The following is a 72,089-nucleotide window of genomic DNA, read 5'->3' on the forward strand; positions in this document are numbered from 1 at the left end:
CGGGATGTATATCCCGCATGCTCCTGATCCACTCGCCCACTGGTGGACACTCGGGGTTTTCTTCATACTCTGGCTACGATGGAAATGCTGCAAAGCACAGAGAGCGGCTGTGTCTTTGAGATCCTGTGTTCAGCCCTCTGGCGTGTCCCCAGAGTGGGGTTGCTGGATCGCACGGGAGTTTACTTGTAATTTTTTGAGAAACCTCCATACTGGTCCCTAGAGCAGGTGCATCAGTTTACATTCTAGTCATCAGTGTGAGAGGGTTCCCATGTCCCCACGTCCTCGCCAACACCTCCTTCTTGGTTTTTGTGTTTCTTGTTTTCTTTTTTTTATGATCATCATTTAACAGGTGTGCCATGACATCTCGTGTGGCTCTGATCTGCATTTCCCTGACGATGAGCGATGCGGAAACCTTCACACATCTTTGCTGACCATGTGTATGTCTCCTTCGGAGAGCTGTTAGCTCCTTTGCTCACTTTTCAGTAGGGTTACATGTGTGTGCTGTGTTTCGTTTGATAGGCTGTCCTCCTCCGGGCATGATTTCCTTTGCGATGCAGAAACTTTTCACTTTGAAACAGTCCCCACTGTCTATTTTGCTTTGGTGACCTGTGTTTTTGGTGTCATATCCAAAAAATCATTGCCAGGACTATTGGTGAAAGAAATTAAAGATGGCACAAATGGAAATACACTGTGTGTTTATGGACTGGGAGAATTAATGTTGTTAACATGTCCACAGTGACCTAGAGATTCAGTGAAATCCCTATCAAGGTTCAGTGACATAGGACTAGCAAAAATAATCCCAAAATTCATGTGGACCCACAAAAGACCCTGAGTAGCCAAAGCAATATTAAGAAGAAAACAAAAAATAAAAACACAAAGCTAGAGGCCTCACATGTCCTGATTTCAAAATATATTACAAAACTATAGTAATTAAAAGAGTATGGTACTGGCATAAAGACAGACAGCTCGGCTGGTGTGGCTCAGTGGACTGAGCATTGTCCCAGGGACTGAGAGGTCCTGGTTTGATTCCTGGTCAGGGCACGTGCCCAGGCTGCAGACTTGATCCCAAGTAGGGGGCATGTGGGAGGCAACCTATCAATGTTTCTCCCTCACATAGATGTTTCCATCTCTCTCTCCCTTTCTCTCTAAAAAAAAAATCAATAAAAAACATATTTAAAAAAAATACAGACACATAGACCAATAGGATAGAATGGAATGCCCAGAAATAAACCATCGCCTATATGGCCAACTGATCTTCAACAAGAGAGCCAAGAACACATTATGAGGAAGGACAGTCTCTTCAACAAATGGTGTTGAAAACTAGACCCTTATCTTTTTTTTTTTTTTTCAGATAGAGTGGGACAGACAGAGAAACATTGATATGAAAGAAGACACATCATCTAGTTGCCTCCCACACGACCCTGACCAGGGTGGGGATGAACTGCAACCGAGGTACATGTCCTTGACAGGAATCAAACCAGTCACTCCCTGGTCCATGGGCTGAAGCTCTAACTGCTGAGCTCAACCAGCCAGGGCTATTTGGTACACTCTTGATTCACTCAACAAGTATTTTGAGGGCATTCTCTGGGCTAAGGATTCAGATTAACCCAGACAATATAGATTTTAAAAAGACCAGCCCGGCCAGTGTGGCTGATGCACCAGGCATCAACCCATGCACCAAGAGGTCACCGATTCGATTCCCCGTCAGGGCACACGCCCAAGTTGTGGGCCAGATCCCCAGTGGGAAGCATGCAGGAGGCGGCCAATCAATGTTCCCTCTCATCGATGTTTGTATCTCTCTCTCCCCCTCTTCCTTCCTCTCTCTCTAAATGAAGAAAAAAAACAAAACTGCCTCCAAGGTGCCCAGGGAGCAGGGGACATTCCCCAACGTAAACTAAAAGCAGGGCCCTGTCCTTATTTCTTGACACCGCCATGGGATACGCCCCCGCTCGGCTGTAGGAAGAGGATTTCTAACCTTTCCGGTCAGAAGAGGGCGTGATTGGGTTTTCACACGGGCCCCAGGACATGGGCTGGTCGGGGAGCCTGCGGGGAGGCCTGGATGCGGCTGAGGGAGAGCCTGGGGGTGCCGGAGGCAGGAGCCAGAACCCCGCTAAATGCTAAATGCACCAGGCCAAGAGAAAGGGCCACCCACGCTTTAAAGAAGGCCCCAGTGATTCATTCCCGAGAACCCTATTTCCTTCGACCTTTTGACGAGCTCAGGATGCTCTTTTGCAAACCAAGTTGTCCTGTCGGCGTGTCACGGGCACACGAAGCCCCGAGCCAGGGTTCCCAGGCTTCTGACTTTCACGCCAGGGCGAGTCCTGGCCGCTGCGACGTCCCCCGCTGGGCAGCAGCTCAGGATGTTCCGCTCCGTCCTCGCGTCTCACCAGCACGTCCCAGCGCCTCGTCTGCTTGCAGCTGCACGGTGACCAACTCCCAGGGCTGCCGCTGTGGTGTCCTCTGGCCCCCGGTGACGTCGGGGCTGCCGCGCGGTTCTCGGTGAGAACTGAGGACGCGATCAGAGCCGTGAGGGGCGTAAGCGGAGGACAACAGGAGGGGTCATCAGGACTGGCTGACACAGCCGAGTGCTTCGTTTCACAGGCGTGAGGCTCACTCTCTCGTGGCGTGTCGGTGCCGAGTGCGAGCAGGACATGGCTGGGCTAGCGGCGGTTAGTGGCAGCCCAAGGTGCGGGTGCTCAGCCTCACACCGCGATCCACGTGTGCAAACACGGAGGTTGGGGGCTGGGGCATCTATGCGACACCCCGTCTCAGTCCGGGGCAGAAGCGGCCCCAGAGCCTGGCCTCCTAACTCTCCTGGGCACGGTTCTCACGGAGCGCGGGAATATCCACAGGGGCAAGGCAGGAGGGACACAGGAGTTCCAGGCCCTGCTTCCGGCTCCGTCTGTGGGCGTCCTCCTGTCCCCCACAGTCCCCACCCCGCAGCACCACACAGACGGCCCCCCCATCGCCTCCAGCACACACCCGCTCGAATGTCACCAGCTCTTCAACTCTAGCCCTTGTGACCCCTGCCCCGACGCCCTCAACCCCACCCTCCCCCGCTCACGGCCACCGCACCTGACAATGCCAACGCCCACGGACAGTGCCGTCCTCACCTGACTTCATAGACCTGCTTTGCATCCGGTACTATTCCAAGCACTTAATAAACACGAACTCATTTTATCTTCATAACCATCTTGCAGAATAGGTGTCGGTTCTCCCCCACACACACACCTTGCAATGAGGATCTGAGGCCCAGAGAGAATGACATTCTGCAGCCAAGTTTCACCTTTCCACTTCACAAGACACATTGTATCCAGCGGGAACACGCTGTGTATCCCCGCGTGAGTATACATAGTACGAGATACTGTAGCGTCCTGACGATTCCATTGTTCCTGTGTGGGCTGACGTTTTTCTCACTGGAACTACTCTAGGCATGCTTTGTGGTGACCGTCCAGATCCTGCAAAGACACGAAGCTGTCTTGCAGCGGGTGCGGCGCCTCGGGCACTCGGTGGCACGGGGACTCTCGGTTCAGGGTGCAGTGAGTCTGTCCTCACGACTCTCCGGGAGGCCGCGGACAGTTACCTGGAACTGCTCTGGCACAAAGACTCACACATTTTTGTGTCATTCTTCAAAGATAATTGTGTGATGACAATTTGATTCTTCAGACTGCTCGAGGGTAAGACTGTCTTATTTTTACTTTTATTTAAATGGCAATTCTGCTATATTATGGGGTTGGATTCATCGTTCCAGCAGAGCCCGGTCTCCTGATCTTATTTTAGTATTCCAATCTCTTTCCTCTTCAGTTGCCTTTATTTCAAAGGTTTGGGGTAACATGATCTAAAGAAAAATAAACGTGCCAAATAAAACCATCTGGATCTTCTCCAATTAAAAAAAAACATACTCATGTAGATTTTAAGCTCATTGAACAACTCTTCAATTTTCTAATAGTGTATTAAATGCGAAGTAGAGGCTCCTCGAGTCAAAAATATATATAGTTTTTCAAAACGTTTGTGTTCTGTTCATCTCAATCTGTCTGAGAGAAGACGGGAGGGCGGGGCCACTTTCTACCTCAAACAACAGGTAACATTTCTGCGCATAAAGCAAATGCATGATTTGTTTCAGCATTACCACCGAGAAAAACATCAAATATGTTAAAAGCGTCTGAGATCTACAAGATAAGGTAAGATTATGGTCACTGCCCACCTCTTCTTCCCTACGGGGGGGGGGGCGGGGGGCACTTGCGTTTCCTGAAGAGTTCTCGGGGAAACTGGGAGGAATCCAGTAACTTTGTAGGGGGAAAGCAATTGAAAGAAACTAATTGGAAGAAACTAATCTATAACCTGAAAGGACCACCCTCCATTCCCAGTGTGCTGAGTCACGAGTCCTGGGTTTCTGTGGGCAGCCAGGGCCCACCCTCATTCTTTTCTGTGCCCGCCTTCGGTCACAGAGTCAGAACATCCGGGGGCTTCGCTCCCAGGCTCCCTCCCTGCAGGCCCCGCATCAGAATCTGTCTAACACGCTGGGTCTCCAAGGATGCAGGCCCCAAGGGGCAGGGCTTCTCCTGGGAGGGACCACATCTTCGCTGCAGGCACCTCTGGTCACCTGGTCACCTGCAGCAGGATCCAGAGATTTTCACATACAACTTCCAGGCTTCCTACTGCTCTGCCAGCCCTTCCAGAGCCTTGTCGGGACCTTCCCCGGGGACCCCTGACTGGTCCGGTGAAGGGAGCGAGAAGCAGCCAGACGTGGGCATCGGTCTCGGCAGCTCAGGGGCCCAGGGCACCGAGCACCCTGCCATCACAGAGGGTCCACGCCCCCGCCAACACCAGGGTCAGACTACAATTAGAATCCACGTCATCTTCAGCCTCATGTTATTGCTCAAAATTGTTTTCCAAATTAATACGTTGATAAAGAGTCTGAGCACAAGAAAGCAATTCTCAATGAGTTTGTCAGAAACAACAAGCAAAGCATAAAATGTACCCAAAGATGTCAGCTTATCAGTCAGGGGCTACTGGTGAAATAGGCTTGCTGTATTGAAATAAATAAAGAACAAGCTGAAAACTATCTAAAGAAACAACAATTACATAGCAGGTTTAAAAATTAGAATAAATTAGGCCCGGATGGTGTGGCTCAGTGGATTGAGCTTCCTCCATGGACTGGGAGGTCCTGGTTCGATTCCCCGTCAGGGCACATGCCCGGGTTTCGGGCTCCATCCCCAGTAGGGGGCGTGCAGGAGGCGGCCGATCCATGTTTCTCACATGGATATTTCTGTCTCTCTCTCTCTCTCTTCCTTGCTCTCTAAAAAACCAATAAAAACATATTTTTAAAAATCTCCAAGAGAAAGGTAGAATTATCATTTAATATTAAAAGTTACTAAATTAAAAGTGTGTGTTTTATGGTGAGGAAGGAGTAAAACCCAAAGCAAAGGATGTACCTTTCGAAGTACCAGAGAGGAAAGGGTGGAGGGAGAATCATCCTTCCAGAGGGGAGGGAGGAAAACGGAAAGAAACAGAGAATAAATCGAAGTACACGACAGCACGTATCACTCCTTCTACTCGTGTTATATTTCAACCCAACACATCAGTAGCAACGAGCAGCAGAATAAGAGTTTCAGCTAAATAGTGAACACCTCAGACGAGGTAAAAACGTCTCCACCCACATCCTGTTTACAAGGGACACATCGGAACAAATATACCCCAAATTGGAGAGTAAACAAATAGAAGATGAAAGAACCTGCCCATGAACAGGTGACTCCACTGCATCTGCGCGGCAGCAGCCCAGACAGACTGAAGCCCGACGCAGGACGTAAAACACGTTTTCCGAAAACTGCAAGCGCGGTGGAGAAGCAGTTAGAAAACAACCCGACCAAATGCATGTGCTTCCGACACCATGGAAACGGGACCCGACGGGACCCGGGTCAGTGCAGCCGGCAACCCAGCTAGACCCTCTTAAATGTGGCCGCACAACTGTGCGCATGTTGAACCCGAGACTCACCTAACACTGCCATCATGTGCGTTTGAAAGAGGCTGCAGATGCCCTGGCAGGTTTGGCTCAGCGGTTAGAGCATCGGCCTGCAGACCAGAGAGTCCTGGGTTCGGTTCCCATTAGGGGCACGTACCTCGGTTGCAGTTTGTTCCCGGCCCCGGTTGGGGTCGTGTGGGTAGCAGCCACTCGATGTGTCTCTCTCACATCGATGTTTTTCTCTCTCTCTTCCCCCCTCTCTCCCTCCTGCTCTATCTGAAGATAAATCCAAAACTGTCCCCGGGTGAGGGCCAAAAGAGAAGAAAGATGCTGCGAAGTTTGCCTGTGGGAGCGGACCCACTGGAACGAGCTCAGTGTACGGGTTGCTATGAAGAGGTGAGAGGGAGGTTATCTGAAATCAGAAGAAAAGAAGAAATCAGAAAGGAAACCCAGCGACGTGGAAGGTAGGGATGTGTGAGGTGTGAGGGTGTCGGGTGTTGTGTGTTTTCCTGTGCGCTCAGCTCACTAGGGCAGCTCATTCACTCTCCGAGTGTGTCTTGGGACAGACATCACCCATAAATAAACATGACACCGTGCGTTCTTCAAACTGTCGGCTGATATAGCCACTGTGTTTGAAAAAGTTCCAGTTTTCAAAACAAGCACTGAAGCAGAACTGAGCTATCTAAAAAGAATCACTTCAAAAGGTTTCTAGTATCCAGGAAAATATAATACCTCTCAGTGTATACATTTCAAGATATAGAGAGATCCATAAGGATAAACAAAAAATCAGTTATAAAGAGAGAGATTTTAACATACCTCTCGCGTAACTTGATTTTTAAAAGCAGACAAAAAGGAGCTAAATGTACAGAACATTGCTCAGCATGATTACTGCACATGCTATAATCGAAAGGTATAAAAATTTCAGAAAGATTAACCATATGTGGGACTATACACCAGCTATTAACAAATTTCAAAAAGTAGAGATTATACACAGTATATTCTATTACGAATATGTAATTGTGTTATGGTAGAGATAACTGAACAAATAATAACTGGTACATCTTCATATACTTGGAAATTTAGAAATAACTCTCTTAATAAGACATGGGTTAAAGAAAAAAAAATTGTCTTCTAATGAAAATATACAAACCAATGCTTCTTTCCTGGACAAAATAAGAACTAGGAGACATATAACCTTAAACATATACGTGGGCAATGGAAAACAGCAAATGAACTAAGTATCCCTCTCAAAAATAAATAAACGAACATGAGTGGAAAATAATGAAATAGAAAACAAATACTACACAGGAAATGAACAAGTAAAAATTCATTTTGAAACAGACAAAACTGATGAGACTAACCAAAACCAAAACTATGGAAGGCAAAACTGAAATCTGGAAAAATAGGACATGTCTAGATATCCTATAGACGCTAAAAAGATAATAAGATATTGTAAGAAACATTATTTGAAGTAATTTGAAATATCAGATGAAATGGACAAATTCCTGGGAAATATAGCTCCAAAAACCTCACCAAAGAAGAAACAGCCCTGGACTGTGTGGCTCAGTGGGTTGGGATTGTCCCCTGCACCGAGAGGTATTGGGTTTGATTCCCGGTCAGGGCACATACCTAGGTTGTGGGTTCAATAGCCAGTCAGAGTTCACACAGGAGATAGCCAATCGATATCATGCTCTCACATTGATGTTTCTCTCCCTTACTCTCTCTCTAAAAATCAATAAACTACTCTTTAAAAAAAAAAAGAATAGAGACTCTGAATATTTCTAGAAACATTAACAAAATGCAATCACTAATGAATCTTCTATCCAACACATACACACACACAAAGAGACAGACACATACACAGAGACAGACACACACAAGGAGACAGACAAACACACATACGCAGAGACAGACACACACACACACAGATACACACACACACACACACAGATACACACACACACACACACACACACCCCATAACACTGAAAAGCTTCAGGCTCAGATCCAGGTGGTTTCGGGTGTGAAGCGAAGTGACTTTCAATCAGATGCCTGAAAAACGGAGTTAGAGTCACGTTCGGACTGTAACAAACAGAAAGGCATTGCACTCGTGGTGAGATGACAAAAGGTGACGACAGCTTCCCTGAGGCTGATTTATGAAGTTAAGGTAAGGACACACCCCAGCCACAACCAGCCTTTTCCAGCCCGGAGCTGGACAACTGGTTCTGAAGTTTGCAGAGGAAGATGAGCCTGCGAAACTATCTAGAAAACCCAGACAAAGAAGCCACGAGGAGACTCACCCTCGGACGGGAACAGACGCAGATGAGCTTCCACAGTGAAAGTGGTCCCCGCCCCGCCGTGTGAGCAGACACGAGCCAGCAGCACAGAAGAGAAAGTCCGGAAGGAGACACGTCCACAGGGCGGCAGCGGACGCCACAGCTGGCATCTCGGACTCGCCACGTGGGGGAAGACGGTGCCGGACACATAGCTTCACCGTGTGCAGCACTGAGCTCAGAGGGATGAACTGTGCGCGTGTAAAATACAATCCAGGATCCCTAGACGGCCACAGCGATGACAACATGTTTTTGAATGTTCCCAAATTCCCACCCAAAATCATTCGAAGTGACTGGACAGCCAAACAAAACAGCAGCAGAACCCTGACGCACATGCACAGCCTGACCGGGCCTGTCCGCGATCCCCACAGACGGAGAAGCCACCGACTTCCAAGGCCCACGCTGGGCAGAGCAGATGTGGCTGGAGCCGGGGGGACCCGGCGGCCCGAGCCCCCCAGGATGCCCACGTAGCCAGGCCATAGTCATGAATGCGAGTCCTACCAGCCCCAATGGTGCAGCAAGCTTTAAATTTTCCCAAGTGAAAACTTGGGGGAAAATAAGCATTTAAACACAGAATACACAACAGCGAGGGAAGAGCTCTCTGAAGGGAGTGTGTGCCTAGAGATCCCAGAAGCAGGAGCTGGGTGCGTGGAGGGGCCCAGACAGACAGGTGGGAGTGGACAGAGGGCGGGGGGGGGCGTGTTGGGGGACAGCGGCAGACAGGGACCCAGGGAAGAGCTCTCTGAAGGGAGTGTGTGCCTAGAGGTCCCAGAAGCAGGAGCCGGGTGCGTGGAGGGGCCCAGACAGACAGGTGGGCGTGGACAGAGTGGGGGGGCGTGTTGGGGGACAGCGGCAGACAGGGACCCAGGGAAGGCTGGACAGGGCCTGGGGCGCAGTCAAGGTGTGGAGTCTTCACAAATGCCCTGAGCAGCTGGCAGGGACTGCCGCGGAGATGTAACCCTGATACCGTGGGCTGAAGACACCTCGGCCCCGTGGAATGAAGGGGCTGGTGTGGGCAGGAGCAGGCAGAGACACTGGCGATGCTGGGACTCTGGGGTAGCCGTCCCACGGACGAAGTGGACACAGTTCAGCACAGTACGTGTTCTGTGAGCAGGAGCGACAACCTATAGCAAGTGCGGCCTGAAGAGGAAGGAGCAGTGGGCCCCCCGACAGCACCCGGGTTGACGGCATCCGCGGTGTCGTCCAGTGTTGGGGAGCAGACGAGATTCCCAGAACACAGCTGCCTATTTAACATGTAAGGCCCTGGTATCGCCCGGTGCTGCCGATGAGGTCCTGGGCGGGCCCACGGCTGTGGAAAGGCACGTGTTTCTCCATCAAACCTGTGAGCTTTGTAGAACTCCGGCCCTGCACCGTGAGGAGCCAGCCCCCCACCCACGTCCTGGGCTCCTCGGGGACAGCGTGCTTCCGTGTCCTCCCACGTTAGGAAACTGAACGTCCCTCTCCACACCCCATGCAGTCTCAGGTTGAAGCACTGGATGAAGAAATGCGGAGACACTTAAAATGAGGCTTCCTGTCGCTACTTAGGACGTCGGGACCTGAAGACAAAGGTGAGTTAGTGGGAGGCTGCCCCATGCCCCCCGAGGCTCCAAGCATCTTTTCCAGACAGTGCCCGCTGGCAGGCCAGTCAGCTGGCAACCGGAGACAGGAACCCTCTCCAGGCAGCGGGAAAGCCCAGGCCTCCTGCCCGGAGCATCCCCACCGAGCAACGCTTCCTACCTGTGGCACAAGCTCTTACCCTCAGGACTGCGGCCTCAGGACCCCACTGCTGGCCCTGTGTCCCTTCCGGGGGCTGTGTCCAGCTCTCTGACCGCCTCTGCCAGCCTCACCCAGGCGCCTCCAGCAGGGCCTGGCCACACCGCGAACTGTAAACCACCAGCTGCCCCCGGAGGAGCCTTTTGGGATTGTCAACGTAAGAAACGTTCAGATCTGTGAAGAACTGTGTGTTTATTTGAACCAAACTATGGACAAATGAGAGAACGCTCTGGAGAAGGGCAGTTTGCACCTTAATTATAGCTGACAATCAAAAGAGAAGACGTCAGTGGGGTACATGGAACCCACTGGTGACAGACTAGGGAGGCGGGAGGAAGCAAAGCAGGAGACCTCTGGGATTGGATGACAAGTACAATGATAGACAGGTACACCTGTTACAGAGGTGGGCACAGGGAAGTTAACGGTCACAATTAACATGATGACAACAACAATGAGGGGATCTGTGGTCTCCGCCCTGGTGCATCGGTTGTGCCCTGAGGGGTCTGGGTAAAGGAAGTCACCCCCATCCCCAAGGTCTGTTATCTCAGATGCAAAAGGACCACAGGCTCCACTGAGGTGAACAGGGACCTCAGTCAGGGAAGATGTCGTCCCAGGACAGGACCCCCTGCATGGGCCGCCTTCAGTTAAAACGTCTACATTTCAGACCCTCCTCTGTGGGTGCTTCAGGTCTCTGAGTTTGCGAGGGCAGCACGCAGGCCTCCCTGAGCCTGTCAGTCAGCAGGTGGCCCCTTCTCGTCCACAGGATCATCCCCTAGATCCAGGTTCGTCGGGGTGCACCGCCGTCAGGGAGAGAGGCGACTCCGGGCTCCAGCCTCCCCGGCTGGAGTCTGGAGGTTCACACCGAGGACCCGTCTCACACGCGGACACCGTGTGGGCTGGGGAGGTCTCAGAACAGCGGTGCGCACGCCTGGTGAAGAAGAGATCCCCGCAGGTCCCGGGTTGGACAGCACGTGCGTGACCAAGGCCACCCTTCACGGTGGGACTCTGCTCGGCCAGCACCCGCGGGCACATGGGCGCCCACGAGGGGAATATCGACCAGGTCTGGGTTTCTTAAGAACATGCGTAAACTCTGAAATGAACACTGTCGCCTCAACCATGCCGTGTCGGGGAGACAGCAACACTCTAACACAACCGAGGCAGACAACTACCTCAGACCGAAGCAATGAACGGGCCTCTGGCGACTCGTGAGAGAAAGAAAGCCAGGAACCGAGGTGCTCACAGCCCTGCGGGTTCACCAGGAGGGGTTCTGCCGGGCGGTCATGGCCCTCGGACGCACAGAGAGGGACGGCTTCCGTGCCAGTGCCTTGGGCCTGGAGTGAGGCCACCCCCGCTGCCGACTCTGCAAGTCCTGCTCTGTGACCCTGGAGAAAGAATCTAACGTTCACCGCCGAGTCTGCGGAAGGCAGGTTTAAATGCATGTAAAACCCTAAGACACTGAAGACGGAAGGGACCGTAGGGATCATCCCATCCCCACGTTTGACAGAACACCGGGGGATTCAGGTACCATCTAAACCGGGACATTTTTTTTTTCTGATTTGTATTTTTTCAAGTCACCAGCAACGATTTAAGTGCAATGAAAGGGTTTGCAAGAAAGTAAAAGTCTATAAAATGAATGCTCTCATTGATCGAATCCCCTCAGACGCCATGCTGGTGTTTCATATGCGTGACCGAACCACGTGTCACCATGTAGATGTCACAGTTTGCGGGTGAAATGACAGCAAACACACCCCCGGAAGCTAAGTTGCCTGCCTTCTCATCTGAACTGAATGCAGCCACCTGCCAAACTCTTCCCGGGAGACATCTCCGGCCATCCCACCCTCTATCTGTGTGTTTCGTGTGAAACGGACAGGGTGTCACCAGGACTCGTGTGCTGTGCCTGTTCTGGAACCGCCCACCCTCGGGGGCCCGGGGGCCCCGCCAGCCAGAGCAGTGACTGTGTGTCCCGGCTGGTGTCCGCCTCTGGCTACCTTGTCTCTGAGCTCCGCTACCTGTTTGTCCTTCTTCTGGGTTAGTAAGTTCATCGAATGCCCACTTTAATTTTTTATAGGTTAGCTACCCATTTCTTGCACACGATAAAACGTTCATTCTGGGTATCACGCCACCCCCTCCCGCCGTGGTGGAGCCCACTTGAGTTCAGGCGTGACACCACCCGTGTAACACGTACCACCCTCAAAACCACCGGGTCCGGCTTCCTCAATCCCGTGTGCTGTTGTGGTCGAATAATTTGACCTCCAGTAGCTAGTACGCTCCCAATAAGATGTCGTTATTTTTGTGTCAGACAGTCTGCCGTCGTTCAAAGAAAGCGTTATTCTATATCCACCCGCTTATTTTCAGCGTTTTTCATTTCTTCTCGGGTCTGAGCCCCCACGGGGGATTCGGTACTTTCCTCGTGGAGAAGAACCCTCTGCGGCATTTACTCCGGCAGGGCGAGCTCACAGGAGGCCTCCCGCTCCCGTCTTCATCCCAATACCTAAGCCTTTCCTCCGAGCTTTGAAGAAAATGTCTTTGAGTAAAAAAAAAAAAATAGTAAGTTTTGAGCATTTTATTTTTTTTCCTCTTAGCGTTTTAAGTGTGTCATTTGGCACCCATTGTTCCCGATGAGAAGTCATCCATCATTAAATCATTTTTTTCTTTTGGATGCAATGTGTTGATTTTCTCTGGCTGCTTTTAAAATTATCTCTTTATGTATTTTCCAAAACTATGACCATGCCAAGGCTGCTAATTCTTGCATTTTGTATTTCTGTTGGTTTGGGCATACAGAGCTGGGCAAAAGTGCGTTTGCAATTGTGAGCAGGTGAACATAGATGCATTCTCACATTAGGGTTTCCTAGCTCTCTGTCGTATTATCTTCCACATGAGCAACTGTAGACCCACGTTTGCCCAGTCTATGTGGATGCTTGTATTTACCATGGTGGAGCTTTTTGACTTTGTAAGTTGACTTTTGAGGATTAATTTAGTATTATCCATCCACTGGTTTTCAAAATACGTCCTCAGACTCACTTCAGTTCTTACACTCCAGCCCTCAGGACTTGCGGTTACACACAGGCTGAACCATCCGAGATCTGCCCATTGGCTTTGGGTTTTCCTGGCTTTTCCCCATTATTGTTCTTCCATTTTTTCTGCTGGATACATTCTTTGTATCTGTTTTCACATTCAGCAGTATCCATTCTGATGCCATCCTCACCCACAACAATGTCTCTCTCAAATGTTGCACGTGTCACTACAGGTTTCTGCTGGGTTCTTTTCCGTGTCTCTCGTTGATCTCTGATTCCTCATCGCTTGTCTAATCAGGGACCTCTTTCCCGAGGTCCTTGCACGGCCCACACACATGCTAAACAGGTGGCCAGGGCACGTGCTGCCGTTGCTATCACCTGTGCTATCTGGGCATCTGTTCCTACTTTAAAAAAAAAAAAAATTGGTAACATTTTCATTTAGAGATTCACTGATAACATTTTTAAAACACCCTGATATTTTCCTGCTTTTTTAGGATGGGTCCTTTGTTTTGTTTTGTTTTGTTTTAAGCTTATCTTTATTGTTAAATGTATTACAGATGTCCCTCCTTCACCCCCTCACCCCAACCCTGCCCCCCTCCTGCCTTCCCCACACTATTTTCTGTCTATCGGTTATGCACATACGCACAGAATTTCTTTGGTTTCTCTCTTCCTGCCCCACCTCCCCCTTCCCTTTGAGGTTCATCAGTCTAACAACCAATGTGTACTTCCTAATCCCTTCATCTTTCTAGGGTCCGTCCTTTGCAATTGCAGGCTGCTCACCCTCACCATGCGCCCTGGAGAGACGGGCTGGGTGGGGGTCTCCCTGCTGGAGAGACGAGCTGGGTGGGGGTCTCCCTGCTGGAGAGACGGGCTGGGTGGGGGTCTCCCTGCTGGAGAGATGGGCTGGGCGGGGGTCTCCCTGCTGGAGAGATGGGATATGCGGGGGTCTCCCTGCTGGAGAGATGGGATATGCGGGGGTCTCCCTGCTGGAGAGACGGGCTGGGTGGGGGTCTCCCTGCTGGAGAGATGGGCTGGGCGGGGGTCTCCCTGCTGGAGAGATGGGATATGCGGGGGTCTCCCTGCTGGAGAGATGAGATATGTGGGGGTCTCCCTGCTGGAGAGACGGGCTGGGCGGGGGTCTCCCTGCTGGAGAGACGGGCTGGGCGGGGGTCTCCCTGCTGGAGAGATGGGATATGCGGGGGTCTCCCTGCTGGAGAGACGGGCTGGGTGGGGGTCTCCCTGCTGGAGAGACGGGCTGGGCGGGGGTCTCCCTGCTGGAGAGACGGGCTGCATGGGGGTCTCCCTGCTGGAGAGACGGGCTGGGTGGGGGTCTCCCTGCTGGAGAGACGGGCTGGGCGGGGGTCTCCCTGCTGGAGAGACGGGCTGCATGGGGGTCTCCCTGCTGGAGAGACGGGCTGGGCGGGGGTCTCCCTGCTGGAGAGACGGGCTGCGCGGGGGTCTCCCTGCTGGAGAGACGGGCTGGGCGGGGGTCTCCCTGCTGGAGAGACGGGCTGCGCGGGGGTCTCCCTGCTGGAGAGATGGGCTGGGTGGGGTCTCCCTGCTGGAGAGACGGGATATGCGGGGGTCTCCCTGCTGGAGAGACGGACTGGGCGGGGGTCTCCCTGGTGCAGAGATCACCTGATCAAACGTGCTTGTGGCCCCTGCGGAATGGGCACTGCGCCTGTCCCAGGGCGGGTACCAGCAAGCGTGTTCCTGACAGGTGGGTTGGAAACCCCACGGCTCCCGCTGGAAAGAACAGAGGAAGGTCACAGACTCCAAACTATCATCGATTCTCCCTGTGCCTCGCTGAAACCAAGTTCCTCGTGCCTGCAGGACCGCTGCTCCGGAATTTCAATCACTGGTCTTCCCTTTGAATATCGGGTCCAAACAGCCCGCAGAGCTGAGCGTCTGTTTATTCGTGTGGGGCAGTGACCCCAATTTAGGGTGTGATACTTCCCCGCTGTTTATGCCATCGGCCATCAACCATCCAGGAGAATTGATCAAAATCACTATTATTTATCACTTATTGTCAAGTCGACACTCACTCACTGCAGAGATCTATTCCAGATGAATAATTCAAACGATAAAACCCGCATTTTGCATAGCTTATCACTGAGCCCAGTTTTATTTGCTCTGATACAGCAGTGCTCACCTTAGGAATTCTGCAACATCAAAGAGGTCCCAAGAATCCTACCATGTCTGAGAGACCAACAAGTCTATTGGGATAAAGAATTAAAATGAGGGCTCCTAATTTATCACAGGATACCAAATAAGAAAGGGAGAGATACTCTGGGGTCCTATGACCATCCACCCCCATCCAAACATGCACAGGCATTGTGTTTCATTATTTCACTTTGCATCCTGATGCTGTCGAGATCCGGAGGTGGATGAATCAGAGGAGCCAGAGCAGAAAAACAGCGAACAGGAAAGGACAGAGGGAAACAGAGGCAGGAAATGAGAAAGGGGCACCGAGCCTTCCCAGGGAACACTTCACGTCCTGTGGAACCCCCAGGAACATCAAGACCTTTGGCCTAAATTCTTGTCACCTCCTGATATAAGTCAGGATTTGCAGGAGCTCAGCCAGCCAAAAGGTCCTGATTCTCAGGATTATATTTGTCTAATATTTCTTTTTTATTTTTTTGTTAATCCTCACCCGAGAACATTTTTACATTTATCTTCAAATAGAGCGGGAGGGAGAGAGGAAGGAAGAGAGGGAAACATCGATGGGAGAGAGACACATGGAGCGGTCGACACCCATACGACCTCATCTGGGGCCGGGGACAAACTGCAACCGAGGTCCGTGCCCTTAGCGGAAACCAAACCCAGGACTCTCTGGTCCGCAGGCCGATGCTCTAACTGCTGAGCCAAACCAGCCAGGGATGTCTAATATTTCTTACACGGCCTGTCTACCCTCTATTGAATAGTGAAAGCTATAGGTATATTATCCAAAGTCTAATTGTTGCAAAACACCTGACAATCTAATAAAGATTAAGTCTCAAGCGACTTTCCCTTGACTGGGCAGTGTAGCATTCCCGGAAACCGTCTCTGGGGTGTTTCCCAGGTGAGTGTTGTTTGTTGTCTTCATATTCTGGGTGATGCTATCTTCTGCTCTTCTGGTGGGTATTTACCTCCTGTTTGTCTAGCGTCTGGGTGTCCTTCAGGGATGACATCCCTCTTCTTTGAGGAACTGTCTCCTTCAACCCACCCAGGGAGTTTCAGCAAAGGTCGTTGAGTTCATACAGAATCTCAATGTCTGGACCGTGGTAGGCTGGAGCAGAAGTGAGTGCCCGACCCACGCAGAGCCCACAGGGGCTGGAAATAAGGATGACAGTCAGTTGTGCTTCAAAAGGAAAAGCTCTGGACTGAGAGTTTCGGAAACTTCTCGGAGGCTTGCTACACATCATGTGCGAGAAGCTGTCTTGTTGTAGAGAATGACGCTGATACGCAACACGAAGGGATGAGAGAGAGGGAGCCAGAAGGACATTCCAGCCCCTTGTTCCATCTCGACCTGAGGTCCACCTGAAGACTGTATCTTGGTGTTTTCCTAGGATTTTGTCGCTCTGCATATTTTTCCTTCCTGGTCTAGGGTTTGAGAAACTTTTCTTTTATCTAAGTAGGATTCTGGCGTTTGTAGCCAATAGTGCTGACTCTTTCGTCTCCTTTAGCACATCCCCCGCCTCAGCCGGCTCTCTGCTAATTCAGGCCCCTGTTGTCTCTCTCATGAGCAATAGCCTTAGCCCCTAACTCATCCCCTGCCTGGAGTAAACTCTCACTTCAACTCAAGAGAGGATTTTCAAAATGCAAATCACATCATGTTACATCTTGCACGGTGTTTTCAGTGGTTTCTAGGTGAGACATTTGTCATCATTTGGAGTGCCTATTATCCAGACATTGATGAGAAATCTCCCAACAGGCCAGACTTGGAAAGACAGACGGCACAGCCTGTGTGGGGAAGTGACGGGGTGCAGTGTCTGGCACTTTCCCCCTTGGTGCCCTGGAATCCAGGGCGGGGTTGGGCTGATTGGATGTCCCACCCAGGGACACCACACATGTGACTCACCGAGAGTGGCTGATTGGAACCAGTCCATGTCGGTGCTCGGTGGTGTTGTCCAAGCCAGCAGTACAGTCAGACCGTGGAGAAACTCCAACCCGCCCATCCCCGCGGCCGCACGCTGACTGTGCACGTCTCGCCTGCCCTCCGTGGGTCCCGGACCTCGTTCTGTGCCTGGTTCTCCGGTCATTCCCGCCAAGCACACAATTCCGGAGCATGCACACTAGCACTACGTAAGATCAGTCCTCGTCTGTCACCAGCTGGGCAACGAATCCCTCAGCCGAGTTAGCGCTGGGAAGGTGATGAAGGCCTACTGTGTGCAGCTCTCATCTGACCACACCTTCTCCAAGGGAGGACTATGTGGGATCCACAAGAATGCACTTTACAATGTCCACACTTAGATATCACCTGTCAAATTACATACACAGGAGGAGGCACCCTAGGTCCTCTGAGGAATGAGAATTAAACAGCACTGAGATGCCACCACACCCAGCCAGCATGGCTAAAATCCAGACACCGACACTACCAAGTGCTGACAAGGACACGGAGCGACCGGAACGCCCATTCACCCTGGTGGGGATGGGGATGATGTGGACACTTTGGAGGACATAGTGCATTTTCTTGCAACACTAAACATTCTCTTAGCCTGTGGTGCAGAAATCATGCCTCTCACTGTTTAACCAAAAGAGCGGAAAACTTAAAACGCCCAAAAACCTACCCACGGGTGCCACCTCATTCACAATTGCCCAGACGCGGAAGCAGCCGACATGCCCTGCACTTGGAGAAAGGAGAGCAAACCGGGGTCCATCCAGACAGTGGGACATTATCTGGTGCTAAAAAGGAATGAGCTCTCGTGCCGTGAAAAGACGCAGAGGAAATCCAAACACATGTGACTAAGTGAAAGAAGACAGTCTGACAAAGCCACCGGCGGTGTGGCTCCAGCCCTGTGACACTCTGGAGAAGAGAAAACAGAGAGGACAATAAATGGGTCTGTGGCTGCCAGGGGCGAGGGTCCCGGGCAGGGATGAGCGGCAGAGCGCAGAGGGCAACGGAACTTACTGTGTGCGATACCGTGACGATGGACACACGGCGTCATCTATTTGCCCAAAGCCGTAGAATGTCCAGCAAGAGTGACCCCTGATGCCACCTGCGGACATGTCAGTGCAGGCTCCTACGCTGTGACAACGTCTGGTCTGGTGGGTGTGTTGATAACGGGGGAGGCTGTGGGTGTGTAGGGTCAGGGGGTTTATGGGAAATCTCTGTAGGTTTCCCTCAATTCTGCTGTGAACGTGAACTGCTCTAAAAATATAAAATCTAAAAAAAGAGAATTATAAAGTATGCCAGGAAGGGCAACGTGAAGACAGCCCTCACGGGGTCCCCCCATAAGGTTAGGGCACAGAGTGGTTTTCTCAGGACTTTCTCGGAGCACTCTGGCCAGACTTCGCAGCACAGAAAATAAGTGAATTCAGTCCTGGTAACAGAGCAGCGACCTCCCCGGTCAGTCTTATCTCCTGTGCTGGTACCTGTCATACTTTCCTCGTGAGCAGAAATCAACTGTCTTCAGGTGGTTTTCGATCGCACCAGGGAAAAGGAGAAATCAAAGCTTCCATTTCAGAGTTCTGCATCCACTTGTCCATGTTTATGCGTCAAGAATGTTTCTCCCTCCAAAGCTCACTGAGGAAACTGAGAACATCCACTCACTCTTGGTTCCTTCCTCCTTCACACTTGTCGGAACAGTGAGGACGTGGGCTCTGCTCCCTTGGCAGCATTCCAAGATAGGGTCAACGTAAACACAGTTCCATTAGACTGGAATTTAGCTATTTTCACAGTTTAAATTTGAAAAGCTGGTTGATGTTATCTGTGAAATGAAGGCAAACCTAATTTTATAAAAAAAAATATATGTTAAAAGAGCTAATATAAAGATCACACTTGCTTAAGAGCATTAAAAAGGAAGAGAATGACTGTCCATGTGGCTCAGTGGCTGAGCGTCGGCCCACGGACTGAGAGGTCCGGTTCGATTCCCAGTCCGGGCACTTGCCCGGGTTGTGGGCTGGATGCCCAGAAGGGGGTGTGCAGGAGGCAGCCGATCCATGTTTCTCTCTCACATCAATGTTTCTCTCTCTCTCCCTCTCACTTCCTCTCTCTCTAAAATCAATGAAGAAAAAAAAATTAAAAGAAACATATTTTTTTTTTTAAAGTAAGAGAATGATATTGGTATTGAGAAATCCGTTACCTGTGTTGAGACAAAGGAAGAAAATCTCATGTTGGAAGAAATGTCGCTGAAAGTCCAGCTGGGAGGCAGTTTACGGAGCATCGCTTACATGTACCCGTGTCAACCGTGACCCCGGTAGAACTAACTCCCCTCTCTCCTTCCCTTCAGGAGGGGGTCCTCTTCCTGGACAGTCCGCACCTCGTCAGCAGGTCATGCTGGACCCGATGGCCCCTCCCACACCCCAGCTGGGCCTGCACGCTGGGACCTGGTTCTGGGAGGCGGCCCTCGAGGGCTCCACCAGGTGTCACAGACCTGGGCCCAGCGCAGCCCCGCATCCCAGTCCCGGGCGGTGTCCGCCGGCGTGTTTATTCCTTCGTGGCCGTAGCCGCTGACCAAGGGCTCTGCCTCCCCGAGTCTGTGGTCTCCTCTCCCCCCACTTGCTGGTGAGGAAATCTCCTCGTGGGCCCCACAGTCACAATAATATCCGAGGTCGTTACAAGAAAACCACACCCGTTTGCGACAGGGAAGCCCCTTCTGGGAAAGACACTGGGAATCGGCGTCTGATTCTTTTCTTTGTAATCACAGGGGACCCCGAAACCTAGAGCGGAATCAACAGCCACTGTCTTCACTCACTGCGAAATGTCTCCAAATCCTGCTCGGATCTCGTGCCAACGCTGAAGCTTTCCCAGCCGCTGCAGGAATCACTGGGGCCCCCTCTCCCCGGGGCCGGGACCGAGCCGTCCACCAGCGCCCGCCACGGGCCCCCTGTGCCGTGTCGCTGTCTCGGGCCTATTCACCGCGGGTGCCCAGCCGAGGTCTGTGCAGAACACTGTCCACTCTCCAACCACAAAACACGTTTTCAGTACATACCGCCGGACGGTTCTTCTTCCCATCAAACTGCATACCGGAGAAGACAGCTGTGTCATTACAGAGACACATGGCACATTTAAAACATCGCAGAGGGACTTCCGGTCAAGACGGCGGGGAGGTAAACGTGGTATCGCGTCCTCCCACAACCACATCAAAGTTACAACTACAGAACAACCATCATTCAAAACCGCCTGAAATCAAGCTGAATGGAAGTCCTACAACTACGGATATAAAAAAAAAAAAAAAAAAAAGCAGCTACATCCAGACTGGTAGGAGGGCGGAGGGGACGGGCTGGTCCCACACCCAGGTGTGGCGGATAAAAATCAGGAGGACACCTCGGCTGGGAAGGTCCTTCCTGAGGACTGAGGGGTCCCCGTCCCACACCAGGTGCCCCGCTCAGGGTCCCAGTGCCGGGAAGAGAATCCCCATAATTTCTGGCTGGAAAAACCAGCGGGAACCGAGCTCAGGGAGGCTGAGGCGGCTGGAGCCCCAGGCAGCTCTTTAAAGGGCCCGCGCACGGACTTATCGGACTCTCTCCCTCTGAGCTTGGAGGGGAGGCAGCTCGAGGGGCACCAGAGACATACAGGGAAGAACTGAGCTGTTTGGCACTGGAGTGAGGGCTCGAGAGGGGGCTTTCTCCGGGACAGATGTGCTGTCAGAGGCCTTTGTTCCTTTGGTGAGCCCTTCCCGGGGGCGGCAGACAGAAGCCATATCTGGACTCCAGCAACCTGGCTCACACTGGTAGCCCCGCCCTGCTGACTCCCTGAGGCCCCGCCCCACCCAACTTTCAGGCCCACCCAAGCTGTTGCTACTTGCTCAACCATAGGATTGGCTGGTCTTGGATCCTGCTTCAGGTTTTTCCTAAATTCTTTCAAACAAGCAGCATCTGGTCTCAGCGAGCCCCATACCGCTCATTAAGTAATACACTGAAACAAACACAGGGAGGCAGCCAAAATGAGGAGACAAAGAAACAGGTCCCAAATGAAAGAACAGAACAAAACCCCAATAAAAGAACTAAGCGAAAGGGAGATAAGCAACCTAACAGATACTGAGTTCAAAATACTGCTTATAAGGATGCTCGATGAACTTAGTGAGAACCTCAGTGAACTTAGGGAGGGCCTCAAGAGCATAAAAAAGGACCAGTTAGAAATCATGGATACACAGTTAGAATTGAAGGAGGCATTAACTGAAATAAAGAATAATTTACACAGCTTCAATAATAGAGTACGTAAATCCAAGGAGCAAATCATCAATTTGGAATATAAGGAAGCAAAAAATCCCCAATCAGAACAGCAAAAAGAAAAAAGAATCCAAAGAAATGAGGATAGTGTAAGGAGCCTCTGGGACAACTTCAAGCGTGCCAACATTCGCATCTTGGGGGTGCCCGAAGGAGAAGAGAGAGAACAAGAAATCGAAAACCTGTTTGAAACAATAATGGCAGAAAACTTTCCTAATTTGGTGAAGGAAACAGACATACAAGTCCAGGAAGCACAGAGAGTCCCAAACAAGATGAACCCCAAGAGCCACACACCGAGACACATCATCATCAAAATGCAAAAGGTTCAAGACCAAGAGAGAATATTAAAAGCAGCAAGAGAAAGGCAGCTAGTTACCTACAAGGGTGTACCCATTAGGCTGTCAGCTGATTTCTCAAAAGAAACCTTGCAGGCCAGAAGGGAGTGGCAAGAAATATTCAGAGTGATGAAAAGCAAGAACCCACAACCAAGATTACTCTATCCTGCAAAGCTATCATTTAGAATTGATGGACATATAAAAACTTTCCCAGACAAGAAAAAGTTAAAGGAGTTCATCACTACCAAACCGTTATTATATGAAATGATGAAGGGTCTTTTTGAAGAAAAAGATAAAATGTATGAACAAACAAAATGGCAATAACTACCTATCTATCAACAATGGAATCTACAAACAAAATGAACAGGAAGAACAGAAACATTCTCATAGATACAGAGAACATTTTGTTGGTTGCCAGTTGGGAAGGGGGTTTGGGGAATGGGTGAAAAAGGTGAAGGGATTAAGAAGCACAAATTCATTGCTAGACTGACAAACCTCAAAGGGAAAGGGGTTGGGGGGGTGGGAAGAAATAAACCAAAGAACTTATATGCATAACCAATGGACACAGACAATAGTGTGGGAAAAGGCGGGAGGGGGGCGGGAGTAGGGAGGAGGGGGTCAATGGGGGGAAAATGTGGAACATTTGTAATACATTTTACATCCAAAAATAAAGATTTGAAAAAATAAATAAATAAATAAAACATCGCAGAGAAACTAGGGCTCCTGACCAAAGGCCAGGTTTCCGCAGAACGTTTCAGAAGGAACTGAACAGTAACAGCGCATCAAACCTAAAAGACGGTGAAATTATAAACCCTCCTTTTCTAGCTCGTTCCAGAGCGAGCTCCCTCAGACCCCTGCGTGGGTGAAGGTACATCACGGGTTCAGGTCTGCTCTGTGCACTCCTGGGGCGGCAGGTGAGGGCGCCCCTACTGCACATCAGGAACACTGAAAGGGCAGGAGCGCAGACTCGAGAGGAAGGGGAGTCTGAATAAAACGATACCATTGATGAGCTTCTCACATCGTGATATGAACCTCCCCGCACCGTCCGGCGGCTTCGCGGGTGACTTCACTGCGACGTTGTCAGGCACAGACAATGTGCACAGAATTAAACATCCCCTCTTCATGAGGGAGGCCAGCTACCGTTCAGACTTGTTCAGGGGGGTTTGGTAATAAGTCTTTCTAAATAAATATGGACGTTTGGAACCCAGGCATATTGGTTTCTAGCATTCAGAGTAGAATCTGAGCTGCTGAGGTCTTCTATTTATCAACCTATCATGAAGCGAAAGAACTAAAACAACATCTCTTGTCATTATTGCGCATTTGTTTCTTTTTTTTTTTTTTTCCCCCGTTGATTTTCAGATAGCGTGAGAGGGAGGGAGAGAGAGAGAGCGAGAAACATCGATGTGAGAGAGACCCATCAATTGATTGCCTCCTGCACGATCCCAACCAGAGCTGGGGATCGAACCTGCAACCAAGGTACGTGCCCTTGGCCAGAACTGGACCTATGCTGCTTTGGTCCACGGGCCGATGCTCTAACCACTGGGTCAAACTAGCCAGGGCTATTTCTACGTTTATAAATTTTAGTTTTTGTTTTATGGCAATGTAAGCAGTGAGAGTCTGGGCTTAGAAAACCATACGTGTCAAATTTTTATTGTAAATCATGTTTTCAACATTGGAGAGTTCTGTTTGTAACAGGGTCTTTAGCTTCGACATGACCTTACCTGGTTATAAGATCATGGCTTTCCTAATCTGCTCTATTATCAATCCGTCACGTACCTTGGTCTATCGATGATTTACGTGCAAGTGCCTGGTAGGCATCTGTCTACCCAGTTGCATCTTTTTGGAGCCCTTCTGTCCAACGGGTCAGGTGACTTCATAGACAGGGTTTCTGATCTCTCTCCATTTGCATTTTATGCTGGTGTTACATCAGTTACATAATTTCATCAGTTTTCAGCTCTGTGTTTCATAGATTTAAAAACTAACACTGCAAGCGTTTCCTCGGAGTATTACGTTTATGTGCGCAAGTCTGTTCACCAACAGACAGAAGTGTAGCTCTCTCCATACCTCGTATACGAATATGATGTGACGCTTCAGTGGGGCTCATCCGACTCCCTGGATACCCAGCAATGTCTTCTCTCCAGTGATGCCTGTGCTGCCTTTACTTCAGATGTTCTCTTTCCACTTCTCCCCTGACGTCTGCCAGCTCAAGTCTTGTTTCTTCTCATGGTTTCGCCATTTCCTCCCTGACAGCTTACATTTTTACCTTGTGCTCTTACTTCATACATTCAGAATTTTTGTTGTTGTTGTTGATTTGAGAGAGAGAAGAAAGGAGTGGGAGAGATAGAAACATCCGGGAGAGAGAACATGGATCGGCCGCCTCCTGCACGCCCCCCACTGGGGATCGGGCCCACAACCTGGGCATGTGCCCTGACTGGGAATCGAACTGGTGACGACTTGGTGCAGGGTCGACACTCAACCACTGAGCCACACCAGCTGGGCCACACTTAATTTTTAAAAACACAATTAGCATTTTAAAGTTTCTCCTGACATTCTTAGGCACAATTTATAATTACTCATTAATTTCTTTGTCTGGCAAGGGTCCTTTCTTGGTCGTGGTATAGCTTTCCACACAACTATTCCCCAGCATGTAACCTGGAGAGAATGTCACGCGTGTCCACCGTGAACATCCATAAGATCGTTCGTGGCAGCCACACATTCTTCATAAAAACAGGAGCAATACCACCGGAGTCCCCGGTCGCACCACCTGCCTGCTTCCTCTCTGCGTGGGGTGGCCCAGCACCCAGCCCGGCCCTGCAGGCGAACCACTGGGGGACCTGCCTCGGGGGAGGGGAGGCCGGTGGGGGAGAACAGCCGGGACTGAGCAGCCAGGGGACCGAGCCTGGCTGGAGGAGACACCCCGCTAGTCCTGAAAGTGGCATCACGTTACAGAAGGAGGTAGAGAAAAGCCGGTGGATGAAAGAACAAATATGGAACATTGGATTCTGTGTTTATTTACTGATCTGTTATACATGGGAATGGATTGTTTCCTTCTGAGTAAACCACTTGCCTTCTGAGATGCGGACTCTGGCGGCCTCGTGAGGGGTGGGTCTCCGCAGACATACTGCACAGGATGGCAGAGCCTTCCAGGGCCCCGGGGAGGGCTTGCTCGCCTTCCACGGTCATGCCCACTAGCGTGTCTGAACAGCCCCAGAGTTCCAGGGATCAGATTTGAACTCACAGACTCAGCGCCCAGAAAACTGAGTGGGACGTGCTAGCTGTCTGTGCCGTCGGTCTCTTCCAGGGACAGGACGTCAACCAGACTGGGACAAACAGAACTGGTTGGTGGATTCGGCACCATTTGGAGAGCGGTCAATTTCAAGTTTAGGGAACTTTTAAAAATCACGCTTTTGAAATGGTACGGAGAATTCAGAGCTGTTTCGAAGCCAGAGGAATGGAATTCGTGTGGATTAAGGGTCTGCACTTCCCCGGGTTCCGGGGGGGCCTCTGCCGTGCTGGGTCACGCTGTGCTCCTGCCGAAGCTCTGGCTAAAAAGACCTGTCACCTCCAAGCCGCCCGGAGCAGTGTGCTGGCCACACAGGGCTGAGGAGGAGAGGAGACAGGAGAGGAGACAGACACGCTGGCCGAACGGAGACGTCTGCAGCTAGGGGCTCATCGAATTTTGTGAGGTCTAGCCTGCCGTGCTGCCTAAATCTCTAAATAACAGGAGTGTAGGTAGTTTCAGCAACTTGGCTGAGCTCACACAAAGACTTTTCCTTCTTCTGTATTTACGTAAGAAGTTTATTGTGTTTTACTTGGATTGGGGATCTGTTTGAGGAAGGCAACTGAAAGGCAGAGCAGAAGGGACCCCCCTAGTCCCTGACCCATGGCTAGGATACCGCGATTTTCTGTTACAGTACCTACACAACAAGGCAAAGAGTTACTTCTCTTTCAGTATCTAAGATGTGGTGCAGACTTCTTTGCGGTCATGTCAACATTCTTATACACGGAGTCTCTCTCCTAAAGATAAGGCCTACTCCTAAGTTACATAATAACAAAGACACAGAGCCTCTCTCCTAGAGGGAAGGTATACTCCTAAGTTACATAATAACAAAGACACAGAGTGTCTCTCCTAGAGAGAAGGCTCCTCATAAGTTACATAATAACAATACAATGCAGGCTGGTGATGCAGTTACAATGGTGTGAAAACTGGAAGAGAGAGATGTCCTCTACCTGAGGGATCGGGGGACTTCCCAGGGAGAGACAGCCAGTGGCAAGTGGCCCTTCAATGACAGAAACTCGTCATTGCTTTCAGGGGAAAATGTTGAAAGAACATGAGGAGAAGGAATTACAAAGAAGGAAATCACAATGTAAGAAATTACAAAAATGAAAACTGAGATCATTAGAAGAATAGCTAAATCGGAGCATAATGCCAATGGCTGGGATGAATAAATAAATAGTTTTAAAAAATGGCTGAAGTCAAAACAAAAAGTAATTTGAAAGGCTGACTAGGAAGGACTCTTCTTACAGAACGGGGTCGCAGCAGGTGTGTGTTTACACTCAGAGGAGAAAACTCAAGTAGAACAAATTCAATGAGTTGAAAACCTCAATGAAGTGTTTACCCAGCAAGTGCAGGTTGCCTAGGAACTTACTGAATTAAATAAAATTGGGGCTCTTTGTCCTTCCACACACCAGTGTTATCCTGGCAAATGAAATACAAAGAAGAATTACAAGGGTGTTGGGACACCTTTGAGAGGTGGGATTTGAAAGCTTAAGTGAGTTGCTAATTTTAGGGAGCAATTATGTTCCCTGGCCCACACACTGCACCTGTTTCATTTCTGCTTTCCTTTTTTTTGGTATGATTTGCTTCCAGAGTTTCTCCCTCTGGTATCATTGTATCTCAGAACCACCACCAAAAAGATTCTCTTCCATGAGTTTCAGAATAAGGGAGGAACAACTCGGATGATGTCCCAGCACCCAGAGGCTGGCATTCCTGCAGTGAACAGGGAACCCTGTCATTATGGGGAAGGGCCAGGTGACCCCCACTGTGACGCACACAGCTGGAGGCCTGGGTTCCGGAACAGGCCCCTTTCCACTTCCAGCAGGTGTGTCCTGTAGCCTGGCCTGTGTGCGGAGACTTCCCGCGGCCCCTTCAACGTGTGGGAGGCAGAGCAGCCCCCTGCAGGAAAATGAGAAGGCCCTTGGACACGGCTCAAGCTACGTATTAAGGGAAGAGGCAGAGATCATTAAAAGTGATGTTGCCACCATCCAAAAGGGCACTGCACAGCACACGAACACGGAGGGCACAGGGGAGCGGTGTGGGCAGAAGCTGGCAGGCAGCATTCGGAGAAGGGGGTGCTCGGGGGCCCCAGGCAGAAGGCAGAACTACGGTTTTCCTTTCATATAAATAAGCAGCGTTCAAGCAAGTCTCCGCATAAAGAGACCGCACAGCATGCGGAATGCAAGGAAGGAAAACGCACCGAGAAGTATCGATCGAGACGCACACGAACACGTTGGTAGCCGTCAGTCTTGTCCACGGAAAACGGGCTGTGCGCGGCATCACGGCAACGGGAAGGGTGGAAAGCATAAGTAAAGAACTTACTGTAATGCCCTGGCCTTGCTGAGCTGCACGCGCTCAGCCGGGCCCTCGACCTCCTTGGGCATCCCCAGGCCCACACCTGGTCCCCCGCGGGGCCCACTTACTGGAAAAGGAGGGGGCGCCTGAGCAGGGGGCTGGCGGAGGGAGGGGCGCCTGGGCAGGGGGCTGGCGGAGGGAGGGGCGCCTGGGCAGGGGGCTGGCGGAGGGAGGGGCGCAGGAGGGGGAGGGGAGCCTCTGCAGGGCCTAGACCTTAGGTCTGAAAAGGGCCTGCTTTGCGCTCCCCTCAGCCTACAGCTCCGTCCCCACTTCCCTTCCCCAGACCCACTCCCCAGGAGGTCACTTAAACACACATGTGTGAACACAGCCTTGGGGTTCCCCTCTTGGACTCTGTCTCCTGGCTCCCAGCCCCCAGGTTCCATGAAATGGCACCTCCACCCGCACTCCCCCAGGTAAGCAGGGACACCTGTGTGTACCTTGGTGACTCCCTCTCTCCCTCAGCTCTGCCCGGCCGCCTGGCTGCCGAAACACAACCCCGCAGACAGGGGGCGCACGCGACAGAAACTATGATCACAGTTCTGGAGCCGGGGTCTGAGACCAGGTGGCTGCAGCTTCTCCTCTGGCGGGGACGCTCCTCCGGGTCCACAGTCGCCACTCTCTCGCGGAGCCAGAGGCACAGAAAGGCCCCGGATTTGGGAAGGCGAGAGGGAGGAGCGCCCCCATGTGGATGGAGGGTGCGCTGTGAGGAGACAGGGGCCCAGACCCTGGAAATTCCCAGCCTGGGTTCAGTTCCACCCACGTGAAGAGAAACTGTTCTTTCCTTCTGTTCCGACTATCATATGTAAGGATTTTATTTAAAAGAAGCAGAGTTACCTAAAAAAAGTTCCATCGAAAGAACTCCAGATTTCTTATTAAATACTAAGCCACGTGCTCTTTCTTCCAGGAATGAAGAGGATTTGAAATATGAAATTTTAAGAAAAATTGACTTCATTCAAGTAAAAATAATATTAGGGGGAAAAATCCATCTCTAACAGAATTTCCAGAGAATAGATAAAATCTGTTTACTTTGGTGTTTGGTCCTAAAATACTGACTTAGGGTTGAATTCCAATCACTTTATGACATCCTCCCAAGGTAACTACCAGCACTACGTACATAACCCAAATCCCAATAAAAATTTAAGGAAGCCATGAAAATGTCAGAATTGATACACATGGATCAAAGCAATCATAATAATGTTCACCCCATTAAACCTCATAATCCACAAGAAGGAAGATATTCCATGGTTTAGTGCAAATAAGAACCTCGTTTATTTTTTGAAGGAGCAGTTGAGGGGGGAGTGCGAAGGTTTCTCCTTCCGCCGCCCGGGTGCACAGCTGTGGGCACGCGGGGCGAACCCGGAGAAGCTGTGGGCTCCCCTGCGCCGCGGGGCGGCCGAAGTGGCCAAGCCAGTGGTTGAAACCTCGTGCCCATACGGAACTGTCCATAGAGTGCCACACAGACTAAAATGCTACAAATAAAACAACTTGTTTATATTGTATAGAGAATGTCTTTTACATACTTTTAGACTTTGGGGGAAATAACTAGTTTTCATAAGACATATGTTTACTCACACAAAACACATTTCCTGCCTGGCCAGTGTGGCTCAGTGGACTGAGCATTGTCCCCGGGACTGAGAGGTCCCGGTTTGATTCCCGGTCAGAGCACATGCCTGGGTTATGGGCTCGATCCCCAGTAGGGGGCGTGCAGGAGGCAGCCAATGGATGTTTCTCTCTCACATTGATGTTTCTATTTCTCTCTCCCTTCCTCTCTAAAAAATTCAATTAAAATATATATATGAACATATTTTCCTTAGTGTTAAATTGAATATAATCCCCAAAATGAAAATTAAACCTGGTCACTAAACAGACAACCCTACCAAATCACATCCGTATATATTCATAGACTGGGAAGCTAATATATTATGACTATTCCATGGACGCATAATTCTAAGAATTTACCTTTTGTGCATTTTGTCCGAGTAAGCACATGCCTGAAATGAACAGGACCTGTCGCCATGCTCAGGGCGGTGGCTTGGGCTCCCCGAATGCAGGTGTGAATCATCCAGGGGCTCAGAGACGTGTGGTGAGCCAGGGCTGGGAAGCCCAGGATCACGTGCCAGCAGGCTGTACGTCCGGTGAGAGCTGTCCAGTGCTCAGGGGGCCCAGGATCACGTGCCAGCAGGCTGTACGTCCGGTGAGAGCTGTCCAGTGCTCAGGGGGCCCAGGATCACGTGCCAGCAGGCTGTACGTCCGGTGAGAGCTGTCCAGTGCTCAGGGGGCCCAGGATCACGTGCCAGCAGGCTGTATGTCCGGTGAGAGCTGTCCAGTGCTCAGGCGGCCCAGGATCACGTGCCAGCAGGCTGTACGTCCGGTGAGAGCTGTCCAGTGCTCAGGGGGCCCAGGATCACGTGCCAGCAGGCTGTATGTCCGGTGAGAGCTGTCCAGTGCTCAGGCGGCCCAGGATCACGTGCCAGCAGGCTGTATGTCTGGTGAGAGCTGTCCAGTGCTCAGGCGGCACCTTCTCACTGTCCTCTCAGGACAAGAGCTCTGGGGTCTCTCACAAGGGCACCGTCCCCTTCAGGAGGGCTCCACCCACATGGTCACCGGCCCCTCTTCCCAGGACCACTACACCGGGCATTAGGATTTCACCATATTGCAATGTTCTACCCCTAAATATCTCTCACTAGCTTGTCCTAGTATTGCCCGAAATGTATTAGAATACAGAGTTTTTATCCCCCAAATCCAGTTCCCCTGCCCAGACTTGACACCCACCCACTTGGCCAGGTCCATCACGGTCAAGAGTCATACTCACTTGTTTTTCTTCACTAAGGAGGACATCTCTTTGTGCCTCTGAGACTTCCCACCTTCTGACCCCTCCCCTGGAAATGCCACAGTGTTTCTCCTCCACTTGGACAGCTCTAGTTCATTCTCTTCCAAACGGTGGTGGACAGGGGCTTGGCCTCTGCCTGCCCTCTACAGTCTTCCTAGTAGCATGCCGACCAGGTTCAAGAAGTGCCCGTCACTCCATTCCGTCTTGTTGGCAGAAACTGTAAGCCCCAGTCCCAACTGTGGACACCAGGAGAGCCAGGTGGCCTCTCTGAGCCCCAAGGGGGACAGAGGGCACATGATATACCCTGTGCCCAGAGACTTCAACTCTGAGGGGAATGCAATGATGGCGGGAAGGGTTCGAGGTCCTTTCTCATCAGACCTCTGCAAACAGCAGCCCCGATGGCAACTCTGAACAGGCTCCTGCAGCTGCAGGATGCATGCCCTTGACTCTGGATGACACTCTCGGTGTCTGCCCTCGGCCCAGCCTCAGCCCCCACTGCACGTCTGCGTTGCTTCTGCTCCTGAACCAAGACAAGAGGCTGCCATGAAACACTGAACTAAACCCGCATGAACAGCACTGCTTAGCACAGCTCCTTCCACTCTTCCTTAATGTCGTGCATGTATCCCAATCATTACATTAGCAAACTGTTTTTTCAAAAGAAACGTGGAATCCTTGAAGATTAAAAATATAAAATAAAACGTATATTATTAATAATCTGACCGGAAAAGTTTTACATAGAGAAAACATAGCCTTTGGGATCAGAAACCTGGATCCATTTATTCTTTCATTAAATGGCAGCATAATCATATATGGATTAATTAACTGTGGGGGTCCTCAGTGTACGAATCTTCAAGCCCAAATAATAACAGAAACCTTGGTGTTATAAATATTAAATTGCAGGATATGTAAAGGAGCAGCTACATGTGGGACTCAAACTATTTTTGGATGAGTGGACATAAAAATAAACTCAGTGTTGAACAGGGATAGCAGCCGGTGTGTTTAAGTCTAGGGACCAACAGCCATGTGTCATCTGGGGTATGTTCTCATTTTGCAAAGTGCTTTCTCCTACATTGTTTCACTTCATGACACAATGTGCGAAAGTCCATTTTACAGATGAGAAAATAAGGTTGAGGAAGGTTAAATGTCTTCCCCCCAGGCAAGGGGTAATAAAGAAAGAATCTGGTATCTAACTTTTTATTGCCGTGTATACCTATTCAAATGTCTATGACAGCAAGTTATTTTTCTTAAACCAGAAATTGAGGTCTCTGCAAGTAGAACTCATGTATTCATATGTGTCCCAGGCGCATAAAAAGTATTCAATAACTATTAGATAGGCGAATGAATAAAATTTAAAGGTAAGTCATGTAAGAGTTCAGTGTAGTGAGTAAAACACTAACTTGAGAACCAGGACATCAAGGTCAAATCCTGTCTTAACTTTCTGTGAGCAAAACAACCTTGGCCAAGTTACCCAACCTAATCTGTGGTCTATTTTGCCATCAGGAGGGTGGAGATTATAACCATATAAATTTTTTAAGTAATGGCCAATATATGATTAGCTCCTGGAATAGGGTGTGAAACATAATAAATACTCAGGGAAAGAGGGCTGTCACTATTCTACTACTGCTAGTGATAACCTTAATGTTATTGTGGTCATCATGTTCATCATCATCATTGTCATCACCATCATCATCCCCATCATCACCACCATCATCTCCATCATCTTCATCATCCTCATCATTATCCCCATCATCCCCATAATCATCACCATCATCATTACCATCATCATCACCATCATCATCATCACCATCATTATCCCCATCATCCCCATCATCACCATCATTATCCCCATCATCCCCATCATCACCATCATCATCTCCATCATCCCCATAATCATCACCATCATCATCACCATCATCATCACCATCATCATCACCATCATTATCCCCATCATACCTATCATCCCCATCATCATCCCCATCATCCCCATCATTATCCCCATCATCCCCATCATCACCATCATCCCATAATTATCCCCATCATCCCCAACATCATCCTGATCATCTCCATCATTCCCATAATCATCACCATCATCACCATTGTCATCACCATCATCATCACCATCAACACCATCATCATCATCATTGTCATCCCCATCATCACCATCATCATCATCCCCATCATCATCATCATCTCCATCATCATCACCATCATCATCACCATCATCACTATCATCACCATCATCATCATCCCCTTCATTACCATCCTCACCATCATTATCCCCATCATCATCTCCATCATCATCCCCATCATCATCTCCATCATCATCCCCATCATCATCTCCATCATCATCCCCATCATCTCCATCATCATCCCCATCATCATCCCCATCATCATCTCCATCATCATCCCCATCATCATCTCCATCACCATCCCCATCATCATCACCATTATCACCATCATCATCCCCATCAACACCATCATCATCATCATCATCACCATCAACACCATCATCACCATCATCATCACCATCATCGTCATCACTGAGCCATGTAGTGTCTTAGTCGGCTCAGGCTGCCATGAAAAAAATACCCTAAACGGAGTGATTTACACAACAGACATTTTCTCTCACAGTTCTGGTAGCTGGAAGTTGAAGATCTGCGTGCCCACATTATTGGGTTCTGGTAGGAGACCTCTTGTTAGCTTGAAGACAGCCACCTGCTATCTGTGTCCTCACACAGCCATGGGATTGAGGGATGGAGAAAGGAAGAGAGGCGAAAGCAAAAAGAAACTCTCTAGTGTCTTCTTTTTTAAAAATATGTTTTCATTGACTTTTTTCAGAGAGAAGAAGGGAGAGATAGAAACATCGGTGTGAGAGAAACATCAATGAGCTGCCTCCTGCATGTCCCCCACTGGGGATCAAGCCTGCAACCTGGGCACGTGCCCTGACCAGGAATCAAACCGGGACCTCTCAGTCCATAGGATGATGCTCAATCCACTGAGCCACACTGGCCAGGCCCTCTGGTGTCTTCTTATAAATGAACTAATGCTACCATGGAGGTGCCACCCTCATGACCTCATCTAAACCTCATCCCCACCCAGAGGCCCCCATGTCCAAATATTATCACATTGGAGGTCAGGGCTTCAACATACAATTTGGGGTGGGGGACCCAGAGGACAAGAGATTAACCCTGAGAAATGTCTCCAAGAGCAGGAGGGTAGACAGGAGTGACAGATTCAGACAAAGGCATCCCAAGCTAAGGAAGGTAGTCAAGGCCACCAGGACCACTGCCCAGCGAGCCCCCTGCACATATGCTGATGTCAGAGTGCCCTATCAATGCCCGGATCTCCAAGCACAGGGCCCTCAGAGCCCACAGGGAGCAGGGATGATCTCAGAGTCTCCGAGTTCCATGTCTGAACCACAACCTCGCTGCCTCCAGCAGAAGACAGAAGCCCTGTGGCCAGAGGTCCCCTGCTGCCCTCTGCCAGGTCCCTCGTGAGGGGCAGCCACCTCGTCCTCCTCTGTCTGATGGCCTGGGGGCATGCAGAGCTTGTCCTCATTCCAAATCTGACCCCAACCCTCTCTGAGAGTCACCACAAAGAACGCAGAGAGCTTGACGGGTGACTCACAGTTAAGAGTTTGTGGGAGAAGAGGAGAAGAAAGCATCACACTCTCCCAGGCAAACCGAGATGCATTTTTCATGCTGGCACTGTAGGCCAGAGAAATACCTCCAGGCAATCTTCAATGGCACAGCAAAACCTCCGGATGATGATCAAAGACACGGACCGTCGGCTCAGAATGGGCGCCGCGTCTGATAAGCACCCGGCGTGCAGCTCGCTGCCTCGGGACTCGGCCCAGACCAGCAGCGTGTCTCCCAAATAACTTGAAACAAATAATTGGCTTACTGTTTGCCTTCTCGATTTAGCCATTTGGTGGCTTACGTAGCAAAAGCCTGTGATCACGGATGTGATGAGTGGTACTTCGTAAATAAATTTGGAGTCGGATAAGATTCAGCCCTGTGAAGCGAAAATGGAACCCGAGATGAAACAGAATTGAAGATTAAAAAAAGATGAGAGGGAATAAAGATGCAGCAACCCGACCAAGAAGGAACAGGAGAAGTTTCTGAAGCCTCCCCATGCACGCTCCCAGCTGAACGAGGGGATTTGATCATCAGAAGCTGAGTACCAAGTTCTCTGCTTGCCGGACTCACGAGCAGACACCGCGCGCAGCACCTTGGGTCCCCGGAAACTGTCCCAGCATTGAGGGGCTGCGCCCGTCCCAGCTGACTTTTGTATTTTGCCCTTAATGTAATAAGTCTGTGCTTAGCTCTGCACATCCAGGAAGCCGAGAATCAAAACACAAAATTTAAGCACCAATTACAAGTGCAAGTGTGCATTATACTTCCTGGGCGATTTCCCTTCTTGCTATGGTACAATTCTTCTTACTAAGTTGTCTTACGTTTCTGTATCTTGAGTATCTTTCAGATGTAGTAAGTCTAAACATTACCCAAAGAAGATCAATATCTTTTTATAAATGCAAGAAGCAACCAAGAAAAAAACAACATTAATACACACACACAAAGGAATGCTATGTTGACGTTGTCTTCTATTTCCCTCGCCACGTGTCAATACATGTCACATCCTTCAAACACTTCCCTACCTTCCGCAAACAACGTCACGATGCCCAGAGCAGTCTTGGGTCATAATGCGAGCAGAGTCAGCAGAGAGTTAGCAGTTCTGTATCTGCGCATGCCAGGGAAGAAATGCAACAGGGAAGGGGCATCGTGTGGGTTGGAGGTGTGGGCAAAGGCCGTCTGGTCACAGCAGCACTGGGGAGACCAGAGCAGCCCCCTTGCTCCTGAGGGAGGCACTGTTGCCCACCAGTGTTTCTTATTTAAGCCACGTGCGGCTTGCCCATGGCCCCGCAAGGACCCCAGTAATTCCCTCCCGTTTACACCCATGCTTCTAGCAGACGAAAACCACTCCCAGAAAACAGTTCTGCTCCACCTTTCTGCTCTCCAGAACAAACACGAAGCGTCTCCATGGAGTACCAAGTAGATGATCCCACCCACGGTAGGGGTGGGAACTGCAGAGGGAACGTGTTCGTTTCTTATTTTAGAGATTAGTGACTCGGCATTTAGGGGCAGAAACCAGTCGTCCAGCAAGGGTGACGCAGCGCAAACAGTGGGAGAAGAGAGGCCAAGCGTCCTGAGAGCCGACGATCATCGCCTGGAATTACTGGTGCTAACATTTCAGCCCCATGAACGAAGTCTGCGTTCTCATCTTTGCTCGGCGCCAGAGGGGCGCCCCTCACAGCCTCTGACGCCGGGTGTGGCACTGGCCACGGCAGACGGGTGCTGCTGAGGTGATGGCAGAGGCTCCACCTGTGTCTCTGAGTCAGGCTGGCCCTCTGGCTTCTGCCATCACCCCGAAGGAAGGACGCCCCAGGACGCGAGGGCCCTGCGGCGCGGGCCGATGAGTGAGCAGGAGCACAGGTGAGGACCAGAGCAGGCCCAGAGCTGCACTCAGACCCGGGGCTGGATCAGAGCCACAGGCCCGTCCACAGACCCCGTCTGCACCGGAACTGGCCCGTGGGGCTCAGAGCTCCTCGAAACCCAGCGTGGATGTCGTGGGCCAGCGTGGCTGACACAGAAACCGGGACCAGACGTGAGGTGCTGCTGTTATCAAAACCTAAGAACCTGGCCTTGGCTTTGGGGGGGGGGGGGGGCATGGCAGCTGAGGAAACGGTCATCTGTGTTAGCAGCGGGGAAAATGTGGCAGAACTCTCACTTCGATCACTGGAGGATGGAATGTGTTTAATAACACGTAGCACTGAGCGAGGGCTCAAGGCAGTGTGCTTCCTGTGAGGGCTGGTAGTTACTAGTAGTTCTAGAAGTTACTAGTAGTTACCAGTAGTCACTAGTAGTTACCAGTAGTTCTGGTAGTTCTAGTACTTCTAGCAGTTACCAGTTGTTCTAGTAGTTACTAGTAGTTACCTGTAGTTCTAGTAGTTACTAATAGTTCTAGTAGTTACTAGTAGTTACCAGTAGTTGTTAGTAGTTACTAGTAGTTACCAGTAGTTCTAGTAGTTACTAGTAGTTACCTGTAGTTCTAGTAACTAATAGTTCTAGTAGTTACTAGTAGTTACCAGTAGTTGTTAGTAGTTACAAGTAGTTCTAGTAGTTACTAGCAATTACCAGTAGTTGTTAGTAGTTACTAGTAGTTACCAGTAGTTCTAGTAGTTACTAGTAGTTACCTGTAGTTCTAGTAGTTACTAATAGTTCTAGTAGTTACTAGTAGTTACCAGTAGTTGTTAGTAGTTACTAGTAGTTACCTGTAGTTCTAGTAGTTACTAATAGTTCTAGTAGTTCTAGTAGTTACCAGCAGTTGTTAGTAGTTACTAGTAGTTACCAGTAGTTCTAGTAGCTACTAGTAGTTCTAGTAGTTCCCAGTAGTCATTAGTAGTTACCAGTAGTTCTAGTAGCTCTAGTAGTTACCAGTAGTTCTAGTAGCTACTAGTAGTTCTAGTAGTTACTAGTAGTTACCAGTAGTTATTAGTAGTTACTAGTAGTTACCAGTAATTCTAGAGGTTACCAGTAGTTCTAGCAGCTACTAGTAGTTCTAGTAGTTACCAGTAGTCACTAGTAGTTACCAGTAGTTCTAGTAGCTCTAGTAGTTACCAGTAGTTCTAGTAGTTACTATCAGTTACCAGCTGTGTTTGCTAAGCCGCTGCGGGATAAGATGAGCTGTGGACAGCACACGTCATCCTTGCAGGCACATACAGCATGGAGAGAACCCATACACCCCACGACTCTCCAGTTTGAAATGTAAGATTATTTCTCGCCATATCAAAGTGATGATTACTAAAATGCAGTCTCAGGATGAAGACCAAACAGGGCATGGTCAGCCACCAGAGGTCACGGCGTTGAAAGAACGGAGGTGCTGCTAGTGAACATGGTCTGCACAGCATATGGACTCACGGATCCTGGGAGACCACAGGCTGGTCTCAGGTCGGGCACAGGTGGCGACACTGGCACAGTTAGGTCCAGAGAAAGACCTAGCTTTCTTCACTCAGGCGTGTTCTGATTCCTCTGCCTACCTACCTCTCACCGGCCCACCTGGTATATTAGTATGCACATGGAGAGCGTGTATGTGTACATTTACATAAAATGCTTTCTTTTTTTCCTTATGATTATGATATTGTTGGAGAAGTATATATAATTCCCTTCCCTGCTATTTATAGCTTTCTTGCATCTATTTAAATGTACACGTTATAATTGGTGTTTTTATACCAAGTACATGCAGGGATATTTTCAGTGGAAACATTTGGTCTTCCAGTATATTTCTCTGTGGAAGTAATTCACTCTAATATATCAACTGGCATGTAATCATATTCATGTCCTTGGAATGGGGGGGAGATAAACCAAAGAACTTATATGCATATATGCATAACCAATGGACATAGACAACAATGTCAACAATGTCGTGGAGGTGGGGCAATGAGGGGGGAGAAACATCTGTAACAAAAATGAATAATAAAAAATAAAGCTATGTATTAATTTTACCTGAGTTGAGCACTGTAGGGTTCTTCCTCAGCAGAGGTGAGCATTGGCACGTCTTAAAACTGCCCATTACCATAGGGCATGGAACCATGGACAGTCCTTTGGAATCTCTAAATCACCGTAAATTAACCGGTAGAATCTATAAACTGGGGCCAGGCTCCAGAGAGTTCAAGTTCACCATGCTTCATAGTGAATATGGGGGAGACTTAGTTTATCAACTCAGACCTACAGGTTTTAAAAGAGTCATTTCATACAAAATTAAAAATAATTAAGGATCAAGACAGTATAATGACTTAGAATTTCGAGGGGGAAAAACGATGAGCCTATAAAGGCAAAGACATTTATCCCTGCAGAATGACAAGAACTCGCCAGTCATTTAGAAGTGTTACCTTGATGTTTACCTGTGCAATGTTTCCTGTTAAATACAGATCATCAGTAAATGTAGGATAATTCTGTTATTTGCAGAACTGGGAAAGATGATTGGCATTTTACTAAAATAATATAATCTACCTGAAAAGGTTTCGGTGCCCATCACCAATGTCTCATAAACAAATCACAGAAAGTAAGGACCAGGGTCTCTTAGACTAGCCAAGCTGAACACATTCAGAGATGATGCTATCAGATCCCTTGGGTCCAGAGGCATTTGTCTTGATGTCAGAGTCAGAATAGCAGAGAGGTCTCATTTCAGCTGCCTGTGGCTGCGGCCCAAGGAAGGTACGGAGGTGGAAATGAAGTTCCATATTTAAGGAGGTTCTCAGGATGCTACAATCCCAGCCTCTGTGGGAAGACTTTGCTTAATACATTCTTCTCTCTGGGGTCACATATTGTAACACAAAATCCATTTGGCTCACTGTTAGATGGTACTTTTTCCAGATGGATTTTCATTTCTGAATGAAGTAAGAATTTTTGCCACTCATTTAAATCTCAATATAGCAACCAAAACCACACAAAAATACCCCACAAATTTCAAGCCAGTGTATTTTTTAACGATAAATCTACCCTAAAGCAGTACACTTTAAATCACCCATTATAAACTTTAAAAAAAAAATCCTGTAATGTTGTATGTAGGTTGATATGTTGCTCGAGTTTGCAGAGATTGAAATATTATTATAACAAGGTCAACATGATTGAGAGAATACACACACACAGATACACATAACCCTTATTTGTTTTAGGAGCTAAATTATGCATCAACTAAAGCAACAATTTCAGAAACAAGAACATAAAGAAATTGATTATTTTTTAAAGATTTTTATAGGAAGAGGGAGAGAGAGAGAGAAAGAAACATCAATGTGAGAGTGAAAATATCCATTAGCTGCCTCCTACCTGGCCCCTCTTGGGGATCGAGATGGCAGCCAGGCAGGTGCCCTGACCAGGTGCAAGGATAACCCCCAACCCACTGAGCCACACCAGCCAGGGCTGAGGGTTGTTGTTTTTTCTTTTTTTAACCTCACCAGAGGACACTTTTGCATTTATCTTCAAATAGAGCAGGAGGGTTAGAGGGGGGAGGAGAGAGAGAAACATCAATGTGAAAGGGACACATCGACTGGTTGCCACCCACTGGACCTCAACCAGAATGGGGACAAACTGCAACCGAGGTACGTGCCCTTAGCGGGAACCGAACCCGGGACTCTCTGGACCACAGGTCGACGCTCTAACCGCTGAGCCAAACTGGCCCGGGCTGATGATTATTTTTAATTTTAATTTTTGTTTCCTGTATTTTATGTTTACTACTAACTTTTTTCCCGTTGGCTTTACTCTTTTCCATTTATGTTAAAACATTACAACTTTGCCGGAGCTGATCTCAAACAATAAAACAAAACTAAGGAGTCTCCATTTTTACCCCTGGGTAGAAAATCCAGAGGAAAATTACCCTTTTAAGTGGTTGCTCAAAACGTTATGTAATATATATTTTCATTATGTTTAGAGTAAAGCTCCATCTGTGTATGCTTTCCATATCTTCATAATTATTTTTCCATAAAAAGTTAACATATTTAAGTTTTTAAACAGAAAGTTAATATTATGAACACAATTATTTTTTCAAATTGTTGCTTGTATCTCATCTTCTGTGTTGAATATAATTGTACCAAACTGCAGCTGGCTGGAAAAAAGAAAACAAGACACTATGGATCTGTTAATAAACCTTATTCAGGCAGGAAATTGCTAAGTACTTCTGGGTAAACTGAGAGTAACAGAGGACAGGAGGTCATCCAGGGAGCAGAGCCTCCGGGAAGCCCATCCAGGGATTGCTCAGCTTTGAGACGTCTGTGTTGAACCCCTCAGACGACACCAAGTGGGCCTGCGGATGGATGTGAGCTCAGGGTCACTTTCACCCAACTGGCTCGCACACCTGGCAGACCTCTGCTGCTGCAGAAATGTTAGGAGTGCGTCACTGGCCATACTGACTGTCCCATCAACCAGATACGGCAGTTTACGGGCATGACTATTAAAGGGTCACCTTCCCTCGTGTGTATCCGTCTTTCCGACAAATTCGTTGGAAGGGGTTTTATTTCATGTGTGTAAGCAAAGTGTTCAGAGCACAGTGCACCCTCATCCGGCTGGTCCAGGCTGACATGAGCAGCTTCAGTCCCACTGACAGCATCTCCCCTTGATGGGAACTGGTCCAAATCACACTTCTCCTCTGTGGTCACCCTCGCAGGACCCCAACCCCAATCTCATCATGAGAACACCTCAGAGGAGGGCATACTGGGAAGTACCCCACTAGCACGCCTCAAAAGTCTCCCGTCACCAAAGCCAACCAAGTCTGAGAGACTCTCCTCATTGAAGGGGCGGAAGGAGACAGGACAAGATGCAATGTGGCCTTTTGGTTGGAACAGAACAAAGAACACATGTGAGAACCAGGGAAATAAGCAGTGCGGACTTCAACTAATAACAATGTATCACTGTGGGCTCATTAATAGTAACAGATGTACGGCACTGACATAGGATGCACTCACAGGAGAAACTAGTATGGGACATATGGAAATCCTCTGCAATACCTCAGCAATTTTTCTGCAGATTTAAGCTGATTCTAAATAATAAAAATATTTACAGTAATTCCTCATTTCAAAGATAGTGACATTTATTTCCAAGGTCATTTCTTTCAGCGTATAAATACAACAAGCTTCTAGAGGGGACAGACATAACATTTTCTGAAACACAAATCATAAAAAAAATATGCAATTTCAAAAATCCTTTTCGAATGGATACCTCCCGAGGCCCCCATGACCGGGCGTCCGGAAAGCCATAATGTCTGGGCTCCTGCTTCTTTCTGGTGTTTATTTTTATTTTCTTGATCCTCATGTGTGCTGGTCTCATCGGTTTTATTTTCATCCCATCGAGTTCTTGTGGGAATACTTTTTCGCTTCTTTGTGTCCTTGTATGGGGGCCCGTCTGGTTAAAATCAGATAACTCACAAACCACTTTGCCAGACAAAGGTCAATTAACTTACGTTGCAACTCTCAACCCGGTGCCCAGGTGCCCGTCAGCCCCCTTGGCCCATGGAACCCCACTATTGACTCAGTACATCCTCCCAACCGCCAGACCGTGTCAGCCCCATGGATAACCAAGCGAGGGCGTGAGTGTCGTACTTGAAAAACAGTAAAAAAAAAAAAAAAAAAAAAAAAAGTTCCATTTAGAAAAATAAATAAATATAGGAAGTAATTTATAGCATTTTATCTTTGTATTCAGTAGGTCCTCTCCCTGTGTACTCTCTCCTGGGAGTCATTGTTCATACCCTTCATTTTCCTTGTGTGTTATGATGACAGAGAAAACTCAAATACTACATCTTTTTAGACCAGGCTTGGCATTAATTGCAAAATCTAGTCTGAGTCTCAGAATAAATTGTTTCCCAGCACCCCTATCTCCAATGTGTGTGACCCATGAGCATCAGAATAATTTAAAATGTTTTTATGCAGTGAATTCTCTACTGAACACAGACCTGCCGGCCTCTTCAGGAACACACTAAGTTAAAGGACAGAGTGAGTCTTCGTGTGTGTGGGAGTGTGTGTGTGCATGTGGGAGTGTGCATGTGTGTGAGTGTATGTGAGTGTGTGTGTCCAAGTGCATGTGTTTGTGGGGGGGAGTGTGTGGGAGAGTGTGCATATGTGTTAGTGTGTGTGTAGGAGTGTGTGTATGTGGGAGTGGAGGAGTGTGCGCGTTTGTGAGTGTGGAGGGAGTGTGGGGGAGAGTGTGCATATGTGTGAGTGTGTGTGAGTGTGGGAGTGTGTGTGTTTACACAAGCACTGTGAGAACCCATTCAAATCACAGATCTGAGACAGACAGCTGCATGGCCATTAGTAGAATAAAGACCTAATTTGAAAGTCACATTTAGATATGGATTCAAAGCTACACATAGGTCTACCCATCTAGGGAATGTGTTATCACCACCATAGGGTGGGCAAAGGTAGGCTTGCAGTTGTGAGTACAGGAAACAGAGTTCATTCTTGTATTATTTACTCACTACTGTTTTATTTATTTGCATCCCAACTATAATCTGACCTCTGCCACCCTGCATAAAGGGTCTTGGAAATTTGATCGCTTTAAGATAAGCAGCATGTTTCAATTGCTTCAAGTAATCGGGGTACAACGGCAGGTGGTGTCTCTGGGAGGGAAGCACCAGCTCCCCTGTTCCACACCCATCAACCTCCAAGAACGGGGTCTATCCCTCAGGAAAACCCTAGGGGAACACTGCCCTTGGGCTAGGGAGGAAAAGACTCATTTTATTTCCATTTTTTTGGCTTTATTTTGTTTTGCATTTTGTTTTTTTTTGTTTGTTTTTTTTTAATCCTCACCGAGGACATTTTTCCATTTTTTGTTCAGGTAGAGTGGTAGGGAGAGAGAGGAACAGAGAGAGAGAAACATCAATGTGAAGGGACACATCGAGTGGTTGCCACCCGCACAACTGACCAGGGCCGGGGACAGACTGCAACCGAGGCACGTGCCCTTAGCGGGAACCGAACCCGGGTCTCTCAGGACCGCAGGCCGACGCTCTAACCGCTGACCCAAACCGGCCAGGGCTTGCATTTTGTTTTTTGTTTTATCAGGATAGAAGTCACATTTTACACCACCCTCCTGGGAAGTCCATGAGACTTCTGCATGTTAGTCCCCTGACAAAACACAGTGACATTGCAAATCCAGGGACTGTAATCCATTGTTTTGTAGAGAAACATGGAAGCTCATGCAATTCAGAGGAATTCTCTCATAACACAATAAAAGGGCAACACAGTGACAATTCAGCGTGAATCTCAGATCGTAAAACAGTCCCTGTTTTCGCTTACCTTTCTTTTGCTAAACACATTATCTTTTCTCCTCGAGAACTGGTAGAGAAAGACACGCGGAGGCGGGCCCGTGTGCAGGCTCTGAAGACAGCACGTGGTGCCACGCCCTGCGAAGTGGTCTCGGCGCCGCGGGAACGTGCTGTTTGAAGGGTCCTTTTAGTTTGTCTATACTGGGACCCAGCAATTCCACTTCGGGGTATTTATCTGAAGAAATCCAAAACACTAATTTGAAAAGGTACAAGCATCCATATGCTCATTGCAGACTTCTTTACAGCAGCCAAGACACAGCAGAAACCGAAGTGCCCATCAATAGGTGTGGACAAAGCAGCTGTGGTACAGATCCATAGTGAAATGGAATGAAACCACTTGTGACAAGCATGGATGGGCGTAGAGGGTGTTAGTGCTGAGTGAAATCAGTCGGACAGAAAGGGGCAAATACCATATGATTTTACTTATATGCAAAAGCTATAAAAATAAGACAGAAACAGACTCACAGATACAGAAAAAACACTGATGGTTTCCAGAGGGGAAGGGAATTGGAGACCTGAGTGAAAAAGGTGAAGAGATTAAGTACAGAGAGCAGCCAGTTATAAAAATAGTCGTGGGGATGTCAAGTACAAAAAGGGACCAGGCAATACTGTTGTAATACATGGATGGTGCCAGGTGGGTACTGGACTTACTGGGGGATCATTTCATAAGTTATATAACTGTCTAATCACTGTGTTGTACACCTGACAGATAGGATGTTGAATGTCAACCGTAATTTTTAAATACACAAATATAAAATAAATAAGGGTGTTTCCTAGCCATCACTGTCTTACAGTAAGATGTTTTTATAAGCTGGTTTTCCTAAATGAAATAGCCAGATGGTATGGCTATTTCATTTCCCAAAGCATGATAAAAAGTGTATTATCTGGGCTACTGTTTCTGAGATGTGTTGACGCTGTTGACCTTGATTAGACGTGTTAGTTTCCGGCTCCCCGGTGAGAAAAGCAAGACTCGCGCAATGTAAACACACAGGGAAAATGCAAACACGTTTTCATTTACTAATTGTCATAATCAAGGCAAAGCTCATACACCATTCGCTCTGCCAAGGTACCGATGTGCAGAATAAACTGATAAATGGTCTTCTGCACGGAGGTTAAACTGTAGGCACCCATTTAAGCCCTTTGGAGCCACACTGCGACCTTCAGCTAGTTAAGGGCTGTTTTTCTACTCCATTCATTGGTCGATAAAGAAGCAGAGGGTCGAGAGGTCATGGAGCATTGCAGAGAAGAACATCAAAGACAAGTGAGAATGGGAGACATGGATTGCATTAATAGGCTAGAACAAGAAGACCCTGACTCTCACTGTATTTACAACTAAGTCAGGACAGAAACAGAATGTCCCCAGAGCTCTGGGGGGAACGGCAGGAAGTCCAGCTTGCTGGAGGGGCTAGCTCTCCAGTCCTCAGGGAGACGGAATTCCAGTGCGATCTCTAACAGGGTGGGAGAATGAGGTACCACTAGTGTTAATGAAAAGTAAATAAGAAGCCTCTGGCCACCTTGGGACTAACCACTTGGAAGGGAAGACAGCGTCCTACCCTGCTTACCGTCAAATTAACCAGCCCTGACACAGATGTAAACCGCGTGCATGCGAGGCAGGGGTCGGGAAGCCTGACCGGCGGGGGGAGCCCGGCCAGGAGGAATCCAGTCTCACTGCGAGGAGCTGAGGAGCAAGGAGGGGGATTCGGGAGATTTCCACAGCTGGCCGTTGTGGGGTGTACTTGCAAAGACTTCCCTTTGGCTTCTACCTGTTGTTCTTAATCGTAAGTGTTATCATGTCGGCAAGACAGGTAAGAGATACAAGTGGAAACACATTAAAATGTTTCTGCTCTTTGGGGTTGGGGCACCTAAGGAAAATTTGAATCGAAACAGATTGGAAACCATGTAAACTTTTCTGAATCGCACGTGTGTATTCAGATCCTTTAATAACAATGTAACATGCTAATGTAGTGAGTTACACTTCGCAAAGCATCCTGAGACATTACCCTGTGGTTAATAGTAGTCATGTATGATTATTTTATTGAGGGCTTACTCTACACTAAGTATACTGCTTAGCACTTTCTATGCATTGATTCATTGAACTGAAGTCCCATGAAGCTGGAATTTTTTAACCATATCAATTTTTCAGATAAGGGTACGAGATCAATACAGAAAAGTTGTGGAATGTCACAGTCTGGGCCATGGAATGTCTTCCACCTGACACTGACTTACAATTTTCACATCCTCTGAAGCCCCGCCACCACCACACACACACACACACACACACACACACAGCTCTTCATTCGTTGGGTTGGATTCTGAATAGTTTATTTTCAGCAGAGCTTTCACTGAATAACTACATTTTAAATTACCCTAATATCCAAATGCACCTAACATGTATTGGGAGAGGGATGTTGGGAAGCAGCTTGGCCTGAGATGCAGGATGGAGGTGGAAAATGATGCCAAGCTTGTCTCAAAAGAAGTTCTTAAACGTCCATCATCATAACACACAGAGTGGGAGGTTTGGAGACCGGCCCCTAAAACACAGTGCACAGAAATACACACTGGATGCAGAAAGAAAATGCTGGAACTTATAGTCTACCTTTATTTTTCCAGATAAGCGTGGTTACCTGTCAGGAGGCCTGTCTAGGAGTGAGGAGCAGGGACCCGGAGGGAGAGGGGGTTCCACACTGGAGGAGGCTTAGGGGCGCTCCAGCATTGGGTTCACCTCAAGTTTCACACAGGTGTTCATGTCCAGGGTCTGCCTTGCTCTGTGCAGGTCCCAGCACAGGGCCCCACCTGCATGAGGACCTGTGCTCTAGGCCTGGACCTGCTTCTCGGGGTCCTCCCAGCACAGCCCCTCCCAGCTCCTCAGGCCTCTCCGCTTGCTCCTCCCACCCCCCTCCCCCACGCCCAGCTGCCCTGCATCCCAGGCACTCTGCATGGGGTCTCCCTCCTACAAGGACCAGGACACTGTACTGCTCCCTGGCTGCACCGGGCCCAGCTCAGACTGCTGCTCAACACACTCGGTTCTTCTTTGGTTTGTTCGTTGTTTTTGTTTTGTTTGTTTTTTGCAAGAATGAACGAAGCTGCATTGTATGCAGATTGGTAACAAATCAACACCAAAGTTAACTTCCTTTACGTTGCCTTGGTTCATGGCATTTTTCAGATTGTTCTTTGTCTATTTCACCTAAGCTTATTTACATATATAAACAAGAAACACACACACACACACACACACACACATATTTGTCTGTTTTTTTCTTCTTAGAAAGAGGAAGGGAGAGGGAGCAAGAGGTGAAAACATCGATGAGAGAGAACATTGACTGGCCGCCTCCTGCATGCCCCCCACTGGGGATCGGGCCCACAACCTGGGCATGTGCCCTGACCGGGAACCGAACCGGTGACCTCTTGGTGCAGGGGATGATGCCAATGCACCCACTGAGCCATACCGGCAGGCTGTTTATATATATTTTTAAGATAAAGATTAAAAGAAAGCGCTTTCTATATCTCACTCACTTGCTGGCGTGCCCTGCGGCCTGTCTCCTGGATGGACCCCTGGCCCTGAGCCCCCCGAGTCCCCCTCAGCACACTTCCTCCAGACCCTGAGCCCCCGAGTCCCCCAGCACACTTCCCCCAGGCCCTGAGCCCCCAAATTCCCCCAGCACACTTCCTCCAGGCCCTGAGCCCCCGAGTCCCCCAGCACACTTCACCCAGGCCCTGAACCCCCCAAATTCCCCCAGAACACTTCCTCCAGGCCCTGAGCCCCCTGAGTCCCCCCAGTACACTTCCCCCAGCCCTGAGTCTCCGAGCCTCCCCCAGCATACTTCCCCCAGGCCCTGAGCCCCCAAATTCCCCCCAGCATACTTCCCCCAGGCCCTGAGCCCCCCAAATTCCCCTAGCACATTCCCCAGGTCCTGAGCCCCCCAAATTCCCCCAACACACTTCCTCCAGGCCCTGAGCCCCCCAAATTCCCCCAGCACACTTCCTCCAGGCCCTGAGCCCCCCAAATTCCCCCAGCACACTTCCTCCAGGCCCTGAGCCCCCCAAATTCCCCCAGTACACTTCCCCCAGCCCTGAGTCCCCGAGTCTACCCCAGCACACTTCCCCCAGCCCTGAGCCCCCCAAATTCCTCCCAGCACACTTCCCCCAGGCCCTGAGCCCCCCGAGCCCCCCCAGCACACTTCCTCCAGGCCCTGAGCCCCCCAAATTCCTCCCAGCACACTTCCCCCAGGCCCTGAGCCCCTGGCATCCAACCTTTCTTTCTGCAGCTGTGATGTGATCCCCAGCTCAGATGGTGTGTGTGTTGGGGGAGGGGTCTCGAGGGAGATAAAATCACCTAGTCAGGCCCCTCCTTTAGGAAATGTCACCCCATGTTCTCCAGGAGGTGATCCGTTTCTGTCCACAAGAGGGGTTCAGGGGATTGAGGGCTGGTACTCCCCTGAAAAGGCCCTGCACGGGTTTCGGGGATCTCCCTCCCGAGCACCCGGACTACGCCCGTCCCCACATCCTCTCCCTCCCAGGCCTCTCAACCTGAGGCTCCATCGGGGCCTGGTGATCAGCAGGTGTGTCCCGTGGTGGACGTTGTGACAGTGTCCTTCAGAGGTGACAGGACAGTGCCTGGCCTTGGTTACATCCCACGCAGGCAACTAGTAGCATAATTCCAAGATTTCCTTCCTAAAACCCCTGTAATGTTGCCAAAAAGTGACTTCACTCCCGAATCTGACAGCTGTCCCTGGGGTGCACCGTCCGCCGGACACCAGCACCCAGTGAACCACGTGGGAAGCCAGTGACCACGCCCCCCTGCAGCCAAAGCCACCCCAGCGCTCAGGCCGCGGCCCTCACGAGGTGTCCTCACACCCGCCAAGGCCCACTTGGGGCCACTTTCTCCAACCGGTAAGGCAAATCAGCAGAGAAAAGGGAGCTGGAGGAAAAGCTGAAACCTAATGCAGTGAAAAGGCGCCACCCCAGGGCCAGCCTGGAGGGCAGGAGGGCGGAAGGACGTGTCCAGGGAGCCTTCGGCCCCTGGGACATCCACAGACAAACTCTGCAGGAGCAATGAGCTCGGACTCCCCGAGAGAGGGGAGAGGGGAGCTTTACTTACCTGCTGTCTTCTCCGGTCTCCCACCGCCTCACCGATGAGGTTCACCTGATGGGAAGAATGCCCTGCACACGCTGGCACGTCTAACACCTGAGCGAGCGGGCGGCTGCGGGGCAGGCGGGGCCCACGCTCAGGCACACTCGACCCCGACAGGAGTCGGGAGGAGAAGCCAGGGAAACTGCCCCTGGCCTCAATTTCCCCGTGATTCAGTCTCCGTGGTGAAATCTGGGATGTAGCAAGTGTCCAGACCAGTGGTTCTCAACCTGTGGGTCGCGACCCCTTTGGGGGCGGAATGACCCTTTCACTGGGTTCGCCTAAGACCATCGGAAAACACATATTTCCGAAGGCGATTCATAACAGTAGCTAACTTACAGTTATGACGTAGCAACAAAATTAATTGTACGGTTGGGGGTCACCACAACATGAGGACCTGTACTGAAGGGTCGCGGCATCAGGAAGGTCGAGAACCACTGGTCTAGACGGTCAGGAAAGACACACAACCGTCTGAGCCCGAGGCAGTGGCCTCCAGAGCTCCGGAGATATCTAGGTGCAGAGACGCTAATGAGTCGTGGGTGCCCCGTGACGAGACGGATGACGCCCCCTCCTTCAGCACGGATCCACAGGGAAGGTCTGTTGTGATAAAATCACCACACTGTGAGGGTGATATCCCGTGGGACATCGAGCTAAGGGCCCGCGGCCACACGGAGGACAGTGCGAGCGGAGAGATGAGAAGACCTCAGAGGAAGGACCCGAGTCAGGCTGAGGGGGGAGTGTCTTTGTGAAACTGTAGCCTTGGAAACTCAGAGAATGCTTGGGGGAGGGGGCTTAAACTCACTGGAGGCTGAAGGATAGAGCACTCACTCCAGTTCTAGTTAAACCTTTAAGGGTACATAAGCCTAACTCACGAACAGCCCTCACCTGGTCACCAGACAGGGACTCAGCACACCTGGTCTGCGCTGTGACTGGATGGTGTTAAAAACAGAAGCAGCAGGCTCAAAATGGAGTCACTTATGCTAAGCCCCATCATCAGCAAACCAAGACTTAATGCCTTACCTAAGTTCAGTTCCAGGCTCCCAGGAACGTAACCTAGAACCGGTCCATTTGGAATTACCTGGTCAGCACTAATGAGGTCGCCTGCCCGAAAGACTCCTCCCCTCCCCCATAGAAAGGTGACCTTCCCTGAAATAACCCACTCTTTGCTACAATAACCTCTTGTCTCCTTCTGCCTGGAAGTCTTCTAGTCTGTACAGCTCCTCGGAGCTCCCTCCTGTTTGCTAAGATGGGATGCTGCCCACTCATGAATCATTAAAGACCATCTGAGCTTGACCTTTGCTCAGTTGAATTCTTGTTTTCAACAGTGGCTACCTGGGAAAGTTCATTCTTGTCTGAGTCTCAACACCCCACATAAGTTGGGAGGGAAATGATTTAGATGCTACTCAGACTGCCTGTGTCTCTCTCTCTGATGGACTGAGAATTGGGGTGATCGCATTTAAGTAAAGGTTAAGGAAGAACAGAACATTCTGGAAGAGCCCCCTTGCCCGTTGGCCTCAGTCACCCCTCTCCTGATCTTCTGATCATGGTGGCTGGTAACAGACCTTCCACAGCAGGCCACCATACAGGCGTCTGGATTTAAGTTCACTGGCTTGTTCGAAGACTGGAGGGTTCCTTGATCCGCCGTATAAGCACACGGTGTTGTAATGTACTCCCTGTACGACAGGACGGGTTGGGGCAAAGTTCACTGTGAGAGGAGACGACCCCTGCCACGCTGAGTGGCATTGCCCACACGGAAGGGCTGGAAAGCTGCGTAAAGGTGCAGAGCATGTCACGCATGCGCTGACCTCGCTCCTGATAAAAGCCCGAGGAGCTCCATGGGAGAAGACTCCAGGCTTCCAAGTAGCAGGTAAGGGGGCTGTGCCTTGAGGGAGGGGTCCGTCTGTGCGGGCGGCTCGCTGAAACCGGTGGTCTTCATTTCATTAGCACCGGCTCCACCTTCTAATGAACGCAAGGAGCCGCTCAGAGCCCAGCACCGTCCCCAGGACCACGTGGCTTAGATCCCTCAGCGCCTGCAATATTCCTGCTGCTCTGGCTTCTTGAGTGACTGTCCTTGCACGGTGGCCCCTTGCAAGCAGGCAGGAGCAGCCGGCCAGGGTGAGGGCTCTTCCCGAGCCCCAGCCCACCCCCCGGCTGCCCGGTGACCCTGAAGGCAGGCGTATTGCATTCTTTGCCTAAATTCTTGGCCAAAGTTTCAAAATGTTAAATAACCCTCATGATTTTTATATTTACTAGTTCCGCTGTGATTATCGGGACGAAGTCGGCGGGGAGCGGGTTTCTGCTTGTGGAAGCGGATTTTAAGTTCGAGAGAAACCGGCAGTGTGAGAAACGCACCCAGCAGTGCTTGGACGCCGTGGCTTCTTCGTGCTGTGCTTTGCTGTCTCAGAGCGACCGTGTTTAATGGTTGAGTAAATCCCTGGATTATTCGAGATTCAAGCATCAAGCAACATTGCTATGAATTTTCTGGCACAGCCCGGAAAGTCCAGGAAAGCAGTAAACTTACTGACCTGAACATAAATCCCATCAGCTCTTGAAATTATGGCATCGTAGCAGCAAACCCTCACCACCCACCCGAATGACCAGACTTTCTCCCGCTCAGAGGAGACCTCACTGCAGATTTGCAACCGGGAACTTCTCTGAAAATAAGTCAGCATATTTGCATAGTGCCCATGAAAAATAATTTAAAATTGTGTCTTAGATATAACTTAGTTATGAGCATGTCTTGAGAGCCTCTAATCTTTATGCAAACTAATAAAAATAAGTGTTACAGAATAATTAGAAAATAGGACATGAATTTATAGTTCCCAAGTCCATACTGAAATATACATTTACTTATTGAATCTAATAGCTGAGCATCATCTCCCTGAGCCTGAAAATATTTATGGCACAGTCTGGAATCTGGACAAGTTGCCTGTCACTAATGTGTTTGCTACAGCAGAATTTTAAAATATCACTGAAATAAAATATTAATGTATAGATGTACTATATGTGTATGTATATAATGTGTACATGTATGTAACATACAATAATATCCCTTCAGTAACTTGAATGCCCAATACCTGTCTCTGTCTGGGTCACAGCAAAGAACAAAAAAAATGACAAAAAAAACTTCTGAATAATTATAATTGAAACCACAAAATACATGTACTAAAACGTACATGCTTTGCTAATTCAGCAAATCTTCACTGATAGGCTCTAATCTAACATCATTACAGATAGAATATTCAAAAATAAAACCTAATCTGCACATCACATGACGTTTTTTCAGAAGTTGATCTCATGGAATCTTACCAGGAGCCATTTCAGCAAACCCAAACAAGAGGAAGACAGACCTGGTCCAGGGCACCAAGAGTCAAAGTCTGGATACAGCCTGGAACAACCACAGATTCCCGGGCAGGGGACTTCTCCTCGGACGCAGGGAACCACGGATTCCTGGGCAGGGGACTTCTCCTCGGACGCGGGAACCGCACGTCTCAAATGGCAGGGCAGTCCTTGGAAACTGCAGCCAGTAGACTAAAGATACCCTTAACGTGACAAACAGAAATATCATATCAACCCAGAATCCCATGCCCTGCAAAACTGTCTTTCAAGAATAAAAGTGAAACAGACATTTCAGGGAATGGAAACGTAGGAGAATTCGCCCAATGAAATCTACTTACTGGAAATAGTCAAGGGAGCTCACCAAGTTGAAAAAATAGGACAAGAGAGGAAAATTCAAATATTCAGAAATGAATGGAATATCATTAAACTTAATGGGTAAAAATATAAAATATAAAAATCATAAATATATGTTATACCTAAAATATTCATTGTAAATATATATCAATATGCATTATATACTTCTGTTTATTAACTTAAATAAATTATTTATACATTATTTATCAAAGCATAATTCTTATGTCATATAACAAAATAAAGATTATTTTAGCCTGGTCAGTGTGGCTCACTGGTTGAGCATCGACCCCTGCATCAAGAGGTCGCCAGTTCAATTCCCGGTCAGGGCAGGTGCCCAGGTTGTGGGCTGATCCCCAGTGGGGGGCGTGCAGGAGGCGGCCAATCGATGTTCACTCTCATCTCTCTCTCAAAATCAATAAAGAAAAAAAATTTTAAAAGATTATTTTATACTCTTAACATATTTAAACACATACATCTTTTTGAAGCAAAAGTTATAGTCCCGCTATGGGGCTTCTGAGTCTATAGGTGCAATAGGGTGACAGCTAGTGATGAGAATTGGCACCAAATGGGAAAGAAATAGATTTAAAAAGCAAGTAGAAAACAAATCATAGAAAGGCACAGTAAAACCAATGCATATAAATAACTTCATTAAACAATAATTAGTATATAAATATATGTGTGTATATACATCAACTTTTTTTTACTAAATAACTAGGTAAGAACCACCTATATGGTGCCTTTAACTATAAAGACATATTAGTTGAAAGAAAATGAATGAAATATATATATATATTCTTAAAAAAACAGTAAGGATAAGGAGGCTGAGTTGCCTTACTAATGTGGATAAAACAGAGTATCATAAAAGCACAATCACCAAATAAAACTGGGCAGTTTCAGAATGATAAAGTTGCCAATTCAGTAGGAAGACGTAACGGCCATAAGTGTGTCTGTGCAGAATAAGAATTTCAAAACATGTACAAAACAGACAAAATGGGAAAGACACAAGTCTCCACAGCCACAGTCGAGATTTTAACATCCTCTCAGCAATTTATACAAGGATTGGGTACATCAGTAAAGACACTGAAGATGTTAAAAACAAACAAACGAAAACTATTAATTACCTTAACCTGTCAGGTGTAAAGTCCTATACCTCAGAACTGCAGAATAAACACTATTTTCCAGCGCACATGGCAAAGACGGGCCTGCGCAGACGAGCCCTAGAGTAAGCCGCAGTGAATGCTACCAGACTGAAACCCTACCGTGTGCTCTCAGGCAGCCACAGGACTAAGACAGAAATCGATAGCAATCAAATATGCAGGAAAACCCTCCCCCTTTGGAAATTAAATGCATACTTCTAAATAATCATTCAATTAACACCAGAAATGTGTAAGTCCTCATCCAACAAATGAGAGAAAATGAAATCATAAGACATTCGGTTCAAGAGGAGCACAGAACAGGTGGCACCGAGAGGGAGTGACGAACAAGCGGCCACGCCATCCGGGCTGTGCCGGCATCGGGTGACGTGCACACAAGCCAACCCCTTCATTAAAGGCACCGGGTGTGAGACTGAATGAAAGCGGGACACCCCTGAATGCCTGCACCACACACACCTGAAATACAAGGACACATCTAGTGTAAAGTAAAAAAAAGGAAAAAGACATCCCAGGTGAGAACAATTTGTTCCGGCTGAAGTGGCTCTAAATATCAGCCAAAAAAAATAAATATACTTTAGAGCAAAGACTGTTTCCAGGGACAGCAAAGGTCATTTAGGGAGGAAGAAGGGTCAATTGATTCACCAGGAAGCACAATAATCCTAAATGTTTCTGCACCAGACTGAGTTCTCACATGAGGACAGTGAGGAGAGTCCAGTCCAAGCCCTCAACGCCTCTGTCCCAGTAGCTGATGGGACAACAGACATTAAACCAACAGGGCTTTAGAAAACCTGAGCACCACCAATGAACTTCAATATCTATTCAAAGAACACTTTACTGCCCTGGACGGTTTGGCTCAGCGGTTAGAGCCTCGGCCTGCGGTCCAGAGAGACCTGAGTTTGGTTCCCGCTAAGGGCATGTACCTCGGTTGCAGTTTGTCCCCGGCCCTGGTTGGTCACGTGGGCGGCAGCCGCTCGATGTGTCCCTTTCACGTCGATGTTTCTCTCTCTCTCTCTCTCTTCCTCTCTCTCACTCTCACTCTATCTGAACAAAAATGAAAAAATGTCCTTGGGAGAGGATAAAAAAAAAAAAAGAACACTTTACTCAAAAACACATTCTTCTCAAGTACAAATGAAGCATTTACAAAGGCAGAACATGTTCTGGGCCATAGAAAAAGGCATCAGAAAATTCAAAGGATTAACGTCAAACAAGGGTTGTTCTTCACACACAGCAGAATCAAGTTGGAAAGCTATGAATAAAAAGTATCTTGAAAATATCCAAATGCCTGGAAACTGAACGACACACCTCATGAAGAAAAACACATATATTGTGCTCCCTAATAAAGAAATGTGTGTTTTAAAACTTTCTCACATAGGAAATTCTAGGTTTCTGAATTCTATAAATCATTAGAGAAATAAATAATATTAATTTTTAAAAAGCTATTAGTACTAATAAATATAGTAATCAAGGTTGTAGAATATAAGATCAAAATATTATATATATAATAATGATATAAAATCAATTGAATTTCTATATACTAATAACAACTGATGTTCAAAACAGCTACAAAAAACAATTATTTTATCAACAAATGATGCTGCAACTCCTATACTTATATGCCCAAAAAAACCTAAACTTAGACCTGTACATTGTACATATATAAAAATTAATTTAAAATGAACCATAGACCTAAATGTAACGCCTAAAAATCCAAAACTTCTAGAAGAATGCATAAAAGAATATCCTTGTGACATTGAGGTAAGAACAAATTCCTTAAATGGTTAGTAAAAGCATAAATCTTAAAATAAAATATTGACGATTTCAACTATCTAAAATAAAAACATTATTTGCTCCTCAAAAGATTCTACATGTATATAAAAGAGTAAGCCAGAAAAATGGGAGAAAATATTTTTATAATGCAATAAAAAGAATAGAGAGGCCCTGGCCAGTTTGGCTCAGCAGTTAGAGCGTCGGCCTGCGGTCCGGAGAGACCCAGGTTCGGTTCCCGCTAAGGGCACGTACTTCGGTTGCAGTTTGTCCCCGACCCTGGTTGGTCGTGCGGGTGGCAGCCACTCGATGTGTCCCTTCACGTTGATGTTTCTCTCTCTCTCTCTGTTCCTCTCTCTCCCTCCCATTCTATCTGTACAAGAAATGGAAAAATATCCTCGGGTGAGGAAAAAAAAAAAAAAAAAGAATAGAGAGAACCCCAAAAATGGGCAAAATATTTTAACAGATATTTAAAAGGTAAAACATGTGAATGGCCAATACCTCATATAAATGCTCACCACTATGACACGTTAGGGATATGCAAACCAAACAGCAGTGTGTACTCAGTAAAATATCAGTACACACCCACTGAAATGGCTAAAATTAAGAAGACCGACAATAACAAGTGTTGGTCAGGATATAGCGCTACTGCTATGGGAATTCCGATACACCACTGGCAAGAATGAAAATGATACATCTTCGGCAAACTCTTTAATGGATTCTTAAAGAGTGGAAATTTCACCCATTGTGTGAATCAGTAACTTCACCCCTAGATATTTAACAAAAAGAAAATATTTTCTATGCAAAAGTCTGTAGACACTAAAACGATCTCGGAAAGATATCTACCCCTCAGTACCATTACTTACCATAGGCAAGACATAGAAGCACCCCAAGCACCCATCGACGGATGAAGAGATAAAAATGTTGTGGTATATATAATAATATATTATTCAGCCATACAAAAGTATTCTCCATTTGTGACAACGTGAGTGGACCTTGAATGTAGCATGCTAAGAGAAATAAGCCAGACAGAAAAAGACAAACCCTGTATGATTTCACTTAGGTGTCGAATCTAAAGAAGCAAAAACCCAAACTCAGAGAAAAAGCGATCAGACTTGAGTTTCCCGCAGGCGGAGGGCTGGTAGAGAGAGGGGGATTAGAGAGAGATGGTTGAAAGCTACAAATGCAGTTATCAGACAAGTAATTACTAGAGATGTAATGTAGCATGCGGTGACAGGGAAGTTGTGGAGAGAGTAAACTTTAAGAGTTATCATGATGGAGAATTTTTCTTCTTTTTATTGTATCTATTTGAGATGAGGGATGTTAGCTGAACCTACTGTGGTCATCACCCCACAATATATGTAAATTACCCCCAGCTGTACGTCTTAATCTTATACAGCGATGTATGTCAATTATTCCTCAACAAAACTGGAAAACAAGTCGGCAAACATTCGTAACAGCTTTATTCAACGTGATCAGTCTCTGGAGCTGATTCCAAAGCCTATTAGCAGGTGATATAGGCACATCTATGCAATGAAATACTCCTCAGCAATAAAATTTAAAAAAATGAATTACTGATACTCATAACAATAAAAATGAATATTTAAAAAAATGTACACTGAGCAAAAGCAGCCAGACATAAAAGAATACATAACGTATGACTCCGTGTATATAAAATGCACACAAAGCACATCAGTGGTCGCCGGGAGCCAAGGACAGAGGAAGGGATGAAGGCGAAGGATCCCAGGGATGATCTTTGAGGGTGATGGAATTTTCTCGTATCTGACTGTGGTGACCGTTTCTTGGGTGTGTACAAATCTCAAAACACAAAACTGAATATGCTTTTTTGTTGATTCTTTTCAATGTTTTTATTTGATTTCTAGAGAGAGAGGAAGGGAGAGGGAGAGAGAGAAACATCGATGAGAAAGAAACATCTCTTGGCTGCCCCCTGCAGGCCCCCCACTCGGGACTGAGCCCACAATCTGAGCATGTGCCCTGACCAGGAATCACACCTCTCGGTGCAGGGGTCAACATTCAACCACTACCCCTCAATAAAATTGATTTAGAAAAAATACTGTTCTCAAAGAAATGACATAGATTTTTATAGAACATGAGCTCAGCGTTGAAAATGCGCACTCACTATGGAGTCCGCAGAAACAGAAACTAGACGCCCAGAACCCCTGACACCGATGTAGAGAACATATTAGAATTACACGACACCAATTATTGTAAAAACAGTGTTTAATGTGAACTAATCAATATGGTTTTAGAAGTGCGATTCATAGAAGATAATCAAAATCATCACAAAGATCTTAAGACATAAAGAAAATTTTAGAGTCTCAGGGGAGAGGCTGAACAGAAGACTAGACGAGATGACAAGAGTTCACGAACAGACAAATAGGAAGTAATACAGAACATCACAGAGAAAATAAGACTTAAAAATATGGACGAGAACTGAGGGGCGTCATCAGGAAACCCCATCAGTGCTAAATGAGTTGTGCAGGGGCCACAGGAGCGGAGAAGAAGCAACATTCAATAAAACAATAGCTGAGGATAATGAAGAACTTGGAAAACGTACAGTCTCAGGCAACTGATGCTAAATCACAGAACACCCAACGTGGAGAGTCAACATTAAAAGAATGACCTAGGAAAGAAAGACATTTGCCTACAAAGAAAGGATATCAGAACTACATGGCAGACTGTTCAAGACTATCATTAGAAGCTGGAAGAAAAGTAAGCAATATCATGCTAGTAATGAAAGAGTTTAACTAGTGTATTAGCGAGGGTTCTCCGGAGGAATGGAACCAGTGGATACAATGGAGAGATAAGACAGGAATCGACTCGCATGGTCACGGAGGGGGACAAGTCCTGTGCCCTGCCCTCTGAAAGTTGGAGACCCGGAAAACTGGCGGAGTCATTCAGTCCAAGTCAGAAAGGCCGAGAACAAGGCACACAGACGTAGGGAGGAAGGAGGTGGACATCTCAACTCAAGCAGAGGGAGCAGATTTGCCTTCACCTGATTAGATGATGCCCACCCACCATCATCTTTACTCAGTCTACTGATTCAAATGCTGGTAGCTTCCAGAAACACCTTCACGGACACATCCAGAAATGACATTTCACCATCTATCTGGGGATCCCTTAGCCCAGCCAAGCTTACATATAAAATTAGCCATCATGACTGTCAATCAATAATTCCGTATCCTAATGGTCTTCAAGTAATAAGGGCACATAAGGATATCTTCAGGGCAAAATAGCAAAGAAGGCTGAGAAAACTGAAGGAGAGTCTAGAGACCATGCTTGAGACAGGCACCGAGGGACAGCAGAGCCGGCTCCGACGTGCCAGGAGGAAGTGCACAGAGACAGTGGGATGTCGTGACGGTCGTCGGAGGGTTGCCCAGACTTCTTCCGCAGTGGGTTTGTCGGTGCATCTCCAGTGGGTTTGCTGGTGCCGACAGCTGTGGGAGCAAACAGCACGAGCCGACCACCTGCCCAGGGCCTGTGTTTCTGTCGCACGCAGGGTGGACGGCAAAGCCACCCTTTACTTGCAGAAGGTTGAACGAAAGGACCTTCGAGAGCAGCTCACACACCCTCCCAAGTGCTCTGGGGGAAGAAAAGGTCTCATTGTAATATGTTCTTCTTGTCAGGGTAGAAACATTTATAATACATTTTAGAAAAACGTCTACCCAAGACGTTGTCCCCAGGGTGTTGAGGACTTCCAAAGGATTCAACATTTTCGGGATAAACTATAACAAGAATTAACTTGAGCGAAATACTTCTCGTCCAGTATTGCCGGGTATATGCAAACATTGATTGCATCTAATTGCTTAACAGGGTTTGAGTTAAGAAGGAAATGACTTCCCATGTATACCACGGGGAGCAAAGGCTTTCTTTGTCAGCTCAGAGCGGCAAACCCGGTTTCTCATTTGCTTTGTCTTCCCACCCCTCTCCCCTCTGGTCAACATAACACCGAAAAGTCAGGGCACCATTCCACCGTTCAGTGCCCACACCCCTGAGGGCTTGGGAGAGTCCCGGAGGGTCGTCACTCAGAGCGTGAGCAAGGGACCCGGAGCGCTCTGTGTGCCATCAGCCCGGGACCAGGTCCACGCTGGATGGGTCCGCTCATTAGCTCCACAGAAGAATACGCTTGAAAGGGAGCAGAAGAGAGAGGGAGGCAGGGAGGGAAGGAGGCGAGGGAGAGGGAGAGAGGTAGAGGGGGAGAGAGAGAGGGAGAGAGACCCACCAACCTGTGGTCAGAAAGCCGCACCCTCAAAGTGATGTCAAATGCTCTCCCGAAGCACACATATCAGGGCGTTTTTAGGACCGGGGATGGATGGGGTTGCTATGTTTTGAGGAACAAAGTGAAGACGTAAAAGAGATGAGATGGGGGAGAAGAGGAGCAGATTTAGAAAGAAAGTGTCTCCTGTCCCTCCTTCCCCTGGTCCGCGTGGGCTGTGCCGGGATCTGCCTGAGACAGCGAAGCGTCGCTGGCGAGGACCGGGGAGGACGAGGGGCCCTGGAACAGGGACAGAAAGGAGCCCCCGCGAGGAGAGGAGAGGACTCGGGGCCCCGGGAACAGGGACAGAAAGGAGCCCCCGCGAGGACAGGAGAGGACTCGGGGCCCCGGAAACAGGGACAGAAAGGAGCCCCCGCGAGGACCGGGGAGGACTCGGGGCCCCGGGAACAGGGACAGAAAGGAGCCCCCGCGAGGACAGGGGAGGACTCGGGGCCCCGGGAACAGGGACAGAAAGGAGCCCCCGCGGGGACAGGAGAGGACTCGGGGCCCTGGAACAGGGACAGAAAGGAGCCCCCATGAGGACAGGGGAGGACTCGGGGCCCGGGAACAGGGACAGAAAGGAGCCCCCGCGGGGACAGGAGAGGACTCGGGGCCCCGGGAACAGGGACAGAAAGGAGCCCCCGCGGGGACAGGGGAGGACTCGGGGCCCCGGGAACAGGGACAGAAAGGAGCCCCCGAGAGGACAGGAGAGGACTCGGGGCCCCGGGAACAGGGACAGAAAGGAGCCCCCGAGAGGACAGGAGAGGACTCGGGGCCCCGGGAACAGGGACAGAAAGGAGCCCCCGCGGGGACAGGAGAGGACTCGGGGCCCCGGGAACAGGGACAGAAAGGAGCCCCCGCGGGGACAGGAGAGGACTCGGGGCCCCGGGAACAGGGACAGAAAGGAGCCCCCGCGGGGACAGGGGAGGACTCGGGGCCCGGGAACAGGGACAGAAAGGAGCCCCCATGAGGACAGGGGAGGACTCGGGCCCCGGGAACAGGGACAGAAAGGAGCCCCCGCGGGGACAGGAGAGGACTCGGGGCCCCGGGAACAGGGACAGAAAGGAGCCCCCGCGGGGACAGGGGAGGACTCGGGGCCCGGGAACAGGGACAGAAAGGAGCCCCCATGAGGACAGGGGAGGACTCGGGCCCCGGGAACAGGGACAGAAAGGAGCCCCCGCGGGGACAGGAGAGGACTCGGGGCCCCGGGATCAGGGACAGAAAGGAGCCCCCGCGGGGACAGGGGAGGACTCGGGGCCCGGGAACAGGGACAGAAAGGAGCCCCCGCGGGGACAGGAGAGGACTCGGGGCCCCGGGATCAGGGACAGAAAGGAGCCCCCATGAGGACAGGGGAGGACTCGGGGCCCCGGGAACAGGGACAGAAAGGAGCCCCCGCGAGGACAGGAGAGGACTCGGGGCCCCGGGAACAGGGACAGAAAGGAGCCCCCGCGGGGACAGGGGAGGACTCGGGGCCCCGGGAACAGGGACAGAAAGGAGCCCCCGAGAGGACAGGAGAGGACTCGGGGCCCCGGGAACAGGGACAGAAAGGAGCCCCCATGAGGACAGGGGAGGACTCGGGCCCCGGGAACAGGGACAGAAAGGAGCCCCCATGAGGACAGGGGAGGACTCGGGGCCCCGGGAACAGGGACAGAAAGGAGCCCCCGAGAGGACAGGAGAGGACTCGGGGCCCCGGGAACAGGGACAGAAAGGAGCCCCCATGAGGACAGGGGAGGACTCGGGCCCCGGGAACAGGGACAGAAAGGAGCCCCCGCGAGGACCGGGGAGGACTCGGGGCCCCGGGAACAGGGACAGAAAGGAGCCCCCATGAGGACAGGGGAGGACTCAGGGCCCCGGGAACAGGGACAGAAAGGAGCCCCCATGAGGACAGGGGAGGACTCGGGCCCCGGGAACAGGGACAGAAAGGAGCCCCCATGAGGACAGGGGAGGACTCGGGGCCCGGGAACAGGGACAGAAAGGAGCCCCCGCGGGGACAGGAGAGGACTCGGGGCCCCTGGAACAGGGACAGAAAGGAGCCCCCATGAGGACAGGGGAGGACTCGGGGCCCGGGAACAGGGACAGAAAGGAGCCCCCATGAGGACAGGGGAGGACTCGGGGCCCGGGAACAGGGACAGAAAGGAGCCCCCATGAGGACAGGGGAGGACTCGGGGCCCGGGAACAGGGACAGAAAGGAGCCCCCGCGAGGACAGGAGAGGACTCGGGGCCCCGGGAACAGGGACAGAAAGGAGCCCCCACAAGGACAGTAGAGGACTCGGGGCCCGGGAACAGGGACAGAAAGGAGCCCCCGCGGGGACCGGGGAGGACTCGGGGCCCCGGGAACAGGGACAGAAAGGAGCCCCCGAGAGGACAGGAGAGGACTCGGGGCCCCGGGAACAGGGACAGAAAGGAGCCCCCGAGAGGACAGGAGAGGACTCGGGGCCCCGGGAACAGGGACAGAAAGGAGCCCCCGCGGGGACAGGAGAGGACTCGGGGCCCCGGGAACAGGGACAGAAAGGAGCCCCCGCGAGGACCGGGGAGGACTCGGGGACCCTGGAACAGGGACAGAAAGGGGCCCGTGAGCCGAGGGGAACGAGGACGGCTCTGGCTCTGGCTCTGGCTCTGGGCGGGAGACGGGAGAGAAGGGGCAGCCCTGTGTCCACGGCAGAGTGTCCACACGAGCGAAGTGGGACCGGGACAGAGCTCCCCCTTAGACCTTTTCCATTTTGAACACGTCGGAGCGATACCTGAGCCAACACCAAACCCCACCCGGAGGCCAGGGAGGAGGGCTCGCTCCCCGATTTCCGCAGGTGCTTTGTGTCCGGCCATTCTGCACATTCCCACACGATCCGCGGACGCCAGACCAGCTTCCGTGGGGAGGCCGTGACCGCGCGAGGTCGGAGAGCAGCCAGGACGCAGCGGCCACGCGAACGCTTCCTGCTGCGCCCGCGGGAGGGCCTGGTGGACAGCAGCCGGTCCCCACACGGGCACCCTGTCCCTCGCTCCCCCGCCCGCGGAGAGGGACGGCGACCGCTCCAGGGGCTCGGGAGAAAGGTGTGTGACTCCTCCAGGGGCTGAGGAGCCGAGTGGGAGAGGAAACGGCACGGTCGGTTGTTCGCACAGGAGGACGAGAAGTCGCGAGCGACGGACGCCCTGAGGGCGGCTTTACTGTCTCTGCGTGTGGTTGGCAGATGGGCAGCTCACTGTGTTTTCTTTTCCTTTGTGTTATTGTATAGAAATAAACCCTAAGAAAACACACACACACACAAACACATATATGTATATAACCATATATGTATAATGTATACACATAGATGAACTATATATTATATGTGAAATATATACAAATATATGGAGTATATGGCAGAAATTATAATAAGAAAATATGTTACTGCTTCATAAATAAGCAAGTACATCTACTAATGTCTTTGAAAAATACATATGCAATATATATTTATATATTGAAATATGCATTTATATATAATATAAAGTAAAGCATATATAAGTATATTTTAAAGATATGTTCACTTATATAGAAATATATTTATTAACTTTGTTAGTGACCCAAAGAGAAAATATGTGCAAGGGCTTTGCACACACGGGTGTGTGTGTATATGTGTGTACTCACGTGTATGCGTGTGTTTCCAGAGAACTTCCACGTGTTTTTTTATTTGTCCTTGTAGCCAACTGGAAAGAAAGCGCTCGCTCTGAGGATGAGGAGGCAGGACAAAGCGGTGACGTGGGTGTGCGATGTCACAGCCCCCACGGAGGAGAACCCCGTGCGTTCCCGCCCTCACTCCCTCATCCGAGAGCCAAGCACTCTCTTCCGCTCTGGGGACATGCGGAGCACATTCTAGCAGAGGACCACGAGGTCAGACTCGCATGTTCCGTGCAGAATGTCAGCAGGTGCACGGCCGCGGGTGCTCGGTGCTGTGGGGAGCCGCCCTCTGTGGACCAGGCCCGGGGAGCCGGCGTGGCAGACGCCCCGTGTGGGCCCGGTGGGGCGCCGCAGGGTGGGCAGCCACGTGCCTTAGATGAATGTCACATGGACCATCAAGAACGAGGAGCGCTCAGCACCAGTGGTCCCTCGGGGTGATGGGGACTCAGTTCACAAACCCCGTCTCCACACGCAGAGCCTTCCCACAGAGGTCGGCCTGCAGCACGCGCTCTCCCTGGGGTGGTCAGTGATGCCCCGGGGCCACCTGCGGGCTCCGACTTCACTCCCTCCACCTGGAGCTGAGGGAGGCGGTTTCCGAAGCCCAGGCCAAGGAGACAGAGTGTGGGGGCCGCCCGCGCGGCATCGAGCGCCGGGCCTCTGCCAGCCTGGCTCGGCCTCGTGAGGGCCTCCCGTCTCCGAGCCTCTTCCAACACTGGCCGAGTGATGGGGCCAGGTCTTGATGTTGTTTTCTGTAGTGGACGCTTTTTGTTTAGAAACTTCTTACACCGTCCAGGACTATATAAACGGCCAACAGCTGGGTTGTTCAGAGGCAGAAAGAGAAAGCTCGTCCGCCGCCCTGCCCGGCTGCCCTGCCCACCGCCCTGCCCCGCCGCCCTGCCCCGCCGCCCTGCCCCGCCGCCCTGCCCGGCTGCCCTGCCCACCGCCCTGCCCCGCCGCCCTCGCCGCTGCCCTGCCCCGCCCACCCAGAACCCTTCACTGACCAGATGTGCCCACCCCAGCCAATGCTCCTACTGCTCAGACCCCAGCGGGGTGTCCACAATTCAGTTCCCTTCTGACACTGCCCGAGTCAGCATCCGCTCCCACAAATTCAGGGCTCCGTCCCCAAGACTGCCCCCCTTCAGTCACCCATCGCAAGCCCAGGTTCTCATCTGTCCTTCTGATCGACTGGCTATGAGTCGGGGTGCCCACACCTGCTCCTCAGGTTCAATACTTTGCAAGGACGGCTCACAGGACTCGGGGAAACTGCACACTGACCAGTTTAGGACATAAAACAGGGTGTGATAAAGCCCACGGAGGGCCAGCCGAGGAGGAGGCACACGGGGCGGGATCAGGGAGGGCCAGAGCACAGGGCCAGCAGCACCCACGGAGGCGGCGTGGGCCACCTCCTGGCACGTGGATGTGGTCACCAACATGGACATTCCCTGGCCCATCGGGATTTCCGTGGTGGTGTCATCACATGGCCGTGATCAATGATTAACTCAATCTCTGGCCCGAGGACACAGTGGCCCTAGGAGCCCCAAGCCTCTAATCACACTTGGAGCTTCTGTACCCGCTCCCGGGAAATCTCAGGGATCTGGGAGCTCCGGGTCGGGAGCCAGGGTCAAAGACACGGGTGAGCAGGACGAGCGCAGAGGTCGCCATGTCCTACCGTAAGACTGGATCCTGAGCCCTTCACGGCCCCCAGCCCCTGCTGAGACCCCATTTCCACACACGGCAAACTGGGGCGCTCGGCGGCCCCACTGTGACTCCTTCGGCCGCATGAGGTGGCTTTCCGAGCACAGCAAGTGAGACGCCGCACTGAGAGGCCGGGCGGCCCTCCACGGACCTCGACCGGAGCCTTCAGAGGGCAGCGCTGGACCCGGGCGTTCACCTGAACTTTGTTTTACGAGAAACCTGGAAACGGGGTGACTCTCCCATCGACAGGCCTCCCACTAGGACGGGCCCGAGTTCCCTGTGCTCGGACTGTGTCCTCACGGCAGACCACGGTGCCGTGGTAGGTGCTTCGTGACACCTACCAAGGTGTGATGAGAGTGAAGCCACCAGCCCAAACATTCAGTGCAACGCATGAAAGGGCCGAACCAGAAACCCTGAGTCCACGGCCGAACACCCACACGGGGTGAGGAGGAGGCAAAGGAAACGAGCAGAGAGGAAGGCCGACCGGAGCTCGGGCTCAGCCAGGGTGGACCCCACCTCAGAGATGCATCTGAAACACCCGGGGAAGCGCCCCGGGAGAGATGGGTGCACCAGCCATCGTGAGCGAAAGCTGTGATAAGCGGTCACGTCTGGACCCGGGTCACCCTTTTCACCGAGAGTGATGAACGGGGCGAAGCCGCCGAGACGCGGTTGGAATTACATGACCGAGGCGGCTCTCGTTAGAGGTGATGTTACTTTACCTACGAGGGCAGCTCTGAGCCTTCTTATTCACACGCCTCCTGCAGGGGTCAGGTGCAGACGAGGATTAGTTTGGGGAGGTAACAAGTAAAACTGTATTTGGCCGTCCCTAGAAACTATGAAAAGCCCATGGAAACGAGAAATGACTTACAACACAAACAGCAGGGACATGTGATCTCACCAAGGGGTTAAGGGACAACCTCGCAGAGAACAGCTGTCAAAGGCAAGTTCACTCCCCCTGTTGATCAACTCCTGCCCCTCCTGCCAGGGCCCTGACTCAGGCTCTATCACCTGCCCCTCCTGCCAGGGCCCTGACTCAGGCTCCACCACCTGCCCCACTGCCAGGGCCATGACTCAGGCTCCATCACCTGCCCCTCCTGCCAGGACTGTGACTCAGGCTCCATCACCTGCCCCTCCTGCCAGGGCCCTGACTCAGGCTCCATCACCTGCCCCTCCTGCCAGGGCCCTGACTCAGGCTCCATCGCCTGCCCCACTGCCAGGGCCCTGACTCAGGCTCCATCACCTGCCCCACTGCCAGGGCCCTGACTCAGGCTCCATCACCTGCCCCTCCTGCCAGGACTGTGACTCAGGCTCCATCACCTGCCCCTCCTGCCAGGGCCCTGACTCAGGCTCCATCACCTGCCCCACTGCCAGGGCCCTGACTCAGGCTCCATCACCTGCCCCACTGCCAGGGCCCTGACTCAGGCTCCATCACCTGCCCCACCTGCCAGGGCCCTGACTCAGGCTCCATCACCTGCCCCTCCTGCCAGGACTGTGACTCAGGCTCCATCACCTGCCCCTCCTGCCAGGGCCCTGACTCAGGCTCCATCACCTGCCCCTCCTGCCAGGGCCCTGACTCAGGCTCCATCACCTGCCCCACTGCCAGGGCCCTGACTCAGGCTCCATCACCTGCCCCTCCTGCCAGGGCCCTGACTCAGGCTCCATCACCTGCCCCTCCTGCCAGGGCCCTGACTCAGGCTCCATCACCTGCCCCACTGCCAGGGCCCTGACTCAGGCTCCATCACCTGCCCCTCCTGCCAGGGCCCTGACTCAGGCTCCATCACCTGCCGCACCTGCCAGGGCCCTGACTCAGGCTCCATCACCTGCCCCTCCTGCCAGGGCCCTGACTCAGGCTCCATCACCTGCCACACCTGCCAGGGCCCTGACTCAGGCTCCATCACCTGCCCCACCTGCCAGGGCCCTGACTCAGGCTCCATCACCTGCCACACCTGCCAGGGCCCTGACTCAGGCTCCATCACCTGCCTCACCTGCCAGGGCCATGACTCAGGCTCCATCACCTGCCACACCTGCCAGGGCCCTGACTCAGGCTCTATCACCTGCCCCTCCTGCCAGGGCCCTGACTCAGGCTCCATCACCTGCCGCACCTGCCAGGGCCCTGACTCAGGCTCCATCGCCTGCCCCACTGCCAGGGCCATGACTCAGGCTCCATCACCTGCCCCTCCTGCCAGGGCCATGACTCAGGCTCCATCACCTGCCACACCTGCCAGGGCCATGACTCAGGCTCCATCGCCTGCCCCACTGCCAGGGCCATGACTCAGGCTCCATCACCTGCCACACCTGCCAGGACCATGACTCAGGCTCCATCACCTGCCCCACCGCCAGGGCCATGACTCAGGCTCCATCACCTGCCCCTCCTGCCAGGGCCATGACTCAGGCTCCATCGCCTGCCCCACTGCCAGGGCCATGACTCAGGCTCCATCACCTGCCCCTCCTGCCAGGGCCATGACTCAGGCTCCATCACCTGCCACACCTGCCAGGGCCATGACTCAGGCTCCATCGCCTGCCCCACTGCCAGGGCCATGACTCAGGCTCCATCACCTGCCACACCTGCCAGGACCATGACTCAGGAAGCCCTACAGGTAGCCACTGGGCAGGAGCACAAACAGAGAGAGGTATTGGTATGTGAAATGGGGTGACACTCACACCATTATTTTTGGCCCAAAGTCAAGCCTGTGGGGATCATATGCTACGTGGTGAGCCGCACGACTCTGGCCCATTCAGGTGGGAGCAGATGCTGACGATATACCGATAACTGAGTGAATAAAGGTGATGTAAAACTGAAGAAAATGTAAGGCAGAATATGAAGAAATACTGGCATTATGATGAGATCCATGCTAGCCCAGCTACCATCTATGAACAATGAAGAGCTGTATTAATCTCTTTTCGTCCATGTCAGGATATTAAAACCATTAAAACTTGAACCACGTTCTGTCCATAAACCCATGTCCTTCAGACCACTTTAGTCACTTGGCTATTTAAGCTCTTGCTGGTCTGGCTGTCATTCATTGGATACTTTGTCCATCCACTCATAGATTCATCCATTCATTCATGCATTCATTCCCACACAAATGCCCCGCCCCACCCCCCTCTCTGTCTCCCTCCCCTCCCCGACTTCTCTGGAAACTGGAAAACCAACGGCTGCTTCCTCCTCGTTGTGCATTCAGAGGAGAGAGCCTCTCGCCTCCGCCAGTGGATGGCGCCATTTCCCCTCAAGCCAAGACTCCTCAGGACCCCTGACAACACCTGGGAAGCAGCTAAACGCTGAATCATCCTTTGCCCCCGTGTCTTACCCTCTCAAGGGCCTTAGAGACCACCTAAGCATTGGCCCATGCTAAGCAGGCTGTCAATCACAGCACAGCGAATCCACAGCCACCGAAAACTAGAAGGAAAAAAGCCCATGTCAAATTTGGGGAAATAAAGATACAAAAGAAGGCCAATTCAAATCAATGTCAGAGTTGCGAGTAGGCAGTATGGAGAATGAAATTATCCTCCTTCCCTCACCGTTGTTTGCTCCTGAGAAAATGAAACCGTGAGCTCTTGGTGCTAATAGGACAACTGCCACCCAGGAGGCAGTACCCTTCTCAAACCGCTGTGATGACACACGACTGTCCCTCGACCAGGAGGCTCTGCGCCTCCCTTCGCACTGCTTCACCTTATTAAGCGGGTAGGTGTTTCGTGTCTGCACGCTCCTCTGGGCTTCAGTAGCCGCATACTCAGGGTTTGCAAAATAAATAAATAAAAGTCATTTCCTGCAGAAAATGTATGACCACACCATCGCCGCAAGCATCCTGACAAACAGAATGTTTCCTTTCTAAAGCCGCTGTGCCCTGGTCTACGGGGAAATAACAGAGCCTTCCTTGATGATGATAACGTTTCAACGGTTTGCTGTATCTTTCTGAGATTTGGGGGCTATCAGAAAGCACCCCATGGGGAGAGCCAGACCTCGTATGCTATACTTTAGGGGCACGCCTCGCCGGCTCTCTCAGAGCACAGAATATCCCTGCGCACGTCACCCAGTGTCCACGCACGGACGCTCATGGCACAGGACGATCGGCGCCCCGTGTAGGTTCGAGAAGTAAATTTGACTTCAGTCGAAAAGCAGTGATTTAAGCAGATTGTGTGGACTCGCAGAATCTCTGAAATCAGTGAATTAAAAGCTTCTTTGGATTCTTACATGATGGGCACTATGCTGATGACAAAACTCAGACATGCCTCCTGTCCCTGAGTGAAGGTTACATCCCTTTACGCCCTAGATGCCAACACCTTACCCCAGGCAAAGGACAATAAACATGACACAGTGCTGTGGAAACACAGGGGAGTGGGAGGTGAACCGTCAAAAACCCAGGGATTTCCTACAGGGGAGATAATATCTCGGTGTATCTCGAATCCCAGGGAAAGGAATTACAGGTGGAGATAGTGCCACAGGGCATTCAGGTGGGGTTGGTGTCATCATGTCAGATTACACGTCTGGAACATCGTGGTGGGAGGAGGAGGAGGAGGAGGAGGAGGAGGAGGAGGAGGCTGGGGAAATAAGTTCCAATGGAAAACAGAAGAAATGAAATGCCAGAATGATCAGCCTCCACTGTAACGAGTAGGCATTGAAGACTTCAAGCAAAGAAGTAACATAATCAGGGCTGCATTCTAGGGAGACTTTTGGAAACACAGAATGCTCCTATACGTGTGGGATGAATTTAAATTATGTTTCAATCACTGATGTGCCTAATTCACAGAGATTTGTGGGACGCGCTGCTACTGGATGACTCCTTGCAGCGATGGATACGTTGTATTTGCTGGGTGCTTCCCCGGGCTGGTGAGTGTCTTGTCTGTTTCCATTGGAGCCCTCATATTTCAACTGCTGCAGCCAGAAGTCAAATTAGGAAGAAAAGAAAGATTTCCCTATTACAGTGGTCACTATAGATGGGAACTATGGAATAGTTTATATTACATGAAACCATTATATTACACTACATTATATGAAGTAGACAGGAACTACGGAATAGTTCCGTGACTGATGCTGGGTACCTCCTCCCACGACCAGCTCAACAATCCAGTCCCGGCCACATCCGACAGTAATAAGCCTCTACATTTCTTCCATGTATCTGTCACCACATTTTTTTCTTCCATTCAAGAGCACTATTAATACACCGCCCGATTTTTAAACCTGTACATAAAAGTTGCTCTATTTTAATCAAATGAAGAACACTGTGGAAAAAATAATAATAATAATTTCGATGCTTATTATCAACTTGTAGTTTCACAATTACCTCATGACGTGGGTGGCATTGTCCCCATGTTGAAATAAAGAATACATTTTCAGTCATGGAAATGTTCGTGTACGTTGTAATTAGGATCAGACTCCAGGGACTGGGGAACCAAGTTCTCTAACGATCTCAGCGACTACATGAATGAAACCTCCATACATGAGGATGGGAACGGGACTCTTTGGAAATAGCAGCAAGTAAAACAGTAACATGTAAAGAACACGTGTGCCAATTTAGGACAACTCGTTGCTTCTACGTCTGTTCTACTCAAACACATAATTCCACTTTAAGAAAAAAGATCATTAAAAAGAAAAAGGGATATAAGTTAACTCGGGGAAACACAGGAGGGTGCGATCCCAATAGTGGGGCCAGGTTCCGCACCCCTCTCCCTGAACTTGAGCATGAGGTCCGGTGCACGCACGTTTTCTAGTTCTCCATTCCCCGTGTCATCAGCAGACTCTGCAGGTTTCTGCGTGACGACCCCGCTGTGCTGCACGGGCCCCACACTTCAGGGAGTGAACACCTGGGTCCAGGGAGCTCATGCTCTTCTCAAAAGCCTCCGTGCTCATTGACTGGCAGACTCACAGAGTGTGGAATCTGGGTGAACTGTGGAGGGAAAAGCCCTTGGGAGGAGGCAGAATTTTAAGCTGCTCCCCCTAACCCCTGGTTATCCAATCAAACACTAAGGACTGAGGTGAAGGGCTGGCCCAGGTGGGATTATGGGCCCCGATCCGCCGACCGTAGCGTATGGAGATTACCAGCAGTCCTGACCTAATCACATGCCTCCTCGGAACGTAGTTTCTGGAGCTAGATGTAGAGGGAAAGAGAGAGACCCTGTCTGGCCTTCAAGAGCGTGAATGTGTTGTGTCTCCCTGTGGGGCCCCATGTCGAGAACTGAGGAGAGCCTCTAGATTCGACAGCAGTCCCCGGCCTCCAGCTACAGAAAAAATGGGGATCTCAGTCCAGCAGGTGCAGGGAAATGGTCTGCCAGCCACCAGTGAACGTGGATGGATCCCTACATGCCCCTGAGACCTGGGACCCGCTACAGCTACCTGTCAGGGCAGCTCCCCTGAACGGAGGGCCAGGCCTAGACTCCGCACATACAGAAAACATGAGATGGTCAATGTGTGTCATTTTAAGTCACTAAATGTGTGGTCTTTTTTTTACACAGAAATACAAAGCGAATACATAGTTTATATTATAAACAACAAACCAGACCAAGAAAGATGTCAGTCTCTTAGATGTCACCCAGCTGGCTAGTACCAGGTCTGTTACTAAACTAAGGTTTCCTGACTCCTGGTACACTTGTCTTTGTTCTTTGGTACACTCGTCATCTCCTCGTCCTCTCACACGCCTTCAAAACACCTTTTCTCAGACTGGACCTCTAGTATTGCCTTTTTTTTTATCCTCACTTGAGGACATTTCTCCATTTATTGTCACAGTATGGAAGGAGGAAGGTGCCATCTCTCTCTGCCTGCTAGGGTCGGCGCAACACAATGAACTACAAGCACACGCTGGTAGGAGTGAGAGGGAGCATCGCAAGGGAGCAAATGCTCCAGATCTCTGGCGATTGGTTCCCCAAGTTACAGGTGGATTTATGTAAATGATTTCCTTGAGATGGCGTCTCTGCAAATCAGAGAGCCCAGCCTTGTCTCTTGCTTTTTATGGTGGAAAGAGACTTTAAAGCTAAAAAATAACAAACCCAGATGTTCTTGAGTCCTACGACTCATTGTCCACTAGAGGCAGTGTTCCAGCCTTTGTCATGCAAACCTTATCTTAGACACCTGCAAACGAAGCATCCATATGCGTGCAAGGTGGTCTTCCTGACCTCAAGTCAAACCTGTCTGTACACACACACCCTTTGGTCCTAGGCTGACCCAGTTGCGAGAATGCACATCACAAGGTTACATATCGTCCATCCACCAACCCCCCATTCCTACAGGGAGGGAGGGAGAGGGAGAGAGAGAGAAACATTGGTGTGAGAGAGACACATCGATTGGTTGCCTTCTGCATGACCCCGACCAGAACCAAACCACAACAGAGGCACGTACCCTTGACTGGAATTGAACCCATGACTCTTTGGTCCACGGGCCAACGCTCTTATCACTGAGCCAAACTGGCCGGGGCTGCATTTCTTTCTTTTTAAATTATCCTCTGTAATAGTTAATTTTATGTATCAGTATGGCTGGGCCACGAGGTGCCCAGATATTTGATCAAACGTAATTCTAGGAGTTTCTGTGAGTGTTTTGGGGATCAGATGAACATTTGAATCTGTATACTGAATAAGGCAGATTGCCCTCCCTGGGAGGGGTGAGCCTCATCCGATCATTTGAAG

The sequence above is a fragment of the Molossus molossus genome, unplaced genomic scaffold, assembly GCF_014108415.1.
Source record: "Molossus molossus isolate mMolMol1 unplaced genomic scaffold, mMolMol1.p scaffold_m16_p_9, whole genome shotgun sequence".
NCBI classification, from domain to species: domain Eukaryota; kingdom Metazoa; phylum Chordata; class Mammalia; order Chiroptera; family Molossidae; genus Molossus; species Molossus molossus.